This window comes from Copadichromis virginalis, linkage group LG19 (genome assembly GCF_057382275.1).
Source record: "Copadichromis virginalis isolate Kocher_CV1m ecotype Utaka linkage group LG19, C_Virginalis_male_GT1.1, whole genome shotgun sequence".
NCBI classification, from domain to species: domain Eukaryota; kingdom Metazoa; phylum Chordata; class Actinopteri; order Cichliformes; family Cichlidae; genus Copadichromis; species Copadichromis virginalis.
In genome coordinates, this window is record NC_140636.1 from 6,827,877 (window position 1) to 6,899,694 (window position 71,818).

Sequence of the window (71,818 nt, forward strand, 5' to 3'; positions counted from 1 at the left end):
AAGTCAGAGAGAGTCAATATGACTTAAGGGGAACAGATTTCTTTAAGAAAAACAAGATGAGGACAAATATAAAGCAGAGATGTGTTTCTGTTAGAGGAGGTAACCTGTGGAATAGTTATGACAGTGATTTAACAAGGTGTAGTTCATTTTCCTTGTTTAAAAATATGTTTAAAAATAGAGTATTAGAAAAATATATAAATCACGAATGAAAAGAGCAAAAATAATAATACTGAAACTCTTGACTGTTCTGCTTTGATGTAGTTACTTATCTAAGGTGGAAAGTTTTTTTGTTTGTTTTTTTGTTTTTGCTTTGCTTTGTTTTATTCTTTGCTTCGAGCCCTGTGTACAGGAGCTGCATGCAAAAAGATCTTTCGTTAAAAGGGTTGGCGTAATAAGAAAATGATTCAGCCAAGACCTTTTGATTAGCCTTGTCTCATGCTTTCTTGCTTTGTGGTACATCTTTATTCTGTATTCACTGAGATATTTGAATGCTAATCAATCAAATCAAATCAGATTGTTCAATAAACAGCACTGGGATCTCCTCTCTGTACATGGTTTGTCATGAGACACTACTGTGGTGTCGCTTGCAAACTTGAGAACCGTGTTTGAGGAGTGGATAGCTGTGCTGTTGGTAAGAGTGAAAAGAGGCGAACTGAGCACACAGCCCTGTCCCTGTGTGGGACCGGATTGGATGATATTCTGGCCCCTAGTCTCACCACCTGAGGTCTCATTTAAAGAAGCACAACTTTAACTTTCTGCATGATTATTGGGGAAACTAACCCTACATGGAGTTTGTTCAAATTATTTAACCCTGACTAAATTTTAGCTGAATTAACTCATAGGGTCAGGGTTATTTCTTCAATCCATTATAAGGGTGGGGTAAAGGTTTCTGAGAGGTAAAAGCTCAGCTTCAGACACTCTAAACTCTCAGACAGCCAGAAACATGACAGGTGGACTCATCAAAAGCCGTGGGCGCTGCCCCTCTGCAGGCTTCCTGAAACTGTCCATTCAGAAAAAGGTAGGCATGAAGTGAGTAGCTTCACTGAGGTTCAAGATCACCTAAAGAAGCATTATTTTGAAAAGTGACTCAAATCTGCTCTGATACAAAGCCTGAGAGCATTTCTGCTGATGTGGACCAACTGAGCTGTAGCAGTCTGAGTGAAATAAGACCGGTTTCCAGATGAGGCAGGAGCTAAAGCAGAGCCAAAGCAGGTTTAGTAGGCTACAGGTTAATATGAGAAGACTCACGATGTTCACTTCCTGCAGAAATGAAAGAAATTCTGAGTCATTTTTTACTCTGTAAAACTTTTATTTCTTTTTTAAAATGAATCATTTCTGTTTAGAACAAACATGAAAGTCATGAAGCAATGCTACATTTTCCTAACAGCAGGTTTGCTAGTGGTGCTGAAACACGTGAGCATCCATAGAAACATGCACCTAAACAGGAGGCCCTGTCTTCATCATAAATTCAAAAAGCTGCTACAGATTTTTACTTCTATTGCATCTCTTTGCAAAGTTTCACATTTCATAAACACTTCTGCTCTTTACATCTCACATATATATTTGTATACTTTTACACATAAAAGCTACTCTCTCTTTGCGATAAAACTAAAATAATAGAAATAAAAAGACAGTAAGACACGAAAGTGTCTGAAATGGTCAGATGCATTCATCAAGTCGAACATTTTTCTCTTCAAATCTTCTCTGAGGTTTGAACATCTGCTGTACTGACACAGGAGGAGGAGGAGGAGGTCTGTTCCAGAGATCAGACAGATACAGATTAAAATCTCATTAGGAACATCTGTCCCTCACCTGACCACCACCATCACTGCCAGACACCAGCAAACACTCTGGTTTACTGGTTACACCTGAATGCAACCCGCTGCAGACCAATGCTAACTCTCAAAGTTTGGAATCGCTCACAAACGTCCTCATGTTTAACTTAAACAGATCAGAAAGGTCAATTTTTTCTGAATGAAAGGAAAGGTATATGTTCATTTAACACCACGCTGCAACCTGTACATACTACCTGAACCACTTTAGGGCCAATTTCCTCCTTCAACATCTCAACGAACAACCAAGACTGAGTGGTTGAGCAATAAAGGACTCTTTAGATGATCTGGTGTTGGCCAGCTGGAGCTGGCAAATATCTGAACCGACCGCGTTTACATCCAGTCTGAAAAATAATTCCGACATGAAACACGCATTAATGTCAGAGGTGTAAAATCACTGTCGGCTCAAGCACTTCCTGAAGGTCTCCTGGACCTCCACAGTCCTCCGTGTTAAATCTTCTAGGAAGAGGAAGTTTGTGTTCTGATCTGATCTTTGTATAAATGAGAACAAAATGAAACCACATTTTCTTGATCCAGAGAAGGGTGGACTCCCGTCCCTCACTCTGAAGACGCTTGCCGAGCTGTTCCTGTCGGTGTTTGCGATGAAGAGAAGCAAGGCGAGAGGCCATCACAGCCTGATGTGTGAAGTCTACAACATCTCTCGGCGTTGAGTTTTACCGCGAACCGTTTTCACCAGGGAGACACCGTGATGAGAAAGGTCTCGTGATCACCTCGTGGTACTGCATGTGGACGATCCTTTAAGTTCGGTTCTTTCAGGTAAAAGTCTTTCTGTACGTCTCCTTTCACCCTGCAGATCATCTCTTTAACCAAAGTCCGAGTTTTAAAGGAAAACGTGACATCCTGTGAGAGATCCTCGAGTGCGAATAAAAGTTCACATCTGAGTGTTCGGACCATGAACTCGGTTAATGTGGCGGTCGGGTTTACGCCAGGTTTCTGTGCAATTTCATCGGATTTGTTTCATTAGTTGTGTCAGTGTTACCTATTGATTACTTTCCAACTACAGATTACAGTTTGATTGTTTTAGTACCAAACCCCCGGCAGACAACAGGTTTCTGATCTTTACAAGTTCACAGAGTAAAATCATGTTTCTGATTTCTGACAGGAAGTGACCTCACAGTGAAGCTGGGACTCTGATTAGCTGATTTAATTTAGTGGCCTGATTGGTCAACAGCTGCTAATATTTTAGCAATGTTTTACCATGTAGACTTTTGTTATTTCAAGAAATATAATACAACTTAAAAAAATCATTATTTATTTTTGATCTTTTGCCCTTTTTTGGAGAGAGAAAATCAGAAATGTTCACATTTATGTCTTGAGAAACAACAGCGTAGACTTTAGCTCTACACTGACCGTCAGCAAAAACACCTGGTTGGCGTGTTTTAATCACATAGTGATCCCAGAATACTTGATAAACCTGTCAGTAACCACCAGGGCTTTGGTCACATCACCAATCATCTCTGAGGTCAAAGTTCAGCATTAAATCCGTCATGAGCAAAGTCATTGATGTTTCAGACGTAGATCTGCACAGAGGTACGTTTTGTTAGCAAACGTCATAGCAAGAACTTTAATTGAAAGCTTCCTGTTTACTGTCTCCTCTAGAGTCACACCTAACTTAGCTATAGGACTGTTAGCTCTGTCATCTATCCACGCTGTAACATGTTTAAAGTAACATATGAAATGGAAGAAAACGTAAAATAAACCCACAGACATCTGTAGCTTTACAGGCCTTACCCTAGCTTAACTTAAAGTCTGACCTGAACTGAAACCCAGATCAAAGTTGGTTTGTTAAAAAATTCACTCAAAGACAGTCCATTATTTTTCATTAACCTCAGAGGATCCGTAAAGTCTTCAAAAGCACGGAGCTGTCTGTTCTGCCTAAAGGTGAACAGCTGTGCCACTGTCACACATCAGGACTGCGTTTCCCAGAAGCCACCTGTTTTCTTACTGGTTTCTTGCTGGGCTGGTTTTCTCGGATCACGTTTAACTCTGTGTTCATTGACATAAAGCGTCCACAGCCTGAAGCAGGGGGCGCTGTAAGCAGTTTTGTTTAATTATAGACTGAGTCCAAATAAAACACGACTCCACGCTTGTTCTGGCTGTGTGATGAGTTATTCCTGAAATTTTAATTTAAAAAATCTAAACTTTGATCGGCCACAGCTGTGTCTGTGTTTGGTTAAAGCACGGTTTTATCAATCATTTCATTTTTAAAGCTCTGACCCTTCCTTTCAGGTGTGTTTGCATTATGGCTGTAACAAACATAGCTTCAGATCAAAGTGAATCTGTGGCGTGGGAAAGGTAGGCGTGCAGCCAGAAGGGCGGGGCTAGGCAGAAGTTTAGCCCCATCAGCCCTTGGAGGACAGGGACAGACCTGTCCATCGTGACAGAACAGGTACGTCATGACATCATCGTTGGTCAGTGATGAAAACAATAAGAAACTTGCATTAAGGCACACACTGGGAGACAATTTCACTCCAGATGAGATCTGAGAGGCTTTCAGGACGAGACTGAACTGAGACATCATCACAAAGGTGACACCCCTTTGAGTGCCTCACTTTGATTGGTCACTGTGGCTCATAAAGGCCAAAGTAATATTTCATGCTTGGATGTGTAAATTTAGCTCTTCCTCTCACAATACCAAAGTCCTCATTATTCTGATATTTAAACCTTTCTAATACTTTTCTCTGAAATTTTATTTCCTGAAGATTACAAATTTTCAAATCACTTGAATCAACTTTTACTTCCTCTCCAAAAATCGGCGTGTTTGCATCGACCTGAAAGCGTCTGCAAGTGGAGGCGTGTTTTCAGTTCACAGGCGTGTTTTCAATGCAGGAAGCTGTGGTCACATGACATCAGTGCTAGAAGTCAGTTCAAACATTTTCAGCCAATCAAACGGCAGATAATGATGGAGCAATGACGACCTCATCCGTCCAGCAGGAGGCACAAGGCCGTGTGTGTGTTTGTTTGATCGTTTGTTTGTTTTGTCTCTCAGGAAGCATGTCGGAGGACCAGTGTAGGGGCAGGGCTCCACTGGCCATGAGTGTGGTGGTGAGGGGTGGGAGAGCATTCACAGGAACAGGGGGGGGCGGGCTTACCCAACATCCCTCCAGAGTCCAGCGGGTACTCCAAGATGGACGCTGGTGCCGCCAGAGTGTACGGGTAATCGTATGGCGTCGTGTAGATCAGGCCAGACTCAGGCCCCACCCCTGCCATCAGTGCCGGTGTTCCATTGGGCAACACTGTCTGGATCTGCCGAATCAGAGGCATGAGAGTGGGGCCTGTGGGGGCGGGTGTACGCAGGGCAGTGGGCGGTGCCAGTACGGGGGCGGGGCCTGAGAGGACACGAGAAGCCTGTTGCGAGACGCTAGATGCTGCGAAAGAAAAGGCGAGGGATGCTGGGTATGGGTAACAGGAAAGGGGAGGGTTTATAAAAAGGGGAGGAGTTTTAGTATGCTTGCTGTAAAAAGACAAAATGAAAATCTGAATCAAACGGTGTGAATGGCATCTAAAACACTGCATGCTTCATGTTTTTCATTTTAACCAATACATTTGGCACAAATGATTCATGTTTAAAATGACTGTGTATGATTGGCCAGTCTGTCTCTTACAGGTTTTGATGCTGGCGTCTCTGTACGTCCCGTTCAGGATGGCCAACTCCATCAGCTGCATCTTCTTCAGACTGTCCTCGCCCTCTGCCTGAAACACAGACACGACTTTCAGACACGCGTGTGCTGTGAGAACATGCAGAACCGACACACACAGCAGCTTAAGTTCACACAGAATTTCATTCAGCCTGAAAGTATCAGATGTATTAAAAAGTATGAAAAACTGTAAAATACATTTAAAAAGAATCTGAAATCAGCCACTACAGAAAGATTCATGTTGTATAAAACAATCTGTAAAATATCCAAACATCAGTAAATGATCACAAAAGATCGTACGGTTACTGTGTAACCTGAGTTCTCTCCTATACTCACTCTACACCTACGACTGCACAGCCACTAACAACTCCAACATCATTGTGAAGTTTGTGGACGACACTACAGTGGTGGGTCGTATCACCAATGGTGATGAGACGGCTTACAGGGAGGAGGTCAGCGCCCTGACCCACTGGTGTCAAGACAACCATCTCACCCTCAACGTCGCAAAGACAAAGGAGTTGATAGTGGACTTCCGGAGGTGCAGAGAAGTACACACCCCCATCACCATCAACGGCGCTGCTGTGGAGAGAGTGAGCAGCTTCCGGTTCCTTGGTGTACATCTGGCTGAGGATCTTACGTGGTCAGTACACACAAACAAAACAGTGAAGAAGGCGCAGCAGCGCCTCTTCTTTCTCAGGAGACTGAAAAGATTCGGCATGAGCCCCCGCATCCTCAGGACCTTCTATCACTGTGCCATTGAGAGCATCCTCACTGGATGCATCACCACCTGGTATGGCAACAGCACCGCCTACAACTGCAAAGCTCTCCAGCGAGTAGTGCGGTGCTCTGAACGGATAATTGGAGGTGAGCTTCCCTCCCTCCAAGACATCTATAGGAAGCGGTGCCTGAGGAAAGCGGGGAGGATCATCAAGGATTCCAGTCACCCCAGCCATAGCCTGGTAGCCTAGCCTGCTGAAGTGGAGGGCTGAGCAAGGCGATGACCCGAAGGTCCACCCCCAGCACCGTCACCACGTGCTGTCCGCAGACAGATGAACCTCAAGAGTAAACTCGAACAAGACACTCGAGGTCAGTCATAAAGTCCCAGCTCACTGAGCGGGTCCGTGCTGGCCGTGTAAGCCCATGACACAAAGGCAATGCACCAGATAGGGAGTCAGCAGGCTGGAGAGCTTTCACTCACAGGCCGTGTCAGACACAGCGAGGTCTGACAAGCATGTAAACCCGCGGCACATGGTTAGCAGGCCAGAAAGCACAGGCAGTCAGCTACAATGAGCCTGTGTGCACGCTCTCCACATGATCTCCAGCTGGAGCCTGGGGTGCACAGGGCCTGAACCCGGAATCCTAGGAGCACAGTGAGGAGAGGAAGCGTCGCTCACCGAGCAACTGAGTGGGGACCCTACTGGACACACAACCCAGCAAGAAGTGGGCAATGCCAGACAGGGAGCCAGTGCTGCTGGAGCGTAAGCCGGTGAACCGTGGGCAATGTGCCAGGGGAACACAGCCCGCAGCGTCAGCACGGCCGCTGAAAGCAGAGGGCTGAAGTAGGGACGTGACCCAAAGGGTCTGTCCCCAAGCCGCAACACCACCCTGCGCCGTCAGCAGACTGGTGAGGGGGCTGGCGGTCCAGCCAGCCGAAGCCCAAGTGGGGAACACAACCCGAAGGTCCACCCCAGGGCCGGGCGTCTGCTAAGTGCTGTTGCAGCAGGGGCGAACTCGCTACTTGTGCACAGTCGGCCCTACAGGCTGGAGAACACTTACTCACTTACTGACTGGCTCTGACTCACTGCAGTCAGAGCTGAGAAGCCACTCCGCTCGACAATGACAGGAGCCCCGCTGGTTGTGTGAACGGCGCACTGCGGGTAACACACCAGACAGAAAACTGGCTACACTAGGCTGAAGAATTCTCACTCGCCGCAGCGAGGTCCAACTGGCGTGTAAGCCAGCGAATACGGGCAATACTCCAGGAGAGCACAGCCTACCAAGCCACTTGAGCACGGCAGCTGGCTATCGCCATGACAGAAACCCGCGATATGCAGACGACGCCCCAGATGGGAAGCAAGAGTGGGCCCGACAAGACACCTGCGGACAGTAGGGAAGTGTCAGCTCACTGAGCGGGCACCTGATGGCCGTGTGACCTGTGACACAGGGGCAACGCACTAGACCGAGCCAGCGCCGCAGGCTGGAGAATTGTCAACTGCTGGCCCATGCCTGCAGCGGAGCTGGCCACTATGCCCAACTCAAAGGATGTCAGGAAGAAGGAGGGTGGTTGGAGGACAGCTGAACCTAGGCTCCGAGTACTCCCCGCCTCACCTGAACACGGCCATCTCCACATCCCTGCATAGGCCCCTCAGCACAGCGAGGTGGCCACAGGGTAGACAGGCAGTCCCATCAGGTACAGTGGGGCAAAAAAGTATTTAGTCAGCCACCGATTGTGCAAGTTCCCCCACTTAAAATGATGACAGAGGTCAGTAATTTGCACCAGAGGTACACTTCAACTGTGAGAGACAGAATGTGAAAAAAAAAAATCCATGAATTCACATGGTAGGATTTGTAAAGAATTTATTCGTAAATCAGGGTGGAAAATAAGTATTTGGTCACCTCAAACAAGGAAAATCTCTGGCTCTCACAGACCTGTAACGTCTTCTGTAAGAAGCTTTTCTGTCCCCCACTCGTTACCTGTATGAATGGCACCTGTTTGAACTCATCATCTGTATAAAAGACACCTGTCCACAGCCTCAAACAGTCAGACTCCAAACTCCGCCATGGCCAAGACCAAAGAGCTTTCGAAGGACACCAGGAAAAGTATTGTAGACCTGCACCAGACTGGGAAGAGTGAATCTACAATAGGCAAGCAGCTTGGTGTGAAAAAATCAACTGTGGGAGCAATCATCAGAAAATGGAAGACATACAAGACCACTGATAATCTCCCTCGATCTGGGGCTCCACGCAAGATCTCATCCCGTGGGGTCAAAATGATCATGAGAACGGTGAGCAAAGATCCCAGAACCACACGGGGGGACCTGGTGAATGACCTGCAGAGAGCTGGGACCAAAGTAACAAAGGTCACCATCAGTAACACACTACAACGGCAGGGAATCAAATCCCGCAGTGCCAGACGTGTTCCGCTGCTGAAGCCAGTGCATGTCCAGGCCCGTCTGAAGTTTGCCAGAGAGCACATGGATGATACAGCAGAGGATTGGGAGAATGTCATGTGGTCAGATGAAACCAAAGTAGAACTTTTTGGTATAAACTCAACTCGTCGTGTTTGGAGGAAGAAGAATACTGAGTTGCATCCCAAGAACACCATACCTACTGTGAAGCATGGGGGTGGAAACATCATGCTATGGGGCTGTTTTTCTGCCAAGGGGACAGGACGACTGATCCGTGTTAAGGACAGAATGAATGGGGCCATGTATCGTGAGATTTTGAGCCAAAACCTCCTTCCATCAGTGAGAACTTTGAAGATGAAACGAGGCTGGGTCTTCCAACATGACAATGATCCAAAACACACCGCCCGGGCAACAAAGGAGTGGCTCCGTAAGAAGCATTTGAAAGTCCTGGAGTGGCCTAGCCAGTCTCCAGACCTCAACCCCATAGAAAATCTGTGGCGGGAGTTGAAAGTCCGTGTTGCTCGGCGACAGCCCCAAAACATCACTGCTCTCGAGAAGATCTGCATGGAGGAATGGGCCAAAATACCAGCTACTGTGTGTGCAAACCTGGTAAAGACCTATAGTAAACGTTTGACCTCTGTTATTGCCAACAAAGGTTATGTTACAAAGTATTGAGTTGTATTTTTGTTATTGACCAAATACTTATTTTCCACCCTGATTTACCAATAAATTCTTTACAAATCCTACCATGTGGATTCATGGATTTTTTTTCACATTCTGTCTCTCACAGTTGAAGTGTACCTCTGGTGCAAATTACTGACCTCTGTCATCATTTTAAGTGGGGGAACTTGCACAATCGGTGGCTGACTAAATACTTTTTTGCCCCACTGTAACCCTGGTCGTCTGACCAGAGTCAAGCGTCATAAACATCATCCTCCTGAGAATCAACCTCCACCGGCACAGGCCTCACAGAGGCGGGGCAATGGGAGGCAACGCTGCAGCCATCATCTCCATTTTAGCCCAAGAGGCACAAGATTGGGGAGGGCTCTCCATGTCCCCAGCCTGCCTGCAGCTGACGTGTCAAGCTCCATCCCTGTAGAGGGAGCGACGAAATGGCCGCCAGCAGGGCATCAGTTACCCTCACGCCCCTGTTAGGGCATGCTGCCCTGCCCAGGGAGGGCCCGAAGGGGCGTCCAAAGAGACCAGGGACAGGGCTATTGGGGGAGGGGCCAAAGGCAAACTACTCCCACCATGCATAGCAGCAACCATCTGCGGGCAGGGGACCACAAATGCTGGGATGCAGCACACTCACTGCCTGCAACCAGACCAATCAGGCAGCAGCGGCACATGAGATAGGAGGCGCTGTGGCTGTATGACATCATCAACCTTGAGGTTCGCTCTACTAGATGGGACCTCAGGAAAGGCTAGTTCCCACACCCGTCATGCTCTAATTAAGAGCTGAAGGGACCCATTTTGCCCGACACTGTGCCTGGGGACCAGCAGGGGGCAGCCCAGGGACAGGTGGGTGACAGGTGACAGGTGAAAGCGTATGCTTGGAAATCTGACATCCTTCCCACTGTAGCCGAGCAACGAGCCGAGTCTTGCTAGCTGCACCCAAGCTATGGGCAACGGCAGACAGGCTAACAGACCGGAGAATGCTCACTCGCCAGCTGTAGCACAGCGAAGTCCCAGTGCCGTGAAGCCTGCAAGGCGGGCAAGATGCCGAGGGAACACGGGCAAGATGCCACACACACAGACGGCAGCTCGATCGGCAAAGGAACCGGGCCACAGGAGACCAACTAGGGGAAACCGGGGCCGAGGGAAAGATAAAGGGGAACCAAGCTAAGGGGAACCACGGCTGAGGGAAACCAGCTAAGGGAGACCAAGCTAAGGGAAAGGGCAGGGGAGAGGCTAGCACCCAGGGAGGCTGCCGAAAGAGGCTCCTGACGGATGCACACACACACACAGCACTCTCGAAGAAAAGTCACTCACACACACGACACAAGTGGAGATCAAACAATCACGTCAAACAGTCATGTCATGTCTGCACAGCTGTTTTATACGTGAGCTGTGGGGCGTGGCCGGGCAAGCTGGAGTGTCTTAAAGAATTATCAACGCCCCACGACCAAGGGGGTTCATACCCCGTATATATGGAATATATAACGGTGTGGAGAGATAGTCTCGATATGCTAGAGACCATTCAAGTCCCAGAAATAAACTTTTGTCAAATTAAGATGACTTGAACTCATGATGGTTACAGTATCCTATGAGCACGCTCAGTAACCAGCCTGCTTAGGGCTGTGCAGACCACATGGGGCGCTGCTGTCCACCACACAACGGCGATTATTTCTACCAATTCCTGAGAGGAAACACAACACAACATCAAACACACACGACACACCTGCCACGAGCTCGTTAGACAATCAGCTCGTCAGTTAACATCTTTCATTTTCTTCAGTCCAACTACAAACTGACTTCTAAACCACTTTGTGTCTCTGCAACATGAAAGTAACTTCAATGCCTCCCTCCAACTTCCTGTTAGAAAACACGCACACACACACACACACACACACACACACACAAAGAGAATCATCAGGTGCCCAGACTCACTTCCTAGTTTTTTTTCTTCCTGCCTCTGCACAAATCAAGGAAGTGAGAGTGGAGGAAGTGAAGATCAGCAGAATAACTGCACTTCCTGTCTCTCTCTCTCACACACACACACACGCAAACACACTCCTAAATCTAGAAGTGATTCTAACATGAACATGAAGGTTAAAGCCCAAGGGCTGAAACCCCAAAGTGAGGTTGATGTCAGCGACCCGAGTCCGTTTACCTGCCGAATCACCATGGTGACTGATGCTGAGCATCACCAGGTGAGGCTCAGAGTTTCCTCTGATTCTTTAATGCAGCATGTTTTCAGAGTGAGAGATTCTCTGTGTGCAGCATGTTCCTGAAAGCAATGAATGAAGAAGCTCCAGCAGATCAGACTGAAAGTGCACGTGTTCATGGGGCGATCGTGGCTCAAGAGTTGGGAGTTCGCCTTGTAATCAGAAGGTTGCTGGTTCGAGCCCCGGCTTGGACAGTCGCAGTTGTTGTGTCCTTGGGCAAGACGCTTCACCCGTTGCCTACTGGTGGTGGCCAGAGGGCCCGGTGGCGCCAGTGTCCAGCAGCCTCACCTCTGTCAGTGCGCCCCAGGGTGGCTGTGGCTGCAATGTAGCTGCCATCACCAGTGTGTGAATGTGTGTGTGAATGGGTGGATGACTGGATGTGTAAAGCGCTATGGGGTCCTTAGGGACTAGTAAAGCGCTATACAAATACAGGCCATTTACCTTTCATGTGATCAAGTGTTCATGTGATCATGAAACATGAACGCCTTTTCAACCAATCACATTCGTTCCCTCTGATCTGATCTCACGTGCCCTTCATCAGGCTGTGGGACAGGAAGCTGTCATGTTTCACAGCTGTGATGTGAAGCTGTCACCTAGGAAACAAACAGCAGCGCTGAGCGCGCTCAGAGCAACATCCTTCCTGCCATTCAAACCTTTATTCTTCTCTGTCACAAATCAGCAGATTAACCAGTTTCTGCTGCTCCACCTCTGAGGGGTTCACCTCTTTACAGGTTTCATCATCATCATAGACCTTTAATGTCTCTGGTCAGAGCACCTGGCGCTAATAGAGATCCCGGCTTAACAGAAAAAGTTGATAAATAGCAAGTTTTAGAGTTCATCAAGCCAGCGAACTTGAAGAAAGCCTGGATATGTAGAACTTCCTTTGTCCTCACAAAAACACACACAGGTCAGAGGTCAGGGGACTCACAGCAGGCACGAGCAGCTTGGTGACTTCATCTACAGCTCGTTTGAGTTTGATGTCGGCTCGGTTCTGGGCGTCTTCCACCATGATGAGGACATGAAGGTCCTCGTTCAGGTGCTCCCAGTTTGGCTTCCCTCTGTTCTGGTCTTCCTGCAGGTGGAGACATGAGTGAAGACAGAGACAAGTAGTAAATATTCACATGCTGTCTGGTGTTCACAATTGACTGACTTTGGTGAAATGCATCCAGGGAGTTACAGTTTGTTTTTACATTCACTGTCTGTAGTCCTCAGAAGAGGGGCCTCAAAGCTAAAGGCTCTGTGTCCCATTCTACTTTTAAATACTCTAGGAACTATAAGTAAGCCACCAGATCACAACAACAGTCACCTCAAGGTAATTTATATTATAAGGTTAAAAAAAACTGAGATTAACTGAAGGCTTTACAGGGAGTTTTTAGGACTTCCTGATAATAATGAATGACAGTCGTCCAGCCTGGAAGTAATAAATGCATGAACTAGTTTTTCAGCGTCACTCTGAGACAGGATATTTCTAACTTTAGAGATGTTGCACAAATGGAAGAAAGCAGTCTCACATATTTGTTTAATATTTGCATTGAAGGACATGTCCTGGTCAAAGTTTAACTAATTGGTTACACTTTTTAACTAATTGGTGTGTGTTATATGGCTTCATGGACAGATAGAGCTGGGTGTCATCTGCATAGCAGTGTAAATGTATGCTCTGTCTTCTAATGATGCTGCCTAAGGGAAGCATGTATAATGGAAACAGAATTGGTCCTAGCACTGAACCCTGTGGAACTCCATAATTAACCTCAGTGTGTGAAGTAGATTCTCCATTTATACGAACAAATTGAGTCTGTTAGATAGATATGACACAAACCACTGCAGCACAGTACCTGTAATACCTACAGCATGCTATATATTGCGATCTTCTGCTGGCGTTCAGCCTGTTAGCGTGTTAGCAGGAAGTCTGCTGAGTTAGCAGAGGATCGGCAGATGATTGGACGATCGTTTTCTTGCACAGATGAGTGGTCTTAACAAAAACTGTATGAGTTTCAGCACGACATCAGTGCAAAACCAACACCCCCCTCATTCATTGTCCTCCCTCTCCTCTAGCTCCATCTGGCTTGTGTTGAACTGTTGCTACGCCTGTCTCATGTACCTCTGTTAGCGTAGCAGGTGGCTAACCTTGTCAGCGTCACACACGCAGAAACACAAACACGCATGTTTTTTCAGCAGTTTGACCTGAAATGTTTGAAATAGTTTCTTCACTGTGAATCATTCAGAGAGTCTTAATCCTGAGGAGACCGTGTGACTCGGCTGCTTCTGCAGACTCAGAGCTTTCACAGGAAGCAGCTCGTCAGCTCTTATTTTAGAGTCTCAGCTCTTCCTGAAAGTTGGCAGACAAACTTTCTGACACACGGGTGCATGAAGCAACATCCTGTTCGGAGTTGTATTTAAAATCTCAAGCTAAAGACAAATTCATGTCACAAGTCTTTCTTCAGTCTGACAGGACCTAACCCTAACCCAAAATGTCCTGTCCTTTCTGCCAAAGCAGAATGAAACTTTATAAAGTTCAGAATGCAAGCTGGGATTTTGGCTTCAGTTTGAAGTTCAAGCAACAGAAGAGTTTAAGAGCTTTTTTGGAAGGATGTGTGACTTTATTTTTATAGTTTTCAAACTGAACTCTAATCAGTGAAAGTCTCAGTTTTAGAGACAGACCATCCATCTGAGACAGCGACAGATTTTCGGGCTTCGTTGGAGCCACAGATACTTCCTGTTTCGGACATGAACTATTTCTCCAATCAGGCCCATCCCACATTAGTCTGCACCTGCATGAAGAAAGACCCTGCTCAAACTGGTTTGGTCCACTGAGCTCAGGCTGGATCCTGCATGTTCTTCTGCAGGTATCTGTTTCGGGTTGAGTGGACGTTCGCTGTGATAGGATAGAAGTTCAAGTAAAAGGAAAGACGCAGCTCAGCGTTCGTTGATGCACTCAGAACCTGCAGATTCACAACAATAAGCGGTCACTTCACTGAGCGACCTAATTCTACTGACACGTTCTATTCTGACTGATCTCCTCTGTGCACACATCAAACCGAATGTTACAAAGTCCTTCAGAAAATGCACAATAAAACACAAGCAGAATGCAGAGTTAACCCTAACATCTGGAATAAAATTCATAAGAACACACTCTCTGTGATAAGGAAATGTGTCATACCTCAGCAGCCGTGCACGTTCTCACTCTTCTAGCTTCTCAAACAAAGAGAAGGCTCTTCGTTCGTTTTAAATGTTGAAACACATCTGAGTGATGCTCAGGCTCACGTGTTCTGTCTCTGGATCAGCCCTGCATATCTACACCAGATGTGTATTTTCATATGTGTTGTTCTTTAAATGAAAATCTGCTGACTGACCTCTGACTATGTTTCAGTGTCAGGCATTTTCACTTTTTACGTCACTGCTTTGATTAAACCAAGAAAATCAAATATTTGAAATATAAGAAGAAAAATTTCATCTTATGCCTTCTGTGTGCGTGCGTATGAGCGTGTATTCATATCTTTGTGGGTAGCAATAATTGGAAGTTTACTACACTTATGGGGACCAAAATCCTGGTCCCCACAAGTCTGAAGGCATGTTTGAGACTAAATGTGTTTTTAGTGTCAGGGTGATAGCTAGGGCTTAGGCTCAAGGTTAGGCATTCATTTTTCATGGTTAGGGGCTAAGGAACGCATTGTGTTAATTACATGTCCCCACAAGATATGAATACCTGACATGCTGTGTGTGCATGTGCACGTTACCTTCTTCTTGTCTCTCATAGAGCCTCTTCCTCTCACCATGATCTTACATCCAGTTTCAGCCTCCAGCTGCTTCGCTGTCAGACCGCGAGGGCCCAGAATCCTCCCCACAAAGTTAAACTGACATACACACACAGGTCAGCCTGTTACCATGACAACCTAAGCACTAATCAGCCAATCCTCTTTCAGAAATAGCCATAAATAGTTAGAATGAATCTACTGAGTCGTAAAACTTTGAAACAGAGCAACACTGATGGAAACACAGGAAATGAATTATTATTGGTGCATCACGATGATCCACACACACAGACATACGTCGGGATGCTCCTTCACGGGGACGTAGAGTTTCTCCTGCAGCTGCACCGTTGGGCCGACAGCGTCCGGCAGCTCGCTGCTCTTCTCCGATCCGTTCAGCGTGTCCGTGTACATGTCCTTCCTCACGCGGCTGATCTCTGAAACACACACACACGCAGGAAGTGGAAAACTGTTCTGCGGTCTGGCCAATCAGAAGCTGATTCTGTTTGGAGTTCGTGGCAGAGGTGAGTGGGACGCACAGGCCATCAGCACTAAAACACCTGCAGCAGGTAAAGAGGAGCTGATGGAGCTCGGAGGGAAACAAAAAGCTGGAATCAAACTTAACTGAAAACCGATGTTTCAGCGCGCCGTCTTCAGACTTGTCCTTTATGTTCAGGTTTTCAGCGCTGGAGGCACTGTTTCTCTGCGTTTTGTTTTGCTGCTCACCTTTTCTTTGTGTTTGGAGTAAATCTGATCAGACATTCAGGTTTTATATTTGTAACTGATTTAAAGGTCGTGTTCATATTTTTCCAAACATCACCGTGCGAACCCCTGAAACCTGAGGTGACGATGATGTTCTCACCTGATTCCATGATCTGTCATTCCCGTGTCCTCTTTAGCTTCTTGTATCTGCAGGTGAGATGGATGTGATGGATGATGAAGGTGGAACTGATGATCTGTGTGACTGCTGCTCTCCTCGTGGAGTTTGAACCTTGAAGCAGCCAGACGATAACCTGACCTGCAAACATCGGTCAGCTTTCCCTTCATGTTGAGCCTGATCAGTGAACAGCTGAGTGTAATAATGTTCATGTTTCACAGATCAAGCTCAACTGAAGAGAACACTTTAACCTGTGTGGTTTCTTAGTCTTCTAGGTCCTGCAACTCCTTAAGTTCTTAAGTTTAAGGCATTTGGAGGTTCTTGCAAATGTTTCACTGGACAGAACGATGTGGTGTCTCGGGTCTTTGTCCTCTGGTAGGCTTGTCCTCTCGGGGGTCATCCTCACAGTTGCTGACCCACCCTGTAATCATGTGAGTTATGGGTCAAGCTGTGAGTTGGTGTCGAACCACCTGAGAGGAGGTCTGAAGACTGTGTTACAGGCGGCTGATTGCTGATGGGTCCCCCCTCTGTGGAGACCACCATCCACCTTTACTGCAGTTATAACGGTTGGTGTTCTCGGTCCTTTCTCCTTTACAGAGCCGCAGCTTTATCACTGTGATAACTTTGACAGATTTGGTCCTGCAAATGTTTAACACTGGGACATGTCTGGTTACAAAATAAAGCAAAAAAGCAAAACAACATGTGACAACAATCATTTGACATCACCCTGCAGACGAAGACTTAGGCCAGCAGACCTTTGGAGAGGTCTGTAGTTAGAAACCAGCTAAAAACTCTGTGTTATAGCAGCTAGCTGTGGGGTTCCTCAGGACTCCTGTGTTGCTTCTGTATTCTTTCATGTGCATGTTTTTAGCATGTTGGTTTAACATGTGGCATTGAACGTGTGTTTAAGCTGCAGCTCAGCTCTTTGTTTCTGTCTTGAAACAGCAGCAAGTAGGGACGTGAAACCAGTGCAGCTTTCACAGGAAGTTGCAGTATCCCAGGTAACTGTTTCCATGATGATCGCACATCTTATACTGACCACCACCCCGGTAAGATTTATTTCTCCCTCGCAATGCATGCTGGGAGACTTTATGAAGCTGTCTGTGTGGTGATTCAGAGCAACAAAACAGCCCTCACCATCAGCCAATCAGGAGCTAGGAGTGCGCACACACACGCACACACACACACGAACATGCAACTCTGAGTTCTGAGTTCATCCTCATGTCAGACGGCTGTTTGCAGCAGACGTCTGTGAGCAGGAAACAGGAAACAAGCAGCTGCACAGGTAGGAAACACCTGAGCATCTCCTCAGCAGGTTAGAAACACACTAACCTGCTGGTTAGCATCAGAGACTTTCCATCACATCAAGTGAGCTCCTCACAGTCTGCAGCTCCTGCAGCATCACGGCCACAATAACCAGCAACATGGGAGCAGGCAACCCGCCCTCAGGACCAGTGTTGGTCAAGTTACTTGAAAAAAGTAATCAGTAACTAATTACTGATTACTTCCCCCAAAAAGTAACCCTCTTACTTTACTGATTACTTATTTTCAAAAGTAATTAATTACTTAGTTACTTAGTTACTTTTTAAAAACATGATTTACAACCTGAAGAGGTGATAAAGCGATAGATCTTTCAGCCCAATTCTACTTTTTCTGCATAATCCATCATACAAAATGTAATCAAATGGAAAAGTCTCTTTTTAAAACTTGTTTTATTAGTTTTAATCTTTTAACTTTATGCATCAAGCAAACATTTAATTATATGCAACATTCTCTGACTGGAAGAAATTAGTTTAACATTTAAACCTATTTTCTGCACATTCCAGCACATAAAATAAAATATTTTTTGTGTTTACACTCAGTCTTTCAAATAGATGCAAGTAAAACACAGCAGAAAATAAATAAAGTCAAAGACTCAGCGGTCCTGTTGCTCTATTTTCACCTGTAAAGCAGGAGTGGGGTAGGCGGAGGTTTACCCTGGTGCAGGTGTGCCGCGGTCAGTGGAAGAATCCGCGAGTTTCTCTGTGAGTTTCCCATTACGTCGTAGCTACTCGGTGCTTGTTGGAAGTTTAGGGGTTTTTTCGCTGTAAAAAGAAGTTTTCTTCCCACGCACAGCGGACACTAATGTTTTTGTCCCTTTTTATGGAATCAAACTCAAAGTAAGGTCAGTACTTCCACGCTTTAAACGCTGCACGCTCATACTCTCTCTGCACTCGATATATGATCCATTGTTGATCTGCACACAGCTGTTGTCACGGACGTCGCACTCGCTTACGTCACTGTCATGAGACAGACAAAAATCACGGTTTTAGTAACGCAGTAACGCAGCGTTCCTACGGGAAAGTGACAGTAATCTAATTATCGTTTTTGCAATAGTAATCCCTTACTTTACTCGTTACTTGAGAAAAGTAATCAGATTACAGTAACGCGTTACTGCCCATCTCTGCTCAGGACACACCTCCAAAATAAACCAACGTGCTTTCAGTCCGCCTACAACATTCACTTCAATGTCAATGCCCCGAGTCATGGCGCAGAGGAGGAGATCACCAGTCATGAAAGGTTATCGTATAAGCACCATGTCCTCACATGGTCTCTTCGTCACCCTCATTGTCGCCCTGATTCCAACGTGAACCATCACAGAGGTCTTCAAAGGATCATCTTACACTGAGGAGTCAACACAGAGACCTAACAGGCAGGAACGTCCTCTCTACAATGGTTAAAATGGGATGTTGGTCCTCACAAAGTCAGACAGACACACACACACTGGTACTAGTGGTTTTACTGTCTGAGGCTATTACAGCAGGGACGCCAGCCAGAGGGGATTCTGGGTAAATTGATTTTCTTCTCTCTCTCTGACTGACACACACACACACACACACACACACACACACACACACACACACACACACACTTCATCTGAGCTTTTGAATTAATTGATTAGACCAATTAAATGATGAATAGCTGCACTTAGTGTAATTGAGACGCACACAGAGGACAGAAATAAAGAGGAGTAAGGTTTCATACTGTGGTGTGTTCAGGTGCTGTTGGAAAAGCAGTGTTCAGACACATGCCACAATTCTCCCTAGCGTCAGGTCTAGCCGTCCAATCACAGCGCACTTTCTACATCAGTAACTCACAGGTAAACAACACACCTGACACGTTGGCCATGTTGGTCCGAGTTCACAGGACTCTACTGTAAACGAACCTAACTGTTATTAAGTGTTTATTAGGTAAATACCCCCTGTGGCCATCTAGTGAAATGCAGTCTAACCCTAGCATCTACAACCCGGCTCTAAAAAAGCTCACTCGCTGAGAAAATGTAAATGTAAGCAGAATATTGAGTCATATTTCATTATCTATAGAAATCAAGTGTTTAAACTGAGGAAATCATTTCACCGTTTTAATATAAATATCAGATATATTTGAATTGTCTCCAAAAAGCCTGGTGTTTAGCAGCCAATCAGGTGAGCGGGCAGCAGGTCAGTCTCATGACTGGGTATAAAAAGAGCTTCTTGGAGGGCGTGTGCTGTACAGACGTGTCTATATCCTGCACACCTGAGTGTCAGTGTAGTGATAGCAAAGCTCATCTGGGCATGTGTGGCTAACTTACAGATAGCCGGCCAGCCTCAGCGTGCTCGAAGTATGAACTTCATGGAAAAGCAGATCACCTGACAGAGACACAGGTGAGCTAATGTGAGACAGGTGGACGTCTGCTGCATCAGTCTGCAGATCAATCGACCCTCACTGACCATGAGCTTCTTGTATTTCAGTCCTTCTCAAACTGTGAAACTTTATTCAAACATTCACACCTGCAGAAAACATCTGTGCGCACACAAACTGAACCAGATGTTCTCATTCCTCCACCTCGATGTCCGCTGGAGCACTGCCACATAATGTCAGCAGTCACATGACCACAATAACCTCACAGCAGCCCAGAAGGCTCCAACAGCACAAACACAGCCGAGGTCCAGTTCAGGAGAAGCTAGCAGACAGCAACAAGAGCCGCCTGTGTCCCATCCACCTGTCAGTCACAGAGGCCATGCCCCTAATAATGCAATGAGGCTGTAAAGTGACTGAGTTGGATTCCTACTGATTAGTGAAAATTGTGGGTGGGGTTAAACGTGCCAGCTCACCCATTTGTTTTTTAATCTTTCTGATCAATGAAATCAATAAATGATGATCAGTTATTAAAATCCATGATCACTAAAGTATGATACGTTACTCGAGTATGCTTCAGACAGTACTTTTACTCTGAAAACACATAGCACACTTTCTGACAGTACTTACTGCAGTACATGTAGTACTGCCAGCACTTTAACTTGTAGAAGTTTTAAAAGAAAAAGTATCAGGATGGTTTCAGTAAACTTTTCCTTTGATTTAAACCCTCTCGCGCGCGTGCGGGTCTCACCTTCGTCCAGGAGCCTCTCCAGGTGCTGGAAGATTCCGCAGAAGTTCGGCAGACCGCTCATCAGCTTCTTGTCGTTCATGAGTTGCATCAGGTAATCCGGACCGGGTCTGGGCTTCTCCCTCCCCTCCATCCTCCCCACCACGACCCGCCGAACTACACGGATCCGGACCGCAGCGGACTGCACGGCATCAGCATGAATCCAGACCCGCTCCAGACACGGAGGCGCCTTGAGTCCCGCACGCTCGGCTCCGAGTCCGGGTTTAACGCTCCAGCTGCTTCGGCTTTGCCCGGCTCTCCGCCCTCCGCTCCGCGCAGAACAGCGCTGTGTGTCGGCCAGCAGCGGCTCTGAGCCTCCGCTCCGCGCACACGGGGGGGCTTCAAAATAAAACTCTAACTAACTAACTAACTAACTAACCAAATAACTAACTAACTAACTAACTAACGTGTGTGTGGTATTTTGTTCCCAGGCGTCACCATCAATAAAGCTGCTCCGTTTGAACGTGTCCCTCTAAATAGTTTTATTGGTTTTAATGGTTTTTTTCACATGGAAATGAGTCTCGTCCGCCTCCTCCTCTTCCTCTCCCTCTTCATCACCCACCTCCTCTCCAGAGCCTGGGACTCACAGAAGAACAAAGGAGGGGAAAACAAAAACTTTTCTTCTTTGTGAGTTTGGCTGAAAATCGCTTTGGGTGATGAAGAGCAGGAGGGAAATGAAGAGGAGAAGCGTGATGAAGAGGAGCAGGTGCAGCTGCTCCTCAGAGCAGCTCATGAAGAGTTTAAGGGTTGATCCGTCACCTCCGTGAGGAGGTGTTTACTTCCTGTAATGAAGGCATCCTCACCGTCGTGCTCACCTGTACACTTACCTCAGGGGTTGGATCATAAACACATCTAAAACCTGCAGGATCCCGGCCCTCGAGGCCTGGAGTTGGACACCTGTGCTCTACTAGCTCTGAGTTAACAATTACTGAAAGTAGTTTTTTCCTTGCCTGCCCAGCCCTTTCCTGGTGTGGACCCAAAGTGCCCTTTTGTTGAGGGTTTTTTGTGTATGTGTGGCGTCCTGCCTGTGCTCCTCAACAATAATATTTAACTTTTAATCACAGTTCTGCTAAATTAAAGGATCTTTCTTGCATCTGTCACATGATGACCATTAACCAGTGATCGCTCTTGACTGCAGATACGAGTCGGGAACCAGCTCGCAAAGAGCCCCTACATGTTTTGACACTTGAGCTGTGAGGAGTTGTGAGAAACAGAAAGTAACTGGGAGACGCAGACTGAGGCAACAGAAACCAGTAAGTAGGTGAATAGCCTACACTGTAGTCTACAAAACACAGGAGTGTTAGCTTATTATGGACACGTGGGTCAGCTGTTCTGTGGAAACATGGTGTGTGTGCCTGTACATTACCTGTCCTTTATTACCTGCACACGTGTCCTGGTCATTAGCTGCTAGCTAACTGTGTAAGGCTGTCATGGATCTGCAGCTCTGTCCACCATCTCAGGGAACAAGTTTAAGAAATCTTATCGAGTGATATATCACATGAGAGGAGAGAGCTACCGCACAGATTTTCATTATTTTAATATGATGCTCTACGACGTTACAACGATACCAGAAAGTTCCTCAAAATTACACACAGCACAGATAAAATCTCAAAATTTTATAGAAGCCAAACATTTCCGCAGATTTTGCTCCAAGCATATGTGTAAATATCATAAAACTGGATAATAAAACGGAGGCTGCTCAGCCTGAGCTGAAGGCTCTGAGTCTGAACAGACAAAAAGTCACCGTTTTGGTTTTAGGACGTCTTTCAGCTGGTGGAGGTCAGTCGGGTGGACAAACAAGCCCATCTGGGGTCAGCTGACAGGGTCACGTGACCAGAGCCTGGACGACCTGTTACGAGTGGAACAATGAAAGTTTTCTCTGACGGACAAACAACAGAGTGAGAGTGTGTGAGCGCAGGCGAGGTGTGTGTGTCCACTGGTTTCATCAGGAGGTCACTCCAGTTTCTCCCCTTTACTTTGATCACATGATCAGAGCACCACATTGTCAGCTGAGCACTGACGAGTACTACAGACTACTTCAGTGTACTGAGAGGTACTACAGGGAACCACAGTGTAACAGAGATTTATGCAGTACTTGTACTGGCATTTTGTTTTCGGATGAATTTCTGGAACGACAGAAATCTGCGGACCTCTCTGCCCACTCTGATTGGTGGGAACAAACAACATCGCTGTCATGTGACCTTTAGGAGACCTTCAGACTGCGTAGGTCACACTGACCTCAGATCATAAGGTCAAAGGTCACGGTGATAGAATCACAGCCTCCTCTGTCTGCATGGGGTCTGTTCTGAGCTGGCTTGAGCTTCTTCTGCTTCTCCTTCGGTTCGATCCACACTGTGGACAAGCGCACGCACCTGTGACTCACCTGTGCACAGATGCTCTCTGTCATCAGGCTCTCTGAACGCTGACTCAGTGAAGCCCTTTCATATCCACAGCCTTCAGTCTCATCTTTAGAGGAAGGTTTAAAAGCTCAAAGACAGACATCAGCAGTCTTCTTGTGGTGTGTGTGTTTGTGTGTGTATGTGTGTCACAAAATGTACTTGATAATGAGGGTGGGAAGTTGCAATAATCCCCCCAAGGACCAGAAGCAGACAGAAATGGACCCAGGAAAATCGGACCATCCGCAGCCACCAAGAGTACCGAAGACCCGAAGCCACACATCTCTGCGATATCCACCTGCCTATCCCAGCAGGAGAAGGAGGGAGGCTCCAGATGTGGTGGCAGTCCCAGACAACCAGTGGCGAGAGCAGCCGAACTCGCCAGAGGACGGCCACCCCAGTGCGAGCCGGAATCAGGGTTCCAGGGATCCAGGCACCTATAAACCGCCCGGTACCTGGCAGGTACCTGGGAGCCCCCTCCCAACATATTTAAGATTGAATCATTAACTAATGGCAGGACTTCAGACATGAGAATGACACCAACAGAATGATCTGCCATTTGACTTTCTTACTTTTCCCTATGAAGCACCGTTGCCTGTGGGAGGGCTTCCAGGAGATTCCACAGCTGTTTCTGTGCAGGTTCATCCATCCATTCTTTTCCACTTATCAGGGTCGTGGGGCATGGGGGGGCTTACCAAAGGCTGAGAAGCAGGGTACACCTTGGATAGGTCGCCAGTCTGACGCAGGGCTAACACAGACAGCCATTCACACCTACGGATAATTCCAAATCATCGATTAAACTAACCCCACTAACTGTGTGTGTTTAAACTGTGGAAAGGCCCCGGCCACATGGTGCTTTATATTCTAAGGTAAAGCAAGCATTTGGTGACAGTGGGAAGTAAAATCTTCCTTTTAACAAGAAGAAACCTCCGGCAATACCAGGCTCAGCGAGGGGTGGGCGTGGTTACAGGAGGGAGATAATAATAATAATAATAATGGATTGGATTTATATAGCGCTTTTCAAGGCACCCAAAGCGCTTTACAATGCCACTATTCATTCACTCTCACATTCACACACTGGTGGAGGCAGCTACAGTTGTAGTTACAGCTGCCCTGGGGCAGACTGACAGAGGCGAGGCTGCCATATCGCTCCATCGTCCCCTCTGGCCAACACCAGTAGGCGGTAGGTATCTTGCCCAAGGACACAACGACCGAGACTGTCCGAGCCGGGGCTCGAACCAGCAACCTTCCGATTACAAGACGAACACACAATCGCCACGATCGCCCCTAGATAGGCGATTTAGTCATTATCATACCTGCACACAGCTGCACAGGTGCGGCTCTGCAGGAATCATTGACAGAGTCAAACTGAGTTAAAGCTCAGTCAGCAGCTGTAGTACTGCACAGAGTACTGCAGTACTGTAGTGTAGTGCTGGGTGTCATACAGTGTATGATACAGTATATAGTAGTAGTACTGGTAGCTCTTTATGTGTTGACTGTCCAGGTTCACTTTGTGAGGACGTGCAGTGAGCATTCCTGCTCCCCTGCGTGCCTACCCTCTCTGGGACTCCTCCTCCTCCTCTGATGGACGAAGGAGGTCCTGGGAAAAGGTCGTGGTTTTTGGTTCAGACTGATTACCAACCCCACAAATCACCACAGACACTTTCATTAAAGGAGCAGCTCCTCTAAGATGAGGAGGCCGAAGAGGAGTCAGGGAGACGCCACCACGTCTTCCTCTTCGTCCTGCTCCTTTCACATTTTCTCCCACAGTCGGGCCTTTTAGGAGTCCTGGATCAGCTCTGGCTGTTTGGGTTCAGTCCAGACCTCCGAGCTGTTTGAAAGGAGGCCGGAGCGCACCCCCGCTCCCCCTCCTCCTCCTCCCGTTGTCAGCAGCGTTAGACTCTCAGAGCGTCTTTCAACAGGGAAGAAAAGAAAACGGTCTTCATGAAGAAGGCCGGCTGGTTTCAGGAAGTAAGGGGGGGCACAGTGAAGGAGTCTTTGTGTCGGCTGTTTTCCGCCCAGCGACCACTGATTCATATTCAAATGGAGTTCTGAATGGACACACACAATGATGTCATTCGAAAGAAAGAGAGAACTCAGTGGGAAGAACGTCATGTGACATGTTAGTCACATGACGTTCTACAGAACAGAACCATCTGTACAGCACCTCCTCAGTGGTCCAGCTGCCTCAGCCAGCTCTGATTGGATGATCTGGGGTTTTATCAGGTGGGTGGAGCCACCAAAATTGACTGAAACCTATTGGTTGGTTTCTTGATGACCTTTGACCCTGCACAAACAGTGTTACTGAGGAACAGAAAGAAGCTTTTTAGGACGCCCGTCCTGATAAAGCCTCCCTCCTGTCCCAGCAGCAGGGAGAACACGTTCAAGGTTGAAGGTTGAAGGTTCTTTATTTGTCACATGCATAGTTATACAAGTATAACACACAGTGAAATGTAGCCTGACACGCTCCTCGACATGCGCAAAAATGGGGGGGTAGAGGAAGAACATTATATATATATAGTATATACACTGGGTGAATGTGCAGTAGTAGCAGCAAGCAGGTGAATTCTGTACATTAATAAGAATAGACATCTGACTATTTTACAGGACAATATAAACATATTTAAAATTAAAGGAATTGAAATGTACATTGTGCCTTGGTTTAGTGTCTGGAAGAGTCCTGTCTCAGTCAATTATAGATGATGTGAGAGGGCGGGTGTGTGTGTTTAGGGCACGGATGGCTTGGGGATAGAAGCTCCTCTTGAGTCTCTCTGTCCTTGCCCGGAAGATGCGGAACCTTCTACCAGATTGCAGAAGTTGGAACAGTTTGTTGCCAGGATGGGACGGGTCCTTCAGTATCTGCTCTAGTCCGGCATCTCCTGGTGTAGGTGTCCTGAAGCGGGGGGAGAGCAATCCTGCAGCAGCGTTCTGCTGTACGGATCACTCTCTGGAGAGCTTTTTGGTCCTTCACACAGCTGTTCCCAAACCACGATGTCATGTTCTGTGTGAGGATGCTCTCCACAGCGCCTGTATAGAAAATCCTGAGGATCTTTGGAGAGACCCTGAACTTCCTCAGTTGTCGTAGGTGATACAGGCGCTGCCTAGCCTTTTTGGTCTGGACCTGAATGTGGGCAGCCCATGTCAGGTCTGAGGAGATGTGGACACCAAGATACTTGAAGGACTGCACCCTCTCCACTGGAGCTCCATTGATGATAATGGGCTTGTAGTCTCTGTGCTGACCCCTTCTAACGTCCACGTTAGACTTCATGCAGTAAATTGTGTCACATTTACATAACTCGTTTAAATACTCTCCTCCTGGGAGTGAAACAAACACATGTGCATAAGGCCCAAAATGTTGCTGTTCACAGCTGTCGGGACAAACAGACTCTGAGCCTCTGCAGGAACCCTGTGTTTGTTCTCTGCAGACATCAGTGACTCTGACCCCAAATGCTCCTCTTCCTTCCAGCCTCTGTAGTGCACGATACATTCACAGGCTGCTCTCATTTATATGACCTCCAGAAGATTTGCGTTTTGTAGTCCATCTTCTGGATATTGTAGTTTCAGCACGGTGGACACGCAGCATCCCATTGTTAAGCAGAGACGAGTGTGAGGTCGTTCCACTTCTCAGCGCACCGCTCTGCACTTCTCCTCACCTCCTCTCTCAAGCTCTCGAGGCCTTTAAACCCAGAGTTCAAATAAATCAGCCAGGCCCTCTGCAGGGGAGCAGGTGAACTGTCAGAAAGGGAAACTGAGCCACTTCCTGCTGCAGACGTCATTTCCTTGAAAATCATAATCAATAACTGGGCATCAGACAGAGGTCGGGATGTCAGAACAAGAATTCAACCGGCAACTGTGAGGAACCCGGACAAACACATAGACACAGATACACACACACAAACACAGATACACGCACACACAGACACACACACACGTGTGTGTATTCATATCCTCATGGGGACATCTCATTGACTTAACCCTTCCCTAGCCCAGGGGTCGGTAACCTGCAGCTCGGGAGCCGCATGCAACTCTTTGGTCCTTATACTGCGGCCCTGCGTGGTTTGGGTAAAATAAATGAGAAGTGTTTAGCTGAAGTGTATTTTATTTGTGTTTAGTTCTTTTTTAACTTGTAGTTCTACATTGGAAGATTATTGTGATATTGAAATATAAAAATAAAATTATATTTCATTATTTTTCGTTGCTCAAAATAAGCGTCACACTGGCGGAAGCCGGTGTAGCCGCCGAAACGCTGTGCATTTATCGAGACTTTCGACCCCAGGTAGGCCAGTTATGGATCTTCGGATCCACATTATGTCACCAGCTGTTCTCCACCGTGAACTGTGTTAAAAACAAACACGCTCACGCCTCACAGACGACAGCTTACAGTCCTGTAAAGATGAAAGTGACTTCGTACAGCCCTGACCTGCAGACGCTGTGCGCAGAGGTTCAGGAGCAGAAGTCACGGCAGGCCCGACGATGTTTGCATGAACACGTTTTTCAGCACACGGTTGCTGTACGCACACAGCAGGCTGTAGCTTTGCAGCTCACAGCCCGACACACACCAACACAACAGCATAGAGAGCACAGACTTGTGATTTTGGGTGCCGCTCAGGTGCATCCGACTCCCTGCAGCGGCGCTGCAGACCACGCCCCGCCACACACATTAACATGGTAAAATACATATTTATGCAGAATTTTGCAATATTTTTTTTAGCAGCATAGTGTTTTTTTCCAATTATTTTTTAACATTCAGGTCAAAGCTCCAAACACCCAAAGGCGATACAAGGGTGGCGGCTCTCAACAGTTTTTCTTTGCTACATGGATCATTTTAGTTCAGCTTTTAAATTCATGAAAGAGACCTTCAACTGAGTGTCTTTCCTTTTTGTTATATTTCTTTAAGAGTTCAAAATGTGTTAATTACATAAATAAAATGTAGTTTTCTCTGTAGCACTTCATGGATTTCATAAGCAACACACCTTAGTTGCTCACACAAAGCATAAAGGTAAAAAAACAATGTATACAGTGTTATCTTCATTTTAGATGTCAGAAAGTATTTGTGGCTCCCAGTGTTTTTGTTTGCGTGGAAACCGGGTCCAAGTGGCTCCTTGGGGGTTAAAGGTTGCTGACCCCTGCCCTAGCCCCTTAACCTCACCTAAATGTAACCCTGACATTAAAACCATATTTTGAGTCTCAAAAGTGTCTTCAAACTAATGGGGACCGGGATTTTGGTCCCCACGAAGACATTAATACCCATACACAGGTACACACACACACACCTGACACACAGCCCTAAAGCTACACCTCCAACCAGTAGGTGGGGGTAATGCGCCTGATTGTTGGAGTCAACTGAAGACGAAGAAAAAAGAACTACAGCCCCCAGGGGGCACTGCGGCCCGCAGACTGTAAACACACATGAAGGACGGAGAGAGCAGAGAGAAGCATGATCGGTGAGTCTACCGGACCGATCAGCTGATTGATCCGGTCAGTCAGCTGATCTGCTTTTTTTGGTTGATGCGGGTCAGTGAGGGTTCTGTGTGGGCTGTCCTGTGTGCGGATCGGTGGCTGTGTCCCAATTCAGGGTCTGCACGCTTGAAATACGCATTTTAAGGGCGATTACGTCACCGCCACGCGACGACGGCTGTCCCAATTCGAAGTGTACTTCAAATGCGCCGTCGATTTCCCCAAATATCAAGCGTGGTCCGGTGCACGCTTCGTGGTCCCATATATCACACAGTGGCTGTCTCCCAATTCAGGGTCTGCAGCCTTAAAGTACGCAGCCTCAACGATCCTCAAGGGCCGCGTACTCAAAGACCGCTAAGGCCGGAAGTGCGAGGCTTGTGAAATGGGACGGTCTAGCCTCCGTTGCGCTGATACTGTTGTTTGTCAATAGAGTTAAAAAAAAAAAAGCCTCCGTTGCGCTGCCCAGGTTGCCTAGCAACCATGATAATAACAGCTGGAAACGTGTCATAGCTTTGTTTGACAGAAATGAAGGAGAAAATCTTTTGTTCATTTGTTTGTTTGTTTCTACATGAGCTTTGATCATTCTCTGTGAGATTAAGCTCAGCTAATGAACGGCGTATATTTTAAAGTAAAGACTTTAAAACCAAGTTAGTACAAATGTCACTAATGTCACATGACTTTGCCGACATGTGGCCAACAGGAATGTTTAATGGTCTTCGTTATTAAACATTTGCACATAAATAAGTGACATAATATTCAGTACTTAAAGTGTACTCTTCGGGCGCCCCTCATCCGCCGTTTTTTTCTGCAAATTTATCCACACCCACTGCTGCGCTATGCATTCTGGGATATGTTGGGCCACGAAGTCTACACCGCCACATCCTTAAAATTCAGGGAAATGAAGGACGCATTTGAGGGCCGCATTTTGAGCAGCCTTTGAATTGGGACAGCCTTCGGCGCGCCGCTGTGACGTAATCGGCCTTGAAATGCGTACTTTAAGGCTGCAGACCCTGAATAGACTACTTGCACTAGGGCATGTGACGTATTTCCGTTTCCAAATAGTACCGCTTGTGCGTTTCCGGTACGTTTGCTTATCTATCGGTAGCTATGCTAATGTCGCTTCAGAATGAGTATAAAAAGGAAAGTGTTTAAAACAGACCATTTTCAACAGCAGGAGAAGAAATACTCCGAGCATCGCTGTGTCCCACTTTGTTCAGCTTCAGCCAAATTTAACGGCATACTAAGTTTTCATGCCTTTCCGACCCATTCCGACTTGAGAAGACAATGGCTGGTAAGCATACGCCGGGATCATTTCACGATTACCTCTCACACCAGGGTCTGCTGCAGACACTTTGCCAGTGATCAACTCATAGAGCCAACAACCCTCGATGGTCGAAGGAGGCTTATTAAAGGTGCTGTACCAACACTTTTTGAGTAGAATGGCTATAAAGTTGAACCACCGCGGCGTAGTGTTTGGGAGAGAACGGAGCGACGCCTTGAACTAGTTCCTCCTGACGATCAAGAAGAGCAAAGTCTTACAAGAGATCATGACTACTGCTCAGTCCCCGAGCCGTCTGCATTGGACATATCTGCATCAGCTGCAGAAGACCTGTTCAAAGACGTGGAGACTCTGAGGAAGGAAATACAGGAGTTACGTGTCCAGCGAGAATTTGGGTTACAGCGTTTTGCTGGCTCCGACACTGACATCCGATTCTATACCAGGTACATCTAAGTTCTATTCAAGCTAACTGTTTAAAATATACCAAGGTCACCATCAGTTAAATTTCGAAAGTTTTTCCAGTCTTAATGAAAACAAAATAGATATTTACTTTTTCTCTGCTGATTGTATGTTTTATGTAGATGCTTTAGTATTTAAACGATATCCTAATGCTACAGGTAAAATACAACACCAAATACTCTTAATCAGACTATTTTATACAGCATTCCATTAGCATATTTGTCACAGTTCACATTATTTTTATGTCAGTGTGTAATGTTAATTAATGATTGACACGATGTATGGCTCTCTCGTGAATAGATTTCCAAGCTATGATCATTTGATGGTTTTGATTGAGCCTTGCATCTATAAAATGATCCGGGTTTCAAGAGCCAAGTCAGCTGCCAATCGGAACGAAGAAGTGTTGACACCTGCACGCACATCAACAGTAGGTTATGGGTTTGTTGGTAGTTAGAACTAGAGGTGTAATGTTATTGTATTTATGTACAATAACATTACATTATGTACAGTAGCATACATACACAGGTGTATGTATGCTAGACTCAGTATCCTTTACATACATACACCTGTGCACTACAGCACCTCATTGTTTACCCCATGGTACGGTATGCATAACCATTACAAAACATTTAGCCAAGAAAAGCATAATTTTACTAGTTCATAGCTTAAGGAGTAACATTTTCCCTTTTGTTTTCACCTTCCAGAGGCAGCTGCTACAGCCAATTGACGAGTTTTTTCTTTTCCTGGTTTTCCTGTCAGTTGGTTTGAAGGAGAGGGACCTGGCACACCGATTTAACATACACCAGTCCACAGTGAGCCGCATTATTGCAACATGGACAAATTTTCTTGCCACTGCACTGGGGTCTCAATGCATCTGGCTTACACGTGAAGAAGTGCAAGCTTACCTCCCTGAGGAATTCAAAGATTTCTCAGACACCCAGATGATCCTTGACTGTACAGAGCTGAGGTGTCAGACACCATCCTCACCACTTCTCCAAAGTGAAATGTACTCTTCGTACAAATCCCACTGTACGATGAAAGCCCTGGTTGGCATAGCTCCACATGGTCCAGTGACATTCATCTCTAATCTGTATGCTGGTTCGGTTAGTGACAAGGAACTATTCAAACAATCAGGCATTGCTGAGAAGTTGACTGAAGACATGGCAGTGATGGTAGATAAGGGCTTCCTAATCACTGATTGTTGTAAATGCAAAGTGTACTGCCCACCTTTTCTATCTAAGCAGAAGCAGATGCCAGCATACCAGGTTAAGGAGACGCAGGCCATAGCCAGACTCAGGGTACATGTGGAGCGAGTCATTAGGAGGATCAAACAGAACAAACTTTTTGATAGCATCATTACCATGTCACATGTTTATAATATCAACCAACTGTTTGCAGTGGCATGTATGCTGTCAAATTACCAGAACACAGCATTAGTTAAAAAATGGGTTAAGGCTCTGATATCTATTCTGTGTGACTTACAGCAGTTATGACATGGTCTGATTTTCTCACCCAATAAAGGAATATTTCATATATCAGTCTACTCTTCATTCTATCAGACACAGTTATCACAGCTCGTACATTTTCCTTTTTACACATGTATGTAAGCATTGAGCCAAATTTAGTAATGTCAACATATTAAAAGAACAATATTTGTCTCTTATATATAATACATCTATATATACACTGTCACAGATACTCGTCTTTGAGTGAAGATTTGAGGTGATAAGAAATATAAATAACTGCAACTTGAATCTTTGACCCAGAGTTCAAGCTCACTGCTATAACACACACACACACACACACACACACACACACACACACACACACATATATTTACAGTCCCGTGGTCTCAGCCTCAGATACTCAACTAATCAAAGTGATGTCATGACAAAAATGAATGACCAACAAAACATTTTTTCTCCTTCATTAATTTCAAACAAAGCTGTATGTAACGTTTCTCGTGGTTAGTATCATGGTTGCTAGGCAACCTGAACAGCGCGACGCAGGTTAGACCGTCCCGTCCCATTTCACAAGCCTCTCACTTCCGCACTTCTCGTACTTATAGTACGCACCGTACGTAGTACGCGTAGTGCGTGTAGTGCGCGTGCCTCAAGCGTGCAGACCCTGAATTGGGACACAGCCAATGACCTGATTAGAGTTCAGGTGCTACACGCAGTGACGTCATTTTACTTTCAAAAGAACACGTGGCAAATAACCTACGTGAAGCTGAAGTGTGTGTGTGTGTGTGTGTCTGTCCTCAGTGTTTGTGCGCTTTAACCTGGGCCCTGGCGTCCCGGTGGAGTTGCAGGAGGAGGCGAGCGTGGCTCAGCTGAAGGAGGTGGTGGGGAGTCAGCAGGGGGTGCGGCCGGAGCGCCTCAAGGTGCTGTTTGCAGGCCGGGAGCTGCAGAGCACCGCCACACTGCAGGTACGCTAGAGGTCAGGGGTCACTGCGGGGTCGAGGCATCTGCAGGAGGAAGTGATCACTCAGAGGGGTCTACATGCCAGTGATCTCCTCCTCTTCCTCGACTTTCAGTAAAATTCCGGTTAAACTATCTAGTTTTCTCAAACAGGTCCTCTCCTTCTCCTCGTCTCACATGTGGACACTTTGGAACAATAGACTGATAACCGCTAGAAAGCCATTATTTACCAGAAACTGGTTTGAGAGCGGCATCTTGTTTGTAACTGACTTGTTAGACTCTAATGGTGCTTTACTGGATTATGTATCTTTTCTGAAGAGACACAATTTAGACTGCCCACTAAAAGATACCAGAAAGGTTTGTCATGCTATCCCATTAGCTCAGCTATTATGCAACACATTGTTACATTCTAACATCAAACCAGCGCTGCCAAGCTTCAAAATTGGAAACTTTAATTTAAATGATAGTACAATAAGTTTATTAGAGTGAACTTCAAATCGATTCTTTTCCATGAGTTTGACTCGGGTAGACGTGTGCAGGCCTTTCACGCGGATCAGTCACTAGTGGAAAAGGTGTTTTCTGAATTTGTTAAGTAGCCTGTTCCTCCAAAAGTTAAAGAAACCCATTTTAAGGTCATTAATAATAAATACCCCGTATCTGAATTTCTAAAAAGGAGGTTTACATTTGGACCCGTGTTCTTTTAGTGATTCAGCCTGTGAAACATTACACCATCTGTTTTTCTCATGTCCTGTATCAGCTGGTTGTCACTCAAATCAGTGAAAATAACTCCTCCCAGACTGAGCTCCAACAGGGAGATCAGTTTGAGAACAGAAAAAAACACCTCTGCACATGAAAAAACACTTAATACACCAAAGAAACACATGACAAGCAACGGGGGGGAATAAGTGTCGAAGGCGTTTGGAAAGGGAAGGGAGATGAGTGTGTGCATATCAGTGTATATGTATGTGTGTGTCCAGAGTTCAGCTGGGACAGTGTCCTTCGCCCTGCCAGGCTAAGTAAACAGTCTTCCTGCCAACCCAGGTGGCCTTTATTCCTCTTTTAGGTTTTAGAGAACAGACTGTGAGAGAATGTTCCAGGGAAAGTAATACAAAAAACACGAGACTAGACAAGGACACAAGAGGCTAAGCAGGGAAGCTAAGGGAGAGGAGGAGGAGAGGAGAAAAGTGCGACCGCCTTCGTCAAGAGCAAGAGCAGAATATAGATTACCTTCTATGCAATAATAACTCCAGTACTGAAAAGAATGGTTACGATCCCTCCAATCTAAATAATTTCAGGCCAATTTCAAATCTGCCTGTCTTAGCCAACGTTCTGGAAAAGATAGTGGCTGCACAGGTTCATCGTCATCTCACTGGAAATAACCTGTACGAACAGTTTCAGTCCGGCTTCCGTTCATGTCACAGTACAGAAACATGTCTAGTAAAAATCACCAATGATCTTCTGCTTGCAGCTGACTCTGGACTCATCTCCATCCTCATTCTTCTTGAGCTTACAGCAGCTTTTGCCACAATCTCCCACCACATCCTTCTTCACAGATTAGCATCTATTGGCATCAGTGGTACAGCACTCGCCTGGTTTACTCTGGCTGCTCACAGTTTGTTCAATTACTCTCTCACAGATCAGTATCTACTCCAGTTAATTCTGGTGTACCCCAAGGCTCTGTCCTGGGTCCTTTACTTTTTATCATCTATCTCCTACCCCTAGGTAATATTATCAGGAAGCCTAACTTCCAGTTTCACTGCTGCGCAGATGACACCCAGCTCCAAACCCACAGCTACTCTCCCACCCACATCCATTTCTGACTGTTTAAGTGAAATCAAGGTCTGGTTTACTCACAACTTTCTTAAATTTAATAAAACAGAATTCATTTTAATAGGCACCAAATCAAAACTGACCAAAGTCCCAACCAGTCTTTCGTTATCCATCGATGACTGTTGTCACACCCTCCCCTCAGGTTAAGAGTCTTGGTGTCATCATCGACAGCGCTCTGTCCTTCGCAGCACATATAAATTATATTTTCATCTCTGTAATATTAACCGCCTTCGTCCTTCACTCACTTCAAACAGTACCGCCATACTTGTCGATGCTCTTGTCACATCTCGTTTAGCTTACTGTGAATCCCTTTCTTTGTGGTCTACCTCATAAATCTCTCCATAAATTGCAGTTAGTTCAAAATACAGCTGCTCGTATTATTTCCAGAATTAGATCCACTGAACATATAACAGCTGTTCTTAAACAGCTCCATTGGCTTCCAGTTCACCACCATGTCAATTTCAAGATCCTTCTTCTCACTTTCAAAGCGCTTCATAACCTCGCTCCTCCATATTTATCTGATCTTCATACGTACTCACTCCATCGTACACTCCGCTCTTCTTCCCTTCTGTCTGTTCCACCTGCTCGCCTGACTACCATTGGACTCAGAGCCTGTCACTAATGAGCCAAACGCTCTCACCACTTTTAAATCATGTCTCAAAACTCATCTATTCAGCATTGCATACAGCTGATCTGTCTTAGTCCATTTTTACCTTGCTCAGTTTTTATATTTGCTTTTATACTTTTATGACTGAATGACTGACTAAATTAGATTTTACCATGTTTAATATATTTTTTGCTGCTATTGCTCACGTGTTTTTGTAAGGTGACCTTGAGCGTCTGAAAGGCGCCTATAAATAAAATGTATTATTATTATTATTATTAGAATAAAGATATGATGCACCAATGCAGACCAGTTCATTGCTATTAAGAAGTTGGATATGGTTATTGTCCGTGAGAGGGGGGCAGAGAGTTCAGGAGCCTCACAGCCTGTGGATACAGGCTGTTGGCCAGTCTGGATGTTCTGGCCTGTATAGACCTGTACCTTCTCCCTGAGGGCAGCAGATGGAAAAGGTGGCGCGCAGGGTGATGTTGGTCCCGCAGGATACTGTGCACCCTCCTCAGACAGCGAGTGGGGAAGATATTACTGATCTCTGGCAGACTTGTTCCAATAATTCTGCCAGCTTCTTTCACCACCCGCTGGAGTGCTTGCTGATCGGCCTTGGTGCAGCTGGGGAACCACACTAGAAATCCATACGTCAGAACGCTGCTGATGGCACAGTTGTAGAAGTTCAACATCAGAGATCTGGGAATGTGTGCGCTCCGCAGTCTCCTCAGGTAGTAGAGGCGCTGTTGGGCCTTCCGTACAACTGAAGAAACTGAAATCCAGCAGATCTGTTAAAATCTATGATGACGTTTCTCATCTGTTACTGTTTTGATTTTTGCCTCCAGTCTTTTGTTGTTTTTGTTGTCTTTGAATATTGTTCTACAGTTTTATCCTCTACGACAGTTTGTATTTGCATTGTTTTAATTATTAATTTAAAAAAAAAACCTCCTCTTCCTCCTCCTGTCACTCAGGGCTGCGACCTCCCAGAGCAGAGCACCGTCCACGTCGTCCTCCCTCCTTCAGGCGCCTCCTTTCAGCGGCTCATGCAGGAGCACCGAGCTGAGGACGGAGAGGAGGAGCAGGAGCAGGGCTCTTTGACCAGGCTGGACCTCAGCTCTTCTCGACTCCCTGCCAACAGTGAGGGAGGAGAGGGCAGAGCAGAGGGGGAGAGTCTGAAGGAGGTGCAGGCTGGAGCTCACAGCAGTGAGTATGTCATGGTTACAGGTGCCTCGATGCCCCGTCCCTTGCTGCTGCTGAAATTCCTGAAATGTAATGTTTTTTCTAATGAAACAAATAGCACACTGGACTCTCAGAAAGACTTATTTATTTATTTTATAACCGATTTTTATTCAATTTAAATTTTATTTTAACTGTTGCCTCAGCTGACAGTACATCCTGTTTGAGTCCCGAGTTTACGAGGGCACCTGAATGCATCACCTGTCTCTGATCAGTGATCCATCACACACCTGAGATGGAGGTGTGAGGGAGGAGTCTGATATATTTCTGATGAAAGAATTAAAAATGAGCTGAAACACGTTTTTATACATGAAACACATGAAGTGCTGTAATACTCCCTTCAGAGTAGTATTACTCAGTACCTCGCTGGAGCTGTGAGTTCCAGTGCTTCTTGTTTCTTATGTACGATGATAAAGTAAAACGTTTGTCTAGAAATGTCCCTGAGCACTTGAGCGCCACCTTCTGGTTGCAGTAGCACATTACATTCTTTCTGCTGCCTGGAAAAGACGAGTACCACCAAATACCCTGAAATTGTATTTATAACCCTAATCATGCTTGGCAGCACCTTACTACTCTGACTGTGTACTGTGTGTAAAGGTGTGCGTACCTGCAGTACCTTCTTCGTGTTCTGTAAGAGCTGCCGCTCCATCGAGCCAGGAAAACTGCGAGCGCGCTGCCGACGCTGCAAACAGACGGCGCTGACGCTCAGCAGGGTGAGAGACGTTTCTGCTTAAACTACACAGCAAAATCTCCAGTGTTAAATTAACACTAGAGAGTGTCTATATGGGTCCACACCTCTGAGTGTTAAATACAACACTGTTGAGTGTTAAATTAACACTTTTGACAGTGTTATATGTTTAAAAGTAAGCTAGTCAGTTTTGAAGATTAACAATGGCTAACACTGAGCAGTGCTGATTTTCTAACACTGGAAAATAACTCAAAATATTAGAAATATTCCAGTGTTAGAAAATCAGCACAGCTCAGTGTTAGTCTTTGTTAATCTTCAAAACTGACTAGGTTACTTTTAAACATTTAAACACTGTCAAAAGTGTTAATTTAACACTCAACAGTGTTGTATTTAACACTCAGAGGTGTGGACCCATATAGACACTCTCTAGTGTTAATTTAACACTGGAGATTTTGCTGTGTACAGTACTTTTATTACAGTGCTTATACTGCAGTACTTGTACTACAGTGCTTATACTGCAGTACTTGTACTGCAGTGCTTGTACTACAGTGCTTATACTGCAGTACTTGTACTACAGTGCTTGTACTACAGGGTGGTCCATTTATATGGATACATCGTAATAAAATGGGAATGGTTGGTGATACTAAAGTCCTGTTTGTGGCACATTAGTATATGTGAGGGGGCAAACTCCTCAAGATGGGTGGTGACCATGGTGGCCATTTAGAAGTCGGCCATCTTGGATACAACTTTTGTTTTTTCAATAGGAAGAGGGCCATGTGACATATCAAACTTATTGGTAATGTCACAAGAAAAACAATGGTGTGCTTGGTTTCAACGTAACTTTATTCTTTCATGAGTTATTTACAAGTTTCTGACCACTTATAAAATGTGTTCAATGTGCTGCCCATTGTGTTGGATTGTCAATGCAACCCTCTTCTCCCACTCTTTACACACTGATAGCAACACCGCAGGAGAAATGCCAGCACAGGCATCCAGTATCTGTAGTTTCAGGTGCTGCACATCTCGTATCTTCACACCATAGACAATTGCCTTCAGATGACCCCAAAGATAAAAGTCTAAGGGGGTCAGATCGGGAGACCTTGGGGGCCATTCAACTGGCCCATGACGACCAATCCACTTTCCAGGAAACTGTTCATCTAGGAATGCTTGGACCTGGCACCCATAATGTGGTGGTGCACCATCTTGCTGGAAAAACTCAGGGAACATGCCAGCTTCAGTGCATAAAGAGGGAAACACATCATCATGTAGCAATTTCAAACATCCAGTGGCCTTGAGGGTTTCCATTGATGAAGAATTGACCCACTGTTGTTGTACCCCATATACCACACCAAACCATCACTTTTGTTGTTCCAACAGTCTTGGAGGGATCCATCCAATGTGGGTCAGTGTCAGACCAATAGCGGTGGTTTTGTTTGTTTACTTCACCATTCACATAAAAGTTTGCCTCATCACTGAACAAAATCTTCTGCGTGAACTGAGGGTCCTGTTCCAGTTTTTGTTTTGCCCATTCTGCAAATTCTGTGCGCCGATCTGGGTCATCCTCGCTGAGATGCTGCAGTAGCTGGAGTTTGTAAGGGTGCCATTTGTGAGTAGCTAATATCCGCCAAAGGGATGTTCGACTAATGCCGCTCTCCAGTGACATGCGGCGAGTGCTACACTGTGGGCTCTTGCTGAATGAAGCTAGGACAGCCACTGATGTTTCTTCATTAGTGACGGTTTTCTTACGTCCACATTTTGGCAAATCCAACACTGAACCAGTTTCACGAAACTTAGCAAGCAGTTTGCTAACTGTAGCATGGGAGATGGGTGGTCTCGTAGGGTGTCTTGCATTGAAATCTGCTGCAATGACCCGGTTACTGCGTTCACCAGATATCAACATGATTTCGCTCTTCACGTGTTAACCTCTTCGACATGTCAATGGCTGTGAACAAAGAGAAACTTGTAAATAACTCATGAAAGAATAAAGTTACGTTGAAACCAAGCACACCATTGTTTTTCTTGTGACATTACCAATAAGTTTGATGTGTCACATGGTCCTCTTCCTATTGAAAAAACAAAAGTTGTATCCAAGATGGCCGACTTCTAAATGGCCACCATGGTCACCACCCATCTTGAGGAGTTTGCCCCCTCACATATACTAATGTGCCACAAACAGGACTTTAATATCACCAACCATTCCCATTTTATTACGGTGTATCCATATAAATGGACCACCCTGTACAGTGTTTGTACTACAGTACTTGTATTACAGTAGTTATACTGCAGTGCTTGTACTACAGTACTTATACTGCAGTACTTGTATTACAGTGCTTATACTGCAGTGCTTGTACTACAGTACTTGTATTACAGTACTTATACTGCAGTGCTTGTACTACAGTACTTGTATTACAGTACTTATACTGCAGTACTGCACTGACTGTGTGTGTTGCAGGGTCCGTCCTGCTGGGACGACGTGCTCCTTTCCGGTCGCATCCATGGCATCTGTCAGTCAGAGGGTTGTCAAGGCAACGAAGCGGTAAGGGGCGAGGCTTCACCAAAAAGCTGAATCAGTGATGAATCAGAAAATAAGCAGCGGCTCAGAGACTTATCTGCAAACTATTGATCAGCTGTCAGAGGGGTGGAGCATGACTTCAGTTTTTTTCCCCAGATATTTTTATTGAATTTTCTGCATCCATTTTACAAAAGACAACTTGAACAATATGCCGTTTTCTTTTTGAAGAACGTAAAACAATATGAAACATACATTCCACCTCATAATTACAAGAGTACCAGTAGGTGTACAAAAAGGAAAAAAAAAAGGATCCAAGCTAATAATACAAATAGTAAACCCTGGAGTACAAGATAGCAGTTCCTGAGTGGACAAGAGAGATATGCAGAGTTTCAGAACCCACACCCCTACACAAACAAAAAACAAAACGGAACAAACAAAATGAGTGGTCAGCTTAGTCGTCGAAATAAGTCAAATCCGTAAGAAAAAAGAAATATGTATAAAGTAGATAAATAAATGCCATCATAAAGTGCAGGCACAATAGAGTCTGTATAGTTAAGCATTAGATAAAATAGAATAAAGTCTGAGCTGGCTAACTGGGAGTGTTACGGGACTGGAAAGTCTGCACATGATCAAAAAAGGGTTGCCAGATCTTAAAAAATTTGACCATAGACCCACGCAGGGTGAATTTAATCTTTTCGAGTTTGCTAAAATGCAAAGCATCTCTGATCCAGATTTCCCAGGATGGGGGAGAAGGGGACTTCCAACATAACAATATTCTGCGTCTTGCCAATAAGGTGAGAAATGCTACCAAATCCGCCTGGGGCGTCGGCAAGACAACTGTATCAGGAAGAACCCCAAACAAAGGGGTTGAGGGCACAGGTTGGAGGGTTAGCTGGATGATCTTTGATAGAGTCAGAAAAATATTAATCCAGTATTGTTTGATGGATGGACATGACCAAAACATATGCATTAAAGAGGCAGGTGTTTGATGACAGCAGTCGCAATCAGGGCTAAGGTTGGGGTATATTGGAGCTAGTCTGGCTTTAGTCCAGTGTACGCGGTGTAAAATCTTACATTGAATTAACCTGTGTTTGGCACATAATGAGGAGCCATGGACCCGGTAAAGAATTTTATCTCAAAAGACATCCTGAATCACACATCCCAAATCCTGCTCCCATGCCATTTTAATAGCCGAGGTTGAGGAGTTGCCAAATGAACATATTCTCCCATACAGACAAGAGATCAGGCCCTGTGATGAAGGGGGAGGCAATAGAAGGTTATCAAAGTCATGACAAGGAGGTCTAGATGGGAACTGAGAGGATTTCTCCTTAACAAAACTCCGGATTTGTAAGTAGCGAAAAAAGTGACTTTTTGGAAGGCCAAATTTAAATGAGAGCTGTTTAAAAGAGGCAAATGTATTCTGAATATACAGATCAGAAAAAGACCTGATAACCAAGGAGGCCCACAAACAAAAAGCACCATCAACTAACGAAGGCTGAAAAGAGGGATTTTTCAAAATGGGTGACTGAAGGGAAAAAAGTTCAGCTTAAAATAACGACGAAATTGATGCCATATTTTCAAGGTAACTTTGACAATAGTGTTATTATAAAAACCTGCACTCGGAGGCTGCTTTTGGGCATAAATCAGGGCTGGTAAAGAGGATGAGGCACAGGAAGAAATCTCCAAGCTCAGCCACGCCGGGGCATTATTCATACCTTCCCCCTGTAGCCAGTACCTGAGAATACGAATATTACATGCCCAATAATAGAACATAAAGTTTGGTAAAGCCAACCCCCCCATCTTTTTCGGTCTTTGAAGATATGTCTTGCGTATTCTAGGGTTTTGTTTTGTTTTTGTTCCAAATGAACCGAGAGAATCTTGTCTAATTTAACAAAAAAAGAAATTGGGATAAATACAGGGACACACTGAAAAAGAAAAGAACATTTTGGAAGGATGTTCATTTTAATTGCATTTATACGCCCTGCCACAGACAGATGGAGAAGAGACCATCTGTCCAAATCCTGCCTAACTTTCTCCACAAGTGGGTTGAAATTAAGCTTGAAAAGATTATGAAATTGACTTGTAATTTTAACCCCTAAATATGTACAGTTGTCCAATACAAGTCGAAAAGGCAGTGCTGTACACTGATATTTCTGTGCAGCAGCATTCAGAGGGAACAGTTCACTCTTGCCGAGATTCAGCTTATAGCCAGAAATAAGGCTAAACTGTTCAAGTATTGAGAGCACCAAAGGAAATGAGGATGCTGGTTTTGAGACATAAAGAAGCAAATCATTTGTATATAAGGAGACCTTTTGTTCCATACCATTTCTAGTAACCCCGGTGATACCTGGGTTAGATCTCAGCGATATGGCCAAGGGCTCCATTGCAATTGCAAAGAGCAATGGCGACATGGGACAGCCCTGCCTAGTCCCTCTGAACAGAGGAAAAAAGTCAGAATATGTGCCATTTGTTTTGACAGCGGCAAACAGGGAAGTATAAAGAAGTTCCAACCAGGAGATGATTATCCACACGCATCGCTAAAAGTTTAGCAAGGATTTTATAGTCCACATTTAACAAAGAAATGGGACGGTATGAGCCACATTGTAATGGATCATTATCCTTTTTTAAGATCAAGGGTATAGATGCCTGTAGTAGAGAAGGTGGGAGGGATCCAACTTCAAGTGAATGCTTATACATATTTACCATGAGTGGGGCCAGTCTAGGCATAAATTTACGATAGAACTCAACGGGAGACCCGTCCTGTCCAGGACACTTAGAACACTGCAATTTGCTGATAGCTTTCAGGATCTCTTCTACAGTTATTGGTCCCTCCAGCCGAAGACTGTGTGTTTGATCAATTGATGGGAGTTTAAGATGATTGAAAAAGGAGTCCAAAGATTCAGTGCTAAATACAGATTCAGACGCATAAAGAGAATAAAAGTCTCGAAATTGGTTATTAATTATTTTAGGATCCATAGAAACACTGTTTGATGTCTGAATCCGAGGAATGGAATGTGCAGCTGCTGCACTACGAAGCTGATGGGAAAGCAGTTTACTGGCCGTATCCCCATACTCATACTGGGAGTGCTGACACTTCAACAGCATCTCTTCAGCCCGAGCAGAGGACAGGTGATTAAACTCAGTCTGCAAGGACAGCCTGTCGTTATAGGAATGGGTATCGTTTAGGTTTTATCCAATACCAGTACCAAACCGGTACTTTTGAAACGGTGCCGGTGCTTAAACGGTGCTCGAACCGGTGCTTAAAGAATGGAGAACACAAACTTTGTCCAAAAACCTCTCATGTTCAGCTGTTTTTTTGTAAAAAGATAACAATGTTAGCCTTTTCTGCATCTATGGGGCATATATGGTATCACTCTTGGCTGGAAGCAGTGCTTAAACAATGGAAAAAACAAACTTTGTCCAAAAACCTCTCATGTTCAGCTGTTTTCCACTTTTTGTTTGGTCATTTTAGCCTTTTTGGCCAGGGTGAAGGGAGCATCTGCTATCAAACAAGAAGACAGCCGCATGTAACTACGACGGTGTTTGCTAGAAATTTATTTTGCCTCAAACGAGGCAGTGGCAGAGGAACACAGAGTGGCAGAGTTTGAAATATTACTGTTTCTGGGTCACAAAATAAACTTTAAAGATATTTTCATGCCAGAATGGTGCTGTGTAAACTTCTAATATCTGCTCGATTCATCAAGACATCACATATTTGCACAAGTGCTCTAACGTTTTTGGAGCACTTACGAAGTCTAAAATGATCTGAAATTTTTAGGTGTGTTTCTTGTAAAAACACAATCTGGGCACCAAAAATTGCAAATGATGGAGGACCTTGCTCCTTTTAATAGGCTGATTCAGACCTTTACAATTCCAGCTACAGAACGTAAACGAGTGACCTGCTTGTTGGTTATTAATATTTAGTTGCGATACCATGTTAGAACAAAGACAAAAAAACAAAAGCTGACCGGTGAGAAGCACAGAAAGAACAAAGTCAGTGTACAGAACAGTACAACATAAAAACAAAGAGAACGCCCAAACTTCCCCCTAAATGCTGAAGCATCTTCCCAAACAAGATGCGCGCACCCCCCACCAAATACACCCCTGAGCACTTCTTCCCAACCATCCAAAGTCTCAGTTGAGTTCAAGCTCCTTACAATACAAGGCAGAGACAAATCAAGGATTGTATAAAAATATATTAGAACAAGACACATCCTATAAATCAAGTTCACCTCAAATAAATGTTACTAAAAAAATAAAATAAATAAAAAATTTCACAGAAGTTAACCAAGATGAACATATCAGCCTAACGGGCTAAGACACTTATGTGTCCTGAGAGGCAGGGCCCCCCAGGATCTTATTGGCAAAGTCCGTGGCAGACGAAGGATCAGTAAACTTACGTACAACTCCATCTGGAAGTGATATCCTCAGTTCCGCTGAATAGAACAGGCCGAACTTGATCCCAGGACTAGAGTGCAGAAGGTGCTTCAAACTAGTAAACTGCGAACGTTTTTTAGCCACTGCAGGTGTGAAGTCTGGAAAAATGGAGATCCTTCTGCCCTGGTAAAGTAGAGGAGAGTTTGCTCCTGCAAGACGTAGCAGCTGTTCCTTGACATGGAAGTAGTGGACTCTAATGAGCAGTGGGCAAGGAGGTGCTCCATCTCTGGGCTTTGGTCCAAGGGATCTGTGAACCCGATCCAACAGAGGTGCTTCATTCCGTTTCAGAAGATCTTGCAGGAGATGGGAAATAAACTCACTAGGGTTAGATTCAATTAAATTCAATTCAATTTATTTATATAGCGCCAAATCACAACAAAAGTCGCCTCAAGGCGCTTCATAGATACAGAGAAAAACCCAACAATCATATGACCCCCTATGAGCAAGCACTTTGACGACAGTGGGAAGGACAAACTCCTTTTTAACAGGAGGAAACCTCCGGCAGAACCAGGCTCAAGGAGGGGCGGGGCCATCTGCTTCACACCATGGTGTCTAACAGCGCCCCGCCTCACTTCAGTTTTTCCGGGAACTTTTGATTGTCACATGAGCCATCACAGATAATGTCATTGATTAAGCCAGGTGGAGTGTGTGTGTCTGTCTTCAGGAGTTTTACATGAAGTGTGCGTCTCACCCGACGTCAGATGATGACCTTTCCGTGGCCCTCGACCTCATCATGACCAACACCAGAGGCGTGCCCTGTATCGCCTGCACCGATGTCATGTACAGCGCACACACACACACACGGACACACACACACACACACACCACCCATCACCCATCAGCCAGGTGTAATCCCACCCCTTCTGCCTCTCAGGGGCGTGGTCCTGGTCTTCCAGTGCTCGGAGCGTCATGTGATCTGTCTCGACTGTTTCCAGCGTTATTGCCAGACGCGCCTGAATGACCGGCAGTTTGTGTACCATCCTGTGATTGGCTACTCGCTGCCGTGTGCAGGTGGGGACAAGGGGTGTGGTCAATGCAACCTTCACTCTCTGTAGAAATATGTCAGAACAAGACTGCCCAAGAATCTGAATTCATTTTCAATGATCATTGTTCATTAACTGCAGACAGGAGCATGCGACATTATCAGACATGTGTGAGTGTGCACACGCGTGTAAACATGTTTCATGTGTTAATGTTTCAGTCGGCTGCGACGACTCTCTGATTAAAGAAGTTCATCATTTCAGGATCCTGGGAGATGAGCAGGTACACGCAGTACTGCATCACAAAGATAATTATACAAATACTCTCACACTTACTGTGAGTGAAACATTGTGAAGTCTGTCAACACTCGGCCAACAAAAAATGATCAAAAAATAAAAACAAATAAATAAATAAAAGAGTGAACGTGGCAGACAGATGTCAGACAGACTCTCAAATATGAAATCCCTGAAGAAGATTTTTGTAAGCAAATGGGAACCAGTAAGAGCCAATGAGAGGCCTCTGCCTCAATCCTAGCCAATTACTGTGAGCAGAAAGGGGTTACCATGGCAACGATAACGCAAGAAAACCAAAATTCATCCAGTGAGCATGCTCCAGGTGAGTCAGCTGAACCACCTGCACCCTCAGTCACCTTTGCTGTGTCCTCTCAGTATGGGCGCTACCTGCAGTATGGCGCTGAGGAGTGTCTGCTCACCACTGGAGGAATGATGTGTCCATCACCTGGCTGTGGGGCGGGGCTTCTCCCACCTGATGGCAGAAGGAAGTTGGAGTGTGACCGCCGGCTTGGCTGCGGCTTTGTCTTCTGCAGACTCTGCAGGGGGGAGTACCATGAGGGGGCGTGTCAGGCAGTGACAGCCCCGCCCACAGGGGAAGCAGCACAGGTGAGCTGGCCAGTTACAGAGGTTGTAGGACGATGACGAAAATAAAACAATCAGCTGACTCCTCTTCTTCCTCAGGGCTTCGTGGTCGGGGAGGAGGCGTCGCTCATGGGGAGATGGGAGTCAGCGTCTCTGCTCGTCATCGCCGAGTCGACCCGGCCCTGCCCAACGTGTTCGGTTCCCGTGGAGAGAAATGGTAAGGGACGGCTGTGGTGTCATACATGTCGAGGATCGTGTGACAATGGCTGACACGCTGTCTCCCCCTGCAGGCGGCTGCATGCACATGCACTGCCCGCTGTGCAAGGCCGAGTGGTGCTGGCTCTGTGGAGTCCCCTGGAACAGAGAGTGTATGGGAAACCACTGGTTCAGTTAAACGGGTCACATCACTGCTTGCGGTCACAGAAAAGACTGATGGCTTTAACATGTTCTTCCTTTTTGTTGAAGCCCTTTCACAATAAAAGTCAAATGAAGTTTTTAGTCTGACTGACTGACTGTTTGAATAAACATGTGGATCCAACAGTGGGAAAAATGTTTATTTTCACCCTTGGACTTTCAGGTTTTACTGTCTCCTTTGTTAATTTGAGTAAACATTTCTGAGTTAAAATATCTTCACGTGTATGCTGAATCGTCCAGGTAAAGAAAGTTGATTCTGTTCATCTGGACGTTTTCAGATGAGAAACGTTTCATCATCAGGTGCTACGGTGGCCCCTAGAGACAAAGCACGTACAAACTCCAAAACACAACGGAAGTGCTCCAGGACGTAACTACACAAGCCAGGTACTTCCTGGCTTGTGTAGTTACTAGGTACCAAAGGCTGCTTGAAATGCGGCCCTCAAACGCATCCTTTATTTCCCTGAATTCTAAGGATGGGTCGGTGTAGCCTTCATGGCCCAACATATCCCAGACTTCATAGTGCGGTGGTGGGTGTGGATAATTTTGCCAAAGAAAACAGTTGAAGCGGGGTGGCCGAAGAGTAAAATTTCAAAAGTAAGTACTGAATATTATGTCACTTATTTATGCGCAAATGTTTAATAATGAAGAACATTAAAACATACTGTTGGCCACATGTTGGCAAAGTTATGTGACATTAGCGATGTTTGTACTAACTTGGTTTTAAAGCCTTTACTTTAAAATATGCGCCGTTCAATAGTCGACCTTAATCTTACAGAGAATCTGATGATTTTATGGATAATTAAAGTCAGTCATATATCCACAAACACAACAAGCTGAAAGTCAGTGATGCTGCTCGGTTTGCAGTCCTGAATATCACGGCACAAGCAGGATTCACTGCACTGTTAATGTTAGCTATGTTATATTGCTGCCTCTGTTCGGTGGTGTCGAGCCAAACGGACTTTAACGTGTGTTTGAACGAGCTGACGGTTCACTCGTTAAGCTGAAAGAAAGATGCTTTAATCACAGGAGTCAAACATGTGTCCACTGTATATGTTTAAAAGTAAGCTAGTCAGTTTTGAAGATTAACAAAGACTAACACTGAGCAGTGCTGATTTTCTAACACTGGAAAATAACTCAAAATGTTAGAAATATTCCAGTGTTAGAAAATCAGCACTGCTCAGTGTTAGTCTTTGTTAATCTTCAAAACTGACTAGCTTACTTTTAAACATTTAAACACTGTCAAAAGTGTTAATTTAACACTCAACAGTGTTGTATTTAACACTCAGAGGAGTGGACCCATATAGACACTCTCTAGTGTTAATTTAACACTGGAGATTTTGCTGTGTATAAGGATGTTATGTGTTTGTAGACTTTCTGCCCAGTTTGACCCATTTAGCAGAAGTCAGCCTGTTTAAGGCTCTGATATCTATTCTGTATGACTTAAAGCAGTTATGACATGGTCTGATTTTCTCACCAAATTAAGGAATATTTCATATATCAGTCTACTCTTCATTCTATCAGAAACAGTTATCACAGCTTGTACATTTTCTTTTTACACATGTATGTAAGCATTGAGCCAAATTTAGTAATGCCAACATATTAAAAGAACAACATTTGTCTCTTATATATAATACATCTATATATACACTGTCACAGATACTCGTCTTTGAGTGAAGATTTAAGGTGATAAGAAATATAAATAACTGCAACTTGAATCTTTACTGAAGCTCAGTATTTGACACAGAGTTCATGTTCACTTCTGTAATAACTAATAATGATTAATATAATAACTATAATATTGGCCATATTATATTTACATTACCAAAGTGATATGACTTTAGTCTCACGAACAACATTACAGGGCTCTAGAGTGCGACCAATTTGGTCGCAAATGTGACCAAATTTTTCAGTGGTGCGACTAAAAAGAAAAATTTGGTTGCACCTTTGCGACCAAATGTTCGGGTAGCAAAAAAACAAAAAATCTGCAACCTTCCCTGTGGTCAACAACAGACACACATTATGCCCCTATCGTGGACTAAACCAATCAGAGATAGTAAGGGGCGGGACCTCTCTGATTGGCCGTGGTCCAGTTGAAAGTGCAGGTGGAAGTGGGAGGTGAGTAGCTTGAATAAAGCGATATCAATTCATTAAATCCTGAATCGACTTTTAAATATAACTGTGTTTTGCCAGAAACGCCAGATTCTCAGATTAACACCAGCACTGCCCAGCCTTCTACCTTTCTACCTTTAAAACCCACCTTCCAGCCAAATGGCTGGTAGGCTTTTAGCTAGGCTTTAGCTTCAGCCAAGTGGAAGCTAAATTGTCTAGTCATTCATATGTAAATTAGGTTGTTATCTGGGAATTCTGGAGGGGAGTGGGGGTGTGTGAATGAGGGGGTGGGGGAGTTGCTAAAAGCTGTGAACTTCCTTTTGTGTTCGTCTTGATGCATTCTCAATCATCCAGGGAAATAAATCTCCAAAAGTCACCAACTTGGAGTGGTTAGTTTCCTGAGCCACAAGGAAACTTGTGTTTCAGTTTGCCATCTTAGGGAGAAATCAACACACATGGGTGTATGTCCTTTGTTGCTGAGATTTATTGATAAAAACAGTACAAAAAATCAACCATTTGTACACATATTTACAAATAATAATAAAAAGTGAGTACATTTCAACATTTTCTGTCACCCTTTACAACAAAACAAAGTGTGGCGTGGATGTGATGGACCAGATGGTTCGGGAGTACACTGTCCGCAGAGGAACACGGCGCTGGCCAGTTGCCGTGTTTTATAACATGATTGACATGGCAGCACTGAATGCACATGTGCTGTATCAAGCATGCACCGGGACGAAGGAAAGACGGGTGGACTTCCTGGTGGAGCTTGCAAGAGAGTTGGCTCACTCTCATGTAGCTGCGAAGAAGGCAAGAAAAGAACAGTTGTTTTGGACACAACCCTCCACACATAGCCCTGGAAAAAGAGCCATGTGTCAGGTCAAACACAAATGCAAGAACAATCATGCCACTGTGCGATGTGTTCACTGCAACAGATACACATGTGGTAAATGCAGACTACAGATACCATGGCAGTGCCAGGATTGTGAGTGATTGCTGAAAATGTTGAAATGTACTCACTCACTTTTTATTATTATTTGTAAATATGTGTACAAATGGTTGGTTTTTTGTACTGTTTTTATCAATAAATCTCAGCAACAAAGGACATACACCCATGTGTGTTGATTTCTCCCTAAGATGGCAAACTGAAACACAAGTTTCCTTGTGGCTCAGGAAACTAACCACTCCAAGTTGGTGACTTTTGGAGATTTATTTTCCTGGATGATTGAGAATGCATCAAGACGAACACAAAAGGAAGTTCACAGCTTTTAGCAGCCCCCCTCCCCCCCCCCCTCATTCACACACCCCCACTCCCCTCCAGAATTCCCAGATAACAACCTAATTTACATATGAATGACTAGACAATTTAGCTTCCACTTGGCTGAAGCTAAAGCCTAGCTAAACACCTACCAGCCATTTGGTTGGAAGGCGGGTTTTAAAGGTAGAAAAGCCGAATGGCTGCTCTCTGGGACTCTAAGTGTTTTAAAGCTCACAAGACCATTTCAACAACAACCAAACAGCAAATGAGAGCAGGGGTCCGTTCTTCGTACCTCGCTTACTACATCCAAGATCAAATCATCGCACCAACTTTGAGCTCGCTATTCCGGTTCTCCGAACACACCTGTTGTTGACGATTAGTATAGCTGGATGAAGTAATGTGAGATCACTGGGTGGCTTAACAGGGGCTACGCATCGATAGTAGAAACATTGATCGGCAACCCTTTGATTGGTCGGCGAAAATGTCAAAGGAGCGCGCTCAGTATTTTTCGGCAGCAGAGCAAGAACTCTTGATTGAGGGATTTCAGGAGTTTCAGAGTTTAATTAAAACGCAAGGGAACACTGCAAAGGCTGCAAAAGCAAGGAGAGAGGGCTGGCAGAAAGTTGCTGACAAATTAAACTCGTAAGTACTTTATTAATAATAATAATAATAATGGATTGGATTTATATAGCGCTTTTCAAGGCACCCAAAGCGCTTTACAATGCCACTATTCATTCACTCCCACATTCACACACTGGTGGAGGCAGCTACAGTTGTAGCCACAGCTGCCCTGGGGCAGACTGACAGCCCCAGGGCAGACGCAGGCCCCTCTGGCCCACACCAGTAGGCGGTAGGGTAAATCTATTATATTATATTACATTATATCCTCTTTCACATTAGAGCCACAACAGGACCCACTAGAACATGGGAACAAGTAAAAGTGAAATATAAGAATATTCTACGGAATGGTAATATTTATCACTTATATTGCTTTTAGTCTCTTGGAAAGAGACCCTGAAATAATCTGTTTGTTTGTTCATAACAGCACCCAGGAAAAGGGCAGAGCAAAAAAAGACAGGTGGTGGTCCTGCACCCCCACTTCAAGAACAGTTTCCCGTCTCCAATCTCTGTTTTCTGTATTATTCATTCGCTTATTACCCACCAGTCTACTGTTGTTCACAGCGCTGTGGCTGCTGTCTTTTTCTTTTCTTTTTTTCACTTAAATGACCTCGGACAAGAAAGCCTTTTTTTTTCTGTTGTTCAATACTGAAGAAATTTAAACTTCATATGCAGAACATTGTAGAATATTTTTAAGGTTATCTGCTATAAAAAGCCAGACCAGGAAAATCTCCTTCATGTTTTTCTGTGTTTTATTCTCAGTTACTTTCACACAAAGGCATCTGCTGTGATGTTCACAATTCTGATGAAGTCAGTACTGATAAATGATCAGAATTATAATATTTCTGACTGTCTGAGGCTAAGTTGAATCGAATCGGGACTTTGAAAACCGGAATCGAATGGATTGTAGAAATCAGTGATGATACCCAGCCCTATGAGCAGCCTAGTCACGACAGAAGTGGATGTAGCTGTAATAGGAAAATAACTATTGCTAACTTTTCTGTTAAGGCCTGATGCTTCTGAAATTAATAGCCAGTGCTCTGACACGGTGTCATCAATCTTTGAATGCTGAAAAAGCACAGTGTATCCAGAAAAACACATTATATTATATAAATTATTAGAAAATTTGTGTGCGCCTAACTTTTGTGCCGTCCGCCCATGGCAAAAAGTTAGTCTAGAGCCCTGCATTAGCTAATTGTTATTTACTAGCTTTTATTATTATTAATCCTTTATTTATCCAGGTAAAAAATCTCATTGAGATTAAAAATCTCATTTCCAAGAGAGACCTGGCATCATAGCAACAAAAGTCACATATCACATAGGTATATAACATTTAAAACAAATACAATATCCCATACAAACATGTGTAAAATATACAATAACAGATCAAATTAAGAGTACATTTAAAAGCAATCACACTGAGTAAAAGAGCTGTTCTCTCGTTCCTTTAAAACAGACTTAAACTCTCCCAAGGTAACCAATTCTGATCATTTCAGTTCCTTCTGCAGATTATTCCAGGAAGCAGGGGCAGCATATTTAAAAGCCCTTTTCCCCAATTCTGTTCTAATTTTTGGGACAATCAATTGTATGATTTAGCTAATCTTAAAATGACTGTTCAGTACAGAAATGAAGCCCAACAATCATGTTTTACAGTCCTGTGGTCTCAGCCTCAGATACCTATCAAATCACACAAAGCTCATGTAGAAACAAACAAACAAACGAACAAAATATGTTCTCTTCATTTCTGTCAAACAAAGCTGTATGACACGTTTCCAGCGGTTAGTATCATGGTTGCTAGGCAACCTGGGCAGCGCGACGGAGACTAGATCGTCCAATTTCACAAGCCTACAAGCCTTGCAGTTCCAGCCTTAGCGGTCTTTGAGTACGCGGCCCTTGTGGACCGTTAAGGCTGCGTACTTTAAGGCTGCAGACCCTGAATTGGGATACAGCCCATGTGTTTGCAATAAACTTGCCATTTATTTTGCAAATCGAGCTCAACACTGCCCCTAGCATCCTGGAGCAGTTCCTTTGTGTTTTGGAGTTTGCATGTGTTTTGGATTTTGTACGTGTTCTGGGCCCTATTTCAGGAAGCCGGTTTAGAAAACTCAGAGTTAAAAATGATACACGGGGTTGAGTAACCCCGAACTGTCCAACTCGGAATATTCCGTTTCAGAAAGGCTGATAACAATTAGTTCAATCAACGCGGAGTTGCTTTAACCCCAAATTAAGGGCACGCACGAGGATACATAAAGCCCTGATTAGTGGAGCACAGATTAAGCGAGTCACCATGGAGACAGAGGGAAAGAAGGCGCGGTCAATGTATTTCACAGCGCTTGAGGCCGAAATTCTGATGGCAGCATATGCCGATAACATGCAAATTCCGCGGAAAAAAGGTAACACAGCCTCAGCTGCAAAAGAAAGGGAGCATGCATGGCAAAACATAGCCGACAGAGTCAATGCGTGAGTGTTAATTTAAACATTGATCTAGGGATTTCCACCCATTTAACACGTTATTTTATCATATTTTATTTTATTTTATATTTTATACTGTCACGGTTCTGGGTCCGTTGGACCCAGTATTTTGAGTTTATTATGTTTTGGTTCACTTTTGCATCATGGATTATTCTTTGTTTCTCTGGTACTTTGTGTTTCAGTTATCTTGGTGTTTTGGATTGTTTCTCATTCTCTTGTTGTGATGTTTATTATTCCATCCATCCATCCATTCGCTTCCGCTTACCCTTTTCAGGGTCGCGGGGGGTGCTGGAGCCTATCCCAGCTGTCATAGGGCGAGAGGCGGGGTACACCCTGGACAGGTCGCCAGTCTGTCGCAGGGCCAACACACAGGGACAGACAACCATTCACACTCACATTCATTCGAACATTCACACCTGGGCCCTGTTTCAGGAAGCCGGTTTGGAAAACTCAGAGTGAAAAACGATACTCAGGGTTGAGTAACCCCGAACTGTCCAACTCGGAATATTCCGTTTCAGAAAGGCTGATAACAATTAGTTCAGTCAACGCGGAGTTGCTTTAACCCCAAATGAAGCGCGCGGACGAGGATACATAAAGCCCTGATAAGCGGAGCACAGATTAAGCGAGTCACCATGGAGACGGAGGGAAAGAAGGCGTGGTCAATGTATTTCACAGCGCTTGAGGCCGAAATTCTGATGGCAGCATATGCCGATAACATGCAAATTCCGCGGAAAAAAGTAACACAGCCACAGCTGCAAAAGCATGCATGGCAAAACATAGCCGACAGAGTCAATGCGTGAGTGTTAATTTAAACATTGATCGAGGGATTTCCACCCATTTAACACGTTATTTTATCATATGTTATTTTATTTGTTATTTTATACATTTTATTTTGTGATGTGATGTGAGCGCAGGTGCAACCCAACAGGCCCCAAACGTGCCTGGCAGCAAGTAAAAATGAAATATAAAAATATAGTCCAAACAGGTAAGGTGTAATTGTATTATGAGCCATAGTGCTTGGTCTGTTTGTCCCATGTAAATCAATTGCAGTTAGAGGCTACATTAATTTCCCCTCTGTAAGCACTTATTGAAATTATCTGAGCACATTACAAGTACATATTTGCTTACTCTGTATGCTCAAATGTGGCCCGTTATAGCCAACAGAAAAAAAGCGGAGGCCCGAAAAACAGGTGGGGGTCCTCCACCACCACCACTCACAGAGGCTGAGCAGTTGGCCCTCAGCCAAAACAGTGGGCGCCCTGTGGCCGAAGGCATCTCTGCGGGAACATCCTCTGAGGCAATAACCCCGCAAGACACAAGTGCCTACATAAGGGGTAAATTCAAAATAATACATGATGTGCATACATCCTTTCTTCACAGTCACCTTTGCAGTGCGACACATTCATTTAATAAACTCTTTACCATAATGAATTATTTTGTAGTGAAGTTATTTTCCTACTGATTTTGCCTTCCCTCAGTCTTGGTTGTCTTTGAGAGCATAATGACAATGAAGTGTAAGGTGCTTGGTATGTTTGTTAATTGCCATTTGGTCCCTTGTAAGTTATAAGTGACCTGTATAAACCTCATATTCTATCAGTTGATGGTGATGGTGTACTGCATCTGGTGCAGCCTCCTGTTGAGCCAGACCAACATGCAGTTGTGAGTAATACTCCACAGATTATATGAGTTTACAGTAGAACAGCAATGTTGTTTATTTCTTTACTACAGGAAAATAATGAAGAAACATTGACAGCTGTTACAGAGGAGGAAGCAACAGAGACACTTTATGAGGTTTACATCTTTTAATACTTTGTGTACAGGAAATACAGGCGACCAATAAAGCCAGTTGAACAAAAAATCTGTTTATTCTTCTTTCAACATGTTGAGGTGATGGGTCAAAGGAAATGATTGTGACATATGGTGTCTCTGACTGCGCTTCCATCTTGTATGTCCGTGGGAGGGTCAGGATGTTCATGGTTTGGATCACTGCTGATGTTTGGTTCAGAAGGACAGTGTTCTCCTCTAATTGTGGCAATGTTGTGAAGAATCACACATGCCACAATAATGTCACATGCCCTTTCTGGGGTGACCCTGAGTCTTTGCAGGCACTGGAACCGGGCCTTAAGCATTCCGATAGTCATTTCAATTCTGGCTCTTGTCCTGCAATTAGCCAGATTATATCGCTGCTGTGGGCCCGGTTCAGGGTCAGGGTAAGGGGTAAGCAAATAGGGTAAACATGGATACCCCCTATCACCAAGCAAGTAGCCAGTGAACTCTCCTAAGACAGAAGGATACACTTCAGTTCAAATGTCCCTGAAGCAATTGGTCTTTATATATTTTAAAGTATTTTCAACTCACCATGTCCAAATTTTGTGCTCAGTGTACATTCACGGAATATTTGTGAGTCATGGACAGAGCCTGGCCACTTGGCTTCCACATTTGTGATAATGTTGGCAGCATCACATATGATCTTCACAGTGCAGAGAACACAAATTAGCATCCATTACTATAATGAAATAATTTGTTAGTTTGACATGCTACAGGGAACTATGTACCTGTACATTAATGCTGTGGAAAGACTTCCTGTTCACATAGTCTCCTTCATTTACTGAAGGAGCAATGATTGGAATGTGAGTGCCATCTATACAGCCAATCACGCCTGGGAACCGTGAAAATAAATGTAAAATTTAAGTAGTCCAAGTATCACCACATCATATATTAAGTTTTGGTCATCCTGATACCTGCAATTTTGTGGCATCCCTCTTTGATAAATCTTGTGGGTCTGTGACCGGGGAACACCACAGACGAGTACAGGAGACGTTTCAGTGCAACTGTAACATTCCTGACTGCCCGACAGACGGTAGCCTTGGAAACGTGCTCAGCGTCACCAATATTATACAGAAAGCTCCCGTTTGCAAGAAACCGAAGTGCAATACAAATAATATGCAATGAACTGAGAGCATGTCCGCGATGTGTCACATGCGTAATATATGGCCTGAGGATGTTATCCAAATAACTTATAGATTGTGCTGAGAAACGGTAACGTTCACACAGGAGATCATCAGGAAATGATAAAATGTCCGAACGCGCTCTGATCACTCTCTCCCGGCGGAGAGCTCTGCGGAGAATTTGGGCTTCACGATCTACTGGCTCTTCAAGGAAGTGGCACCATGTCTGACACTTCCTACTGTCAGGTTTCCGACAAAGGGGCGGAGACAGTCAGGGTTAGTTGTAGTAAACCTGCTAGGGGGCAGGTTAGCTTCACGGCGTGTGTTGTCATAGTGACTCACTCAGGCTGCAGCTGAACTCGCTTTGTGAAACCGAAAACCCAGAGTTTTCGTTAACTCAGGGTATACTTACTCAGTTTTTCCACTAAACCGGCTTCCTGAAACAGGGCCCTAGTGACAATTTGGATTATCCAATTAACCTATCCCCATAAGCTACATGTCTTTGGACGGTGGGAGGAAGCCGGAGTACCCGGAGGGAACCCACGCAAACACGGGGAGAACATGCAAACTCCACACAGAAAGACCCCGGCCTGATGGTGGAATTGAACTCAGGACCTTCTTGCTGTCCGGCAACAGTGCTAACCACCGTGCTGCCCATGTTTATTATTATTATTATTATTAGAGTTTCATGTTTCTATTATCCATGTTTTAGGAATGGTGGTTTAATGTATAGTTCAGTTCCATGTTTCATTTTCTGTCTCTGTGTTGAGTCCATGTCTCTGAGTTGTGATTCATGTTTCCTGTTTTATTGTGAAAGTCTTTGTCTTATGTTAGTGTGTGCAGCTTTGTTCCCCATGTCTCGTTAGCCCTGATCTCTCCCAGCTGTGTCTCCCTTCTGTGGTCCATTTCCTCATTACTACCCTGTGTATTTAAGCCCTGTGTTTTCCCATGCCCAGTGTCGTGTCGTACCCACAGATTATGCCTGTGTGTCCTTGGTCTCAGTGTTCCATCCTCACTTCATGTTTGTTTTCCTGCCAGTAATAAAGCTGAGGTTTTTGAGTTACATTCCGTTTTCCGAGTCCTGCATTTGGATCCTCATCTCTGCCTGCCCGCACACAGAGCCCTGACATATACATTTTATTTTGTGATGTGATGTGAGCGCAGGTGCAACCCAAAAGGCCCCAAACATTCCTGGCAGCAAGTAAAAATGAAATATAAAAATATAGTCCAAACAGGTAAGGTGTAATTGTATTATGAGCCATAGTGCTTGGTCTGTTTGTCCGATGTAAATCAATTGCAGTTAGAGGCTACATTAATTTCCCCTCTGTAAGCACTTATTGAAATTATCTGAGCACATTACAAGTACATATTTGCTTACTCTGTATGCTCAAATGTGACCCGTTATAGCCAACAGAAAAAAAGCGGAGGCCCGAAAAACAGGTGGGGGTCCTCCGCCACCACCACTCACAGAGGCTGAGCAGTTGGCTTCCACATTTGTGATAATGTTGGCAGCATCACATATGATCTTCACAGTGCAGAGAACACAAATTAGCATCCATTACTATAATGAAATAATTTGTTAGTTTGAAATGCCACAGGGAACTATGTACCTGTACATTAATGCTGTGGAAAGACTTCCTGTTCACATAGTCTCCTTCATTTACTGAAGGAGCAATGATTGGAATGTGAGTGCCATCTATACAGCCAATCACGCCTGGGAACCGTGAGAATAAATGTAAAATTTAAGTAGTAGTTCAAGTATCACCACATCATGAATTAAGTTTCGTTCATCCTGATACCTGCAATTTTGTGGCATCCCTCTTTGATAAATCTTGTGGGTCTATGACCGGGGAACACCACAGACGAGTACAGGAGACGTTTCAGTGCAACTGTAACATTCCTGACTGCCCGAAAGACGGTAGCCTTGGAAACGTGCTCAGCGTCACCAATATTATACAGAAAGCTCCCGTTTGCAGAAAAACGAAGTGCAATACAAATAATATGTACAGAACTGAGAGAATGTCTGCGATGTGTCACATGAGCAATATTAGGCCTGAGGATGTTATCCAAATAAATTATAGATTGTGCTGAAAAACGGTAACGTTCGCACAGGAGATCATCAGGAAATGATAAAATGTCCGAACGCGCTCTAATCACTCTCTCCCGGCGGAGAGCTCTGCGGAGAATTTGGGCTTCAACATCTACTGGCTCTTCAAGGAAGGAGCACGCCATGTCTGACACTTCCTACAGTCAGGTTTCTGACAAAGAGGCGGAGAAAGTCAGGGTTAGTTGAAGTAAACCTGCTAGGGGGCAGGTTAGCTTCACGGAGTGTGTCGTCATAGTAACTCACTCAGAATTAATCTAAACTCGCTTTGTGAAACCGAAAACCCAGAGTTTTCGTTAACTCAGGGTATACTTACTCAGTTTTTCCACTAAACCGGCTTCCTGAAATGGGGCCCAGGGCCCCGTTTCAGGAAGCCGGTTTGGAAAACTCAGAGTGAAAAACGATACTCAGGGTTGAGTAACCCCGAACTGTCCAACTCGGAATATTCCGTTTCAGAAAGGCTGATAACAATTAGTTCAGTCAACGCGGAGTTGCTTTAACCCCAAGTGAAGCGCGCGGACGAGGATACATAAAGCCCTGATAAGCGGAGCACAGATTAAGCGAGTCACCATGGAGACGGAGGGAAAGAAGGCGCGGTCAATGTATTTCACAGCGCTTGAGGCCGAAATTCTGATGGCAGCATATGCCGATAACATGCAAATTCCGCGGAAAAAAGTAACACAGCCACAGCTGCAAAACAAAGGGAGCATGCATGGCAAACATAGCCGACAGAGTCAATGCGTGAGTGTTAATTTAAACATTGATCGAGGGATTTCCGCCCATTTAACACGTTATTTTATCATATGTTATTTTATTTGTTATTTTATACATTTTATTTTGTGATGTGATGTGAGCGCAGGTGCAACCCAACAGGCCCCAAACGTGCCTGGCAGCAAGTAAAAATGAAATATAAAAATATAGTCCAAACAGGTAAGGTGTAATTGTATTATGAGCCATAGTGCTTGGTCTGTCTGTCCCATGTAAATCAATTGCAGTTAGAGGCTACATTAATTTCCCCTCTGTAAGCACTTATTGAAATTATCTGAGCACATTACAAGTACATATTTGCTTACTCTGTATGCTCAAATGTGGCCCGTTATAGCCAACAGAAAAAAAGCGGAGGCCCGAAAAACAGGTGGGGGTCCTCCACCACCACCACTCACAGAGGCTGAGCAGTTGGCCCTCAGCCAAAACAGTGGGCGCCCTGTGGCCGAAGGCATCTCTGCGGGGACATCCTCTGAGGCAATAACCCCGCAAGACACAAGTGCCTACATAAGGGGTAAATTCAAAATAATACATGATGTGCATACATCCTTTCTTCACAGTCACCTTTGCAGTGCGACACATTCATTTGATAAACTCTTTACCATAATGAATTATTTTGTAGTGAAGTTATTTTCCGACTGATTTTGCCTTCCCTCAGTCTTGGTTGTCTTTGAGAGCATAATGACAATGAAGTGTAAGGTGCTTGGTATGTTTGTTAATTGCCATTTGGTCCCTTGTAAGTTATAAGTGACCTGTATAAACCTCATATTCTATCAGTTGATGGTGATGGTGTACTGCATCTGGTGCAGCCTCCTGTTGAGCCAGACCAACATGCAGTTGTGAGTAATACTCCACAGATTATATGAGTTTACAGTAGAACAGCAATGTTGTTTATTTCTTTACTACAGGAAAATAATGAAGAAACATTGACAGCTGTTACAGAGGAGGAAGCAACAGAGACACTTTATGAGGTTTACATCTTTTAATACTTTGTGTACAGGAAATACAGGCGACCAATAAAGCCAGTTGAACAAAAAATCTGTTTATTCTTCTTTCAACATGTTGAGGTGATGGGTCAAAAGAAATGATTGTGACATATGGTGTCTCTGACTGCTCTTCCATCTTGTATGTCCGTGGGAGGGTCAGGATGTTCATGGTTTGGATCACTGCTGATGTTTGGTTCAGAAGGACAGTGTTCTCCTCTAATTGTGGCAATGTTGTGAAGAATCACACATGCCACAATAATGTCACATGCCCTTTCTGGGGTGACCCTGAGTCTTTGCAGGCACTGGAACCGGGCCTTAAGCATTCCGATAGTCATTTCAATTCTGGCTCTTGTCTTGCAATTAGCCAGATTATATCGCTGCTGTGGGCCCGGTTCAGGGTCAGGGTAAGGGGTAAGCAAATAGGGTAAACATGGATACCCCCTATCACCAAGCAAGTAGCCAGTGAACTCTCCTAAGACAGAAGGATACACTTCAGTTCAAATGTCCCTGAAGCAATTGGTCTTTATATATTTTAAAGTATTCTCAACTCACCATGTCCAAATTTTGTGCTCAGTGTACATTCACGGAATATTTGTGAGTCATGGACAGAGCCTGGCCACTTGGCTTCCACATTTGTGATAATGTTGGCAGCATCACATATGATCTACACAGTGCAGAGAACACAAATTAGCATCCATTACTATAATGAAATAATTTGTTAGTTTGACATGCTACAGGGAACTATGTACCTGTACATTAATGCTGTGGAAAGACTTCCTGTTCACATAGTCTCCTTCATTTACTGAAGGAGCAATGATTGGAATGTGAGTGCAGCCAATACAGCCAATCACGCCTGGGAACCGTGAAAATAAATGTGCAATTTAAGTAGTAGTCCAAGTATCACCACATCATACATTAAGTTTTGGTCATCCTGATACCTGCAATTTTGTGGCATCCCTCTTTGATAAATCTTGTGGGTCTGTGACCGGGGAACACCACAGACGAGTACAGGAGACGTTTCAGTGCAACTGTAACATTCCTGACTGCCCGACAGACGGTAGCCTTGGAAACGTGCTCAGCGTCACCAATATTATACAGAAAGCTCCCGTTTGCAAGAAACCGAAGTGCAATACAAATAATATGCAATGAACTGAGAGCATGTCCGCGATGTGTCACATGCGTAATATATGGCCTGAGGATGTTATCCAAATAAATTATAGATTGTGCTGAGAAACGGTAACGTTCGCACAGAAAATCATCAGGAAATGATAAAATGTCCAAACGCGCTCTGATCACTCTCTCCCGGCGGAGAGCTCTGCGGAGAATTTGGGCTTCACGATCTACTGGCTCTTCAAGGAAGTGGCACGCCATGTCCGACACTTCCTACTGTCAGGTTTCCGACAAAGGGGCGGAGACAGTCAGGGTTAGTTGTAGTAAACCTGCTAGGGGGCAGGTTAGCTTCACGGAGTGTGTCGTCATAGTGACTCACTGAGGCTGCAGCTGAACTCGCTTTGTGAAACCGAAAACCCAGAGTTTTCGTTAACTCAGGGTATACTTACTCAGTTTTTCCACTAAACCGGCTTCCTGAAACAGGGCCCTGGCGTTTGCATGTGTTTTGGATTTTGTACGTGTTTTGGAGTTTACATGTGTTTTGGCGTTTGCATGTGTTTTGGAATTTTGTACGTGTTTTGGATTTTGTATGTGTTTTGTATTTTGTACGTGTTTTGTATTTTGTACGTGTTTTGGAGTTTGCATGTGTTTTGGATTTTGTACGTGTTTTGGAGTTTGCATGTGTTTTGGATATTGTAAGTGTTTTGGATATTGTAAGTGTTTTGGATATTGTAAGTGTTTTGGATATTGTACGTGTTTTGGATATTGTACGTGTTTTGGATTTTGTACGTGTTTCGGATTTTGTACGTGTTTTGTATTTTGTAAGTGCTTTGTATTTTGTACGTGTTTTGGAGTTTGCACGTGTTTTGGAGTTTGCACGTGTTTTGTATTTTGTAAGTGTTTTGTATTTTGTACGTGTTTTGGAGTTTGCATGTGTTTTGGATGTTGTACGTGTTTTGGAGTTTGCATGTGTTTTGGATATTGTTAGTGTTTTGGAGTTTGCATGTGTTTTGAATTTTGTACGTGTTTTGGAGTTTGCATGCGTTTTGTATTTTGTACGTGTTTTTTTGAGTTTACATGTGTTTTGGATTTTGCATGTGTTTTGGATTTTGTTCGTGTTTTGGAGTTTGCATGTGTTTTGGCGTTTTCATGTGTTTTGTTGTAGTTTTCTCTTGTCCCCTCCCCAATAATACCAGGAGTGACATGTTTAGCTGCATGTTTTCCTTAAACTGGTGGCTGTCTGAGTGGTGTCCCAGAAATGATGTGGGCTTCATAGATAATTGGCAAACCTTCTGGAGGAAACCTGGTCTTGTTAGGAGAGACGACATCCATCCCACATTGGATGGAGCAGCTCTCATTTCTAGAAATATGGACACATTTATTAAACCCCCCAAAATATGACTATCCAGAGTTAGCACCAGGAAGCAGAGTTGCAGTCTTACACGCCTCTCTGGAGCTTCTCTCCTCCTGCTACCCCCCCAAAGACCCATCTCCATAGAGACTCTTTCAGCTCCCAAACAGACAAAAAACAAACTAAAAACCAGCAATAAACAATTTAAACATAAAAAATGACAAAGAAATAATACAGTATCCACATCTGAACCAAAGAATGAAACAGTGAAATGTGGATTATTAAATATTAGGTCTCTCTCCTCCAAGTCTCTGTTAGTACATGACTCAATAATTGATCAACAAATTGATTTACTCTGCCTTACAGAAACCTGGTTCCAGCAGGATGATTATGTTAGTTTAAATGAATCAACACCCCCAAGTCATTCTACAGTAACTACCAGAAATCTCGAAGCACAGGCCGAGGGGGCGGTGTGGCAGCAATTTTTCACACCAGCCTATTAATTAATGAAAGACCAAGACAGACTTTTAATTCATTTGAAAGCCTGATGCTTAGCCTTGTCCAACCCAGCTGTAAAACTCAGAAACCAGTCTTGTTATCATCTATCATCCACCTGGGCCTTACACAGTTTCTGTCTGATTTCTCAGACTTTTTATCTGATTTAGTTCTGAGCTCAGATAAAATAATTATTGTGGGTGATTTTAACATCCATGTAGATGCTAAAAATGACAGCCTCAACATGGCATTTAATCTGTTATTAGACTCGATTGGTTTCTCTCAAAATGTAAAAGAACCCACCCACCACTTTAATCACACTCTAGATCTTGTTTTAACATATGGCATAGAAACTGAACATTTAATAGTGTTTCCCGAAAACCCTCTCCTGTCTGATCATTTCCTGACAACATGTACATTTACAATAATTGATTACACAGCAGTGGAGAGTAGACTTTATCACAGTAGATGTCTTTCTGAAAGCGCTGTAACTAAGTTTAAGAATATAATCCACACACTGTTATCATCTTCAATGGCCTGTACCAACATAGAGCAGAACAGCTATCTGAACGCTACCCCAACAGAGGTCGATTATCTTGTTAATAATTTTACCTCCTCACTATGTACGACTCTGGATACTGTAGCTCCTGTGAAAACTAAGGTCTCAAATCAGAAGTACCTGACTCCGTGGTATAATTTTCAAACACGTAGCCTAAAGCAGATGACTCGTAAGCTGGAGAGTGTAGAATAAGGAGGGGATGTTTTTCTCATTATCATTTACTATTTTAATATGGCATTATTAGTTCATCAGAAGTATATAACCAGCTTTGCATTAAACATAAATTGAAGTTTTTGACCTTACATTATCCTTTGCATTACAGTGATTGTTATAACTTTAGTTTGATCTTTTCTTACAGGTACCAGAATAATAACATGATTTTCCATTGCAGATGTAACCATGATCATTCCATACACATTGCAGTTTGTTGCTTATTCTAGAGTTGTGCTCAAGTTAATTAAAGGTTAAAAGCTACAGCCAGCGCGAGTCTGGCTGATCTATGGAGGGCAAAGGCTTTGAGCTTGGAAGGCCGCACGCGCTTACACAGCACTTATAAGATGTTATTCTTGGTGATTTTGTGCTTAGTCATGTTCTAATATGTTTTAAGTAGAAGTAGCTGATCCAGCAATATTCATTTAATATTATATACTTGATTTAGAGCAATACACACTGATGGTCTTAACAAATGAAAGAGTCCTTGTAGCTGCCATGTTGTGTCTTAGCAGGGTACAGACGGTTCCAGGAGATGGGGGCAGTCAGCGTCTGCCCTCGGGAAGGAGACAATGTTATTCTTTGTGTTAAATAAAATTGTCAACATTGATTGTATTACACCTGTCACTACGCATGAAGGGGCGTTCTAATACCCTGATTTCATAAAACTATGGTGATGTGTTTTTTGAGACGAGATCTGAGGCTGTCTGCATACAGTGTCCATCTCCCACGTGTGTGATTATTAAATCATCGTTTGACTCAACCCGACCGGACCAGTGTTGTTATTGTGGGTTTTTCCTCTGGTGTCCATCCCCAATATTTTGAACTCGTAACAAGAGGAAATGGTGTGTCCCAAATTTAGAGGATCATCATTTAACCTGGAGAAATAGTTTGTTGCTTTATAAGAAAGCCCTCCGCAAAGCCAGAACATCTTACTATTCGTCACTGATTGAAGAACATAAGAACAACCCCAGGTTTCTCTTCAGCACTGTCGCCAGGCTGACAAAAAGTCAGAGCTCTACTGAGCCAACCATCACTTTAACGTTAACTAGTAATGATTTCATGAACTTCTTCACAAATACAATTTTTATCATTAGAGAAAAAATGACCAATAATCATCTCACAGATGTAATATTATCTACAGCTACTCTTAGTACCATTGATGTTAAGTTTGACTCTTTTTCTCCAGTTGATCTTTCTGAGTTAACTTCAATAATTACTTTCTCCAAACCATCAACGTGTCCTTTAGACTCCATTCCTACAAAACTGCTCAAAGAAGTCCTGCCATTTATTAATTCTTCAATCTTAAATATGATTAAACTTTCTCTAATAATCGGCTATGTACCACAGGCCTTCAAGCTGGCTGTAGTTAAACCTTTACTTAAAAATCATCTCTAGACCCAGCACTCTTAGCTAATTATAGGCCAATCTCCAACCTTCTTTTCATATCAAACATCCTTGAAAGAGTAGTTGTCAAACAGCTAACAGATCATCTGCAGAGCATCTGAAGAGTTTTGAAGAGTTTCAGTCAGGTTTCAGAGCTCATCACAGCACAGAAACAGCTTTAGTGAAGGTTACAAATGATCTTCTTATGGCCTCTGACAGTGGACTCACCTCTGTGCTTGTCCTGCTAGACCTCAGTGCAGTGTTCGATACTGTCGACCATAATATCCTATTAGAGCAATTAGAACATGCTGTAGGTATTACAGGTACTGTGCTGCAGTGGTTTGTATCATATCTATCTAATAGACTCCAATCTGTTCATGTAAATGGAGAGTCCTCTTCACACACTGAGGTTAATTATGGTGTGAGTCCTCTTCACACACTGAGGTTAATTATGGTGTGAATGTGAGAGTGAATGAATAGTGGCATTGTAAAGCGCTTTGGGTGCCTTGAAAAGCGCTATATAAATCCAATCCATTATTATTATTATTATTATTATTAATTATGGTGTTCCACAGGGTTCAGTACTAGGACCATTTCTTTTTATATTATACATGCTTCCCTTAGGCAGCATCATTAGAAGACATAGCATACATTTTCACTGCTATGCAAATGACACCCAGCTCTATCTGTCCATGAAGCCAGATAACACACACCAATTAGTTAAACTGCAGGAATGTCTTAAAGACATAAAGACCTGGATGGCCGCTAACTTTCTGCTTCTTCATTCAGATCAAACTGAGGTTATTGTACTCGGCCCTGAAAATCTTAGAAATATGGTATCTAACCAGATTCTTACTCTGGATGGCATTACCTTGGCCTCCAGTAACACTGTGAGGAACCTTGGAGTCATTTTTGACCAGGATATGTCCTTCAACACACATATTAAACAAATATGTAAGACTGCTTTCTTCTATTTGTGCACCATCTCTAAAATTAAAAATATCCTTTCTCAGAGTGATGCTGAAAAACTAGTTCATGCATTCATTACTTCCAGGCTGGACTACTGTAATTCATTATTATCAGGAAGTCCTAAAAACTCAGCTAATCCAAAATGCTGCAGCAAGAGTACTGACAGGGACTAGAAAGAGAGAGCAGATTTCTCCTGTATTGGCTTCCCTTCATTGGCTTCCTGTTAATTCAAAATCCTGCTGCTCACATACAAGGTCTTAAATAATCAGGCCCCATCTTATCTTAATGACCTTGTAGTACCATATCACCCTATCAGAGCACTTCGCTCTCGCTCTGCAGGCCAACTTGTTGTTCCTAGAGTATTTAAAAGTAGAATGGGAGGCAGAGCCTTCAGTTTTCAGGCCCCTCTTCTGTGGAACCAGCTTCCAGCTTGGATTCAGGAGACAGACACTATCTCTACTTTTTTCTTTTTATTTTAAATGTACTGAAGAAGCACTCCAAAATTATTCAGTTTTTTTTTTGTGATTAATATTTTATTGTGCTTTTAGACCACTACAGTCCACTGCAGAGACCGGTTACATCACATAAAACATCAGCATAGCAGCAGAACAGCAGCAGAGAATACAAAACCAAAATGAGGGGGACAAACAAAGCAAGAGATGAAAAACAAAACACAACAAAACAACAAAAAAGGAAGCCTGTATGAGCAGGGTTTTAAAAGTTTTGCAACTTTCATTAGTTTTTATTTTTATTTAGTTTTGACTTCAGATTTTCAATTTTATATCAGTTTTAATTAGTTTTTACCAATTGTTTGCTAGTTTAGTTTAGTTTTTATTTTTTTGAAAATCCTTAGTTTCAGTTTAGTTTTGATTAGTTTCAGTTATAGTTTTAGCTGTGTTTGCAATAATTAAGTGTAACAAAAGGTCAACAGGTCGCCTGTCTGTTGCAGGGCTAACACGCAGAGACAGACAACTCACATTTCCACCTATGGGTTCTCAGTGTTGGGGAGTAACGGAATGCATGTACCGCCGTTACGTATTTAAAATACAAAATATGAGTAACTGTATTCCGTTACAGTTAACGTTTAAAAAGGTGGCATTTAGAATACAGTTACTTTGTTGAAATAAATTGATTACAGGACGGTACTTTCCTGTTTCATATTGTGGCGGGTCAGGACTGTTTGGGTTTTGTTTGACAGCTACGTTCTGTTGTTCCAGGCAGCAGCGTTACGGTTGCCATGGTTACAGGGTGACTCTCTCTCTGCGTGTTTCCTGGGTGAGAGAGCGCCTTTTTGTTGTTGTTGTGCTAAGCTAATAGGCAGAATGCTACAGATATAGCTCTAAAGAATGTAGCATCATAGGCAGTGTAGTCCGTGCTGCAGGGAGAATGGACTGCCATACCCTTTATGTGTCTGTGAGCGAGGGAGGGAAAAAAAGGAAAAGTACAAGCTGTCATCGAGGAAAAACGGGAGCTGGAAGCATGTAAATATAATAATAACCACTGCAGCCAAGAAGAGTGCCTGACGAGTCCAGTTGTAAGTAAGCTATTAAGACTCGACTGTACACCGTGTTCGTGTTTTCCTCCGAAAACAATAAGTTCTGTTGGAGCAGCCTTTCAACGCCTCTCTCTGTCTCTCGCAAGAAAAGTTGACCCACACAACAAAGTAAAGCTATTTTTCGGCTACGGAACCCACGGTATTAGCCAGAGGTCCCTTTACTACGGTTCGGAGCCACGGACCTTCAGTAATAGTAATAAATCACACAGCAATAGTACATTCACGTAGTTGTAAACAGCATGATAATATATTAAGTAATCCAAAGTATTCAGAATACGTTACTCTCATTGAGTAACGTAACGGAATACGTTACAAAATACATTTTGGGGCATGTATTCTGTAATCTGTAGTGGAATACATTTTAAAAGTAACCTTCCCAACACTGTGGGTTCTTTAAATAAATAAATAAATAACAGCAGATGAACAACCATTGATACCAGGCAACTTTAAATTTTATATCTTGGCCCCAATGAGACTATTAACTCTTGCAGCACCGGGTGTTCGTAATTTTGGTTCAAGTGAATTGATAAACTTTTTTAAGGCAATTGACTCACACAGTTATGTAGATATCCCCGTCCTGTTGTCCCGGGATGCATCACGCTGCCTTGCCTGGGGTTAGCTTCTGTTTTCTGGGAATGAGGGTTGAGTGTGCTCCCTTCTCAAGGTAAGCTAGGTTAGCCTTCTTGTGTGAGCTTTTCAACTGCGCTTTAAGGTTTGTGGGATTTTTTCCCTTTAGAAATGTCCCTCATAATTAGTCTCTTTCCACTACAAGACACTTGCTTTATCCAAAACACAGTCATATTCAAAGTAATCCCAAATTGGACTCTGGCGCGTTCTCCCGACTTTTCCTGACATGATTCTGCGCGTGGACGGAGCAGCAACACAGACGACTTGACTAACGTACTGGCCACCTGCTGGCATAATGAGACAGCAAGAAAAAATCTGGAAACTAAACTTCATTTTCACCCTTGACTATTGTATGACACGCACACATCAACGAAAACTAAACACATTTTTGCTATAAATTCAGTTAATTTTAGTTAGTTTTGTGAACACTCATTACAGTTTTAGTTAGTTTTCCTTTTTTTGTTTTTATTTTTATTTCCGTTAACGAAAATGTTTTTTCACTTCTAGTTTTCGTTATTTCGTTAGTTTTCGTTAACGATAATAACCTTGTGTATGAGAGTTGTTCTAGTGCAGCGAGTCTGCCTAGTTGAACATGCCATACAGAAACAGGTGGGGTGGAAGGGGCCTTCAAATCTGAGACCAGAAGTTTTGGTCTAAGTTAACTGATAAATCCGCTTCCCATTTTGCAATAGGAAGTGATGTTGATTCATCTGTTTTAGAAAGCATTCTGTATATTTTGGATAGTAATTTGGGGTTTTTTTGTTGTTTTTTTTAATATTTTTATTGAAAAAAGAAAACAACAGTACTTGCAGTTACCAAAATACAATCAACCTTTCTTCATTTTCCTAAGTAAATAAACACACATATATATGAAAAGAAAACCCACAACGCCCGCCCCCCTCTATCCTCCTCTATCCTTGGTCTTTTGTAGTGTTTTTAAGCTTATACGTGAGGGTTTATTTTTCCAAAGGAATTTGGACATACATGAATCTAGAGATCTGAACCAATCTTGTGGCGGTTTAGTTGGGATCATTGAGAATAAATAATTTATTTTTGGTGAGACCATCATTTTTATAGCGGCAACCCTTCCCATGAGTGATATGGGTAGACATTTCCATCTAGCCAGATCATCTTCTACCTTCTTTAAAAGTGGGATATGGTTTAATTTAGTTAGATCTGCAAGCTTGGGAGAAACATTAATACCTAAATATTTTATATTTCCCGATTGCAGTGGTGTAGAAGAGGAATTACAGTGGGGCAAAAAAGTATTTAGTCAGCCACCGATTGTGCAAGTTCCCCCACTTAAAATGATGACAGAGGTCAGTAATTTGCACCAGAGGTACACTTCAACTGTGAGAGACAGAATGTGAAAAAAAAATCCATGAATCCACATGGTAGGATTTGTAAAGAATTTATTGGTAAATCAGGGTGGAAAATAAGTATTTGGTCAATAACAAAAATACAACGCAATACTTTGTAACATAACCTTTGTTGGCAATAACAGAGGTCAAACGTTTACTATAGGTCTTTACCAGGTTTGCACACACAGTAGCTGGTATTTTGGCCCATTCCTCCATGCAGAGAGCAGTGATGTTTTGGGGCTGTCGCCGAGCAACGCGGACTTTCAACTCCCACCACAGATTTTCTATGGGGTTGAGGTCTGGAGACTGGCTAGGCCACTCCAGGACTTTCAAATGCTTCTTACGGAGCCACTCCTTTGTTGCCCGGGCGGTGTGTTTTGGATCATTGTCATGTTGGAAGACCCAGCCTCGTTTCATCTTCAAAGTTCTCACTGATGGAAGGAGGTTTTGGCTCAAAATCTCACGATACATGGCCCCATTCATTCTGTCCTTAACACGGATCAGTCGTCCTGTCCCCTTGGCAGAAAAACAGCCCCATAGCATGATGTTTCCACCCCCATGCTTCACAGTAGGTATGGTGTTCTTGGGATGCAACTCAGTATTCTTCTTCCTCCAAACACGACGAGTTGAGTTTATACCAAAAAGTTCTACTTTGGTTTCATCTGACCACATGACATTCTCCCAATCCTCTGCTGTATCATCCATGTGCTCTCTGGCAAACTTCAGACGGGCCTGGACATGCACTGGCTTCAGCAGCGGAACACGTCTGGCACTGCGGGATTTGATTCCCTGCCGTTGTAGTGTGTTACTGATGGTGACCTTTGTTACTTTGGTCCCAGCTCTCTGCAGGTCATTCACCAGGTCCCCCCGTGTGGTTCTGGGATCTTTGCTCACCGTTCTCATGATCATTTTGACCCCACGGGATGAGATCTTGCGTGGAGCCCCAGATCGAGGGAGATTATCAGTGGTCTTGTATGTCTTCCATTTTCTGATGATTGCTCCCACAGTTGATTTTTTCACACCAAGCTGCTTGCCTATTGTAGATTCACTCTTCCCAGTCTGGTGCAGGTCTACAATACTTTTCCTGGTGTCCTTCGAAAGCTCTTTGGTCTTGGCCATGGCGGAGTTTGGAGTCTGACTGTTTGAGGCTGTGGACAGGTGTCTTTTATACAGATGATGAGTTCAAACAGGTGCCATTCATACAGGTAACGAGTGGGGGACAGAAAAGCTTCTTACAGAAGACGTTACAGGTCTGTGAGAGCCAGAGATTTTCCTTGTTTGAGGTGACCAAATACTTATTTTCCACCCTGATTTACTAATAAATTCTTTACAAATCCTACCATGTGGATTCATGGATTTTTTTTTTCACATTCTGTCTCTCACAGTTGAAGTGTACCTCTGGTGCAAATTACTGACCTCTGTCATCATTTTAAGTGGGGGAACTTGCACAATCGGTGGCTGACTAAATACTTTTTTGCCCCACTGTATGGAGGCAAGGCAAGGCAAATTTATTTGTATAGCACAATTCAACAACAAGGTGATTCAAAGTGCTTTACAGAGACATTAGAAACAAAAACAAATAAAAAGCATGATTTAAAATTGATTAAAACAAGCAAACAAACAAACTAACTAAACACACACATTTCACACCTGTTCGCGCGATCTGAACCCTTATCGTAAGGGGAGCTACCAGTCCTTCTGTGGACGAGCTACTTTCTATTTTAAATTCCCTGAATTTAAAATACTCTCTAGACCCAGTCTAGACCCAGTTGGGGAGCTACCCAGAGCTCTAATCCCACACCTGTTTGCGCGATCTGAACCCTTATCGTAAGGGGAGCTACCAGTCCTTCTGTGGACGAGCTACTTTCTATTTTAAATTCCCTGAATTTAAAATACTCTCTAGACCCAGTCTAGACCCAGCTGGGGAGCTACCCAGAGCTCTAAACCCACTTAACAAACAAACAAACAAACAAACAAAACAGTATATAAAATCAAAACAGATAAAATCAGAACAGTAGATAAAATCAGTAGTTAATGTAAGTTTTGAAATTTAAGCTTAACAAACAAACAAAACAGTATATAAAATCAAAACAGATAAAATCAGAAATAGATAAGATCAGTAGTTAGTGTAAGTTTTGAAATTTAAGCTTAAAAGTGTGGATTTGGTGCTTTATTCAAATGCAGCTGAGAATAGGTGAGTCTTCAACCTGGATTTAAATAAACTGAGTGTTTCAGCTGATCTGAGGCTTTCTGGGAGTTTGTTCCAGATATAAGGAGCATAAAAGCTGAATGCAGCTTCTCCGTGTCTGGTTCTGACTCTGGGAACTGATAAAAGACCGGATCCAGATGACCTGAGGGATCTGGAAGGTTCATACTGGGTCAGGAGGTCACTGATGTATTTTGGTCCTAAACCATTCAGAGCTTTATAGACCAGCATCAGGACTTTAAAGTCTATCCTCTGACGGACTGGCAGCCAGTGTAAAGACCTCAGAGCTGATGTGGTCCACTTTTTTGGTCTTAGTGAGGACTCGAGCAGCAGAGTTCTGAATGAGCTGTAGTTGTCTGACTGATTTTTTAGGTAGACCTGTAAAGATGCTGTTACAGTAATCAAGCCTACTAAAGATGAATGCATGGACTAGTTTTTCCAGGTCCTGTTGGGACATCAGATCTTTTATCCTTGAAATATTCTTGAGGTGATAGTAAGCTGACTTTGTTATTGTCTTAATGTGTTTTTCTAAGTTTAGGTCTGCATCCATCACTACACCCAAAT

General features: G+C 43.9%; 3 protein-coding genes across 5 annotated transcripts; 2 read left to right on the forward strand and 1 right to left on the reverse strand.

The window, feature by feature from the left end:
- Positions 1-3,141: 3,141 nt before the first annotated feature.
- Positions 3,142-20,927, reverse strand: qkib (QKI, KH domain containing, RNA binding b). 2 transcript variants are annotated; one of them, XM_085440859.1, is made up of 6 exons: positions 20,539-20,927; positions 15,554-15,690; positions 15,242-15,358; positions 12,436-12,579; positions 5,459-5,546; positions 3,142-5,245 (listed from the first exon to the last, which is right to left on the reverse strand). In XM_085440859.1, exons 1-6 carry the CDS (start codon positions 20,666-20,668, stop codon positions 4,839-4,841), a joined length of 1,023 nt encoding a protein of 340 aa, XP_085296985.1. In that variant the 5' UTR covers positions 20,669-20,927; the 3' UTR covers positions 3,142-4,838. The 2 variants fall into 2 exon arrangements, with proteins under 2 accessions (XP_085296985.1, XP_085296984.1); XM_085440858.1 differs by lacking the exon at positions 20,539-20,927 and adding an exon at positions 16,116-17,020.
- Positions 20,928-28,330: 7,403 nt separating this feature from the next.
- prkn (parkin RBR E3 ubiquitin protein ligase) lies at positions 28,331-46,291 on the forward strand. Its single transcript, XM_085440952.1, has 11 exons — positions 28,331-28,414; positions 32,430-32,593; positions 35,994-36,225; positions 36,856-36,971; positions 39,399-39,482; positions 44,560-44,675; positions 44,770-44,906; positions 45,097-45,158; positions 45,545-45,775; positions 45,851-45,968; positions 46,042-46,291. Exons 1-11 carry the CDS (start codon positions 28,408-28,410, stop codon positions 46,143-46,145), a joined length of 1,371 nt encoding a protein of 456 aa, XP_085297078.1. The 5' UTR covers positions 28,331-28,407; the 3' UTR covers positions 46,146-46,291.
- Positions 28,458-31,717, forward strand: LOC146685436 (uncharacterized). Of its 2 annotated transcripts, XM_085440954.1 has the most exons (3): positions 28,458-30,149; positions 30,466-30,592; positions 30,870-31,717. In XM_085440954.1, the coding sequence occupies exons 2-3, from the start codon at positions 30,488-30,490 to the stop codon at positions 31,656-31,658; spliced, it is 894 nt and encodes a 297-aa protein (XP_085297080.1). In that variant the 5' UTR covers positions 28,458-30,149; positions 30,466-30,487; the 3' UTR covers positions 31,659-31,717. The 2 variants fall into 2 exon arrangements, with proteins under 2 accessions (XP_085297080.1, XP_085297079.1); XM_085440953.1 differs by having other exon boundaries at positions 28,458-30,592.
- Positions 46,292-71,818: the final 25,527 nt, after the last annotated feature.

Coding starts and splice junctions, on each gene's coding strand:
- qkib (XM_085440859.1), bottom strand. CDS start 20,668: ATGGAGGGGAGGGAGAAGCCCAGACCCGGTCCGGATTACCTGATGCAA. Junction 15,359..15,553: donor CCGTGAAGGAGCATCCCGAC/GTATGTCTGTGT, acceptor TGTGTATGTCAG/TTTAACTTTGTGGGGAGGAT. Junction 12,580..15,241: donor CTATGAGAGACAAGAAGAAG/GTAACGTGCACA, acceptor CTCCACCTGCAG/GAAGACCAGAACAGAGGGAA.
- prkn (XM_085440952.1), top strand. Junction 32,594..35,993: donor AGAGCACCGCCACACTGCAG/GTACGCTAGAGG, acceptor CCTGTCACTCAG/GGCTGCGACCTCCCAGAGCA. Junction 36,226..36,855: donor GCAGGCTGGAGCTCACAGCA/GTGAGTATGTCA, acceptor CTGTGTGTAAAG/GTGTGCGTACCTGCAGTACC.
- LOC146685436 (XM_085440953.1), top strand. CDS start 30,431: ATGATTGACACGATGTATGGCTCTCTCGTGAATAGATTTCCAAGCTAT. Junction 30,593..30,869: donor CACCTGCACGCACATCAACA/GTAGGTTATGGG, acceptor TTCACCTTCCAG/AGGCAGCTGCTACAGCCAAT.